The sequence below is a fragment of the Lactuca virosa genome, chromosome 5 (genome assembly GCF_052849685.1).
Source record: "Lactuca virosa cultivar CGN04683 chromosome 5, Lactuca_virosa_CGN04683_v6, whole genome shotgun sequence".
Taxonomy (NCBI): domain Eukaryota; kingdom Viridiplantae; phylum Streptophyta; class Magnoliopsida; order Asterales; family Asteraceae; genus Lactuca; species Lactuca virosa.
The window spans coordinates 366,252,368-366,324,456 of record NC_136430.1 but is presented as its reverse complement, the minus strand read 5'-3'; the positions used below and the strand labels follow the sequence as shown (position 1 = coordinate 366,324,456).

The 72,089-nt window shown below is 36.2% G+C and overlaps 5 protein-coding genes and 1 long non-coding RNA gene across 8 annotated transcripts; 3 read left to right on the top strand and 3 right to left on the bottom strand.

Annotated features, from left to right (window-relative positions):
* Window positions 1–25,623: 25,623 nt before the first annotated feature.
* Window positions 25,624–29,497, bottom strand: LOC145111867 (uncharacterized). 3 transcript variants are annotated; one of them, XM_079048112.1, is made up of 2 exons: window positions 28,313–29,497; window positions 25,624–26,065 (listed from the first exon to the last, which is right to left on the bottom strand). In XM_079048112.1, exons 1-2 carry the CDS (start codon window positions 29,466–29,468, stop codon window positions 25,869–25,871), a joined length of 1,353 nt encoding a protein of 450 aa, XP_078904238.1. In that variant the 5' UTR covers window positions 29,469–29,497; the 3' UTR covers window positions 25,624–25,868. The 3 variants fall into 3 exon arrangements, with proteins under 3 accessions (XP_078904238.1, XP_078904237.1, XP_078904239.1); XM_079048111.1 differs by lacking the exon at window positions 25,624–26,065 and adding an exon at window positions 26,073–26,386; XM_079048113.1 differs by lacking the exon at window positions 25,624–26,065 and adding an exon at window positions 26,073–26,362.
* On the top strand, window positions 26,892–27,370 carry LOC145111868 (uncharacterized). The gene is made up of 3 exons (XR_013710363.1): window positions 26,892–26,940; window positions 27,154–27,231; window positions 27,340–27,370. It is a non-coding gene; the product is annotated as an uncharacterized LOC145111868 (long non-coding RNA).
* Window positions 29,498–44,612: 15,115 nt separating the features above from the next.
* On the bottom strand, window positions 44,613–47,294 carry LOC145117021 (Subtilase family protein). The gene has a single exon (XM_079053330.1). The coding sequence runs from the start codon at window positions 47,236–47,238 to the stop codon at window positions 44,920–44,922; it is 2,319 nt and encodes a 772-aa protein (XP_078909456.1). The 5' UTR covers window positions 47,239–47,294; the 3' UTR covers window positions 44,613–44,919.
* Window positions 47,295–47,784: 490 nt separating this feature from the next.
* On the top strand, window positions 47,785–50,649 carry LOC145116790 (uncharacterized). The gene is made up of 3 exons (XM_079053106.1): window positions 47,785–49,115; window positions 49,204–49,844; window positions 49,911–50,649. The coding sequence occupies exons 1-2, from the start codon at window positions 48,483–48,485 to the stop codon at window positions 49,600–49,602; spliced, it is 1,032 nt and encodes a 343-aa protein (XP_078909232.1). The 5' UTR covers window positions 47,785–48,482; the 3' UTR covers window positions 49,603–49,844; window positions 49,911–50,649.
* On the top strand, window positions 49,715–50,590 carry LOC145113573 (uncharacterized). The gene is made up of 2 exons (XM_079049645.1): window positions 49,715–49,802; window positions 49,911–50,590. The coding sequence occupies exons 1-2, from the start codon at window positions 49,715–49,717 to the stop codon at window positions 50,588–50,590; spliced, it is 768 nt and encodes a 255-aa protein (XP_078905771.1).
* Window positions 50,650–51,621: 972 nt separating the features above from the next.
* LOC145113572 (uncharacterized) lies at window positions 51,622–52,668 on the bottom strand. The gene is made up of 2 exons (XM_079049644.1): window positions 52,104–52,668; window positions 51,622–52,016 (listed from the first exon to the last, which is right to left on the bottom strand). The coding sequence occupies exons 1-2, from the start codon at window positions 52,666–52,668 to the stop codon at window positions 51,622–51,624; spliced, it is 960 nt and encodes a 319-aa protein (XP_078905770.1).
* Window positions 52,669–72,089: the final 19,421 nt, after the last annotated feature.

Genomic DNA, 72,089 nt, shown 5'->3' with positions numbered 1-72,089 from the left:
TTATTATCACTCCCACCTATTTGAGATCTCAATATTGTTTGCTTATATTTATAACGCTTGCACATGCGTCTACTTGGTTTGCTTCCTGATTTGTCATTTGTCTTACCTCTTACGTCCTCGAATTCAAGGGTCCCACTTTCCATCAGTTTCGTAAATTAAAAGAACCGAAATTTTGTTTCATTACCACGCCCGGCCCTAACATGTCGAGGCCTGGTACGAAAATCAAAAGTGAGACCCATAATTTTTTTTATAAAATACTATATTAAGTAAATTTGCTTCCACTACTTCAAAATTAAAATTGGTAACAAACATGTCATAAATTTATTATCACAATATCATTTCTTCACTTATTAGATGTTATATTTTCTAGGATCATAGATATTTTCAATGAAATATCTTCTTTGTCATGATCATTACCATTAAAAGTGACTATGTCTTCATCTACATTAGGCATACACCTACATTTTACTTTCATCATCTCTATGTTTTTCCATAACATCATCAATTTCTTCTATAAGTTTTTGCACAACTTCATCCATGTTTTTTGGCACAAGCAATTTAACTTATTCTTTTTTATGTTCTTCCACAACCGATTCTTCATTACGATGATATTTCAACATTTGTTTTGCGATAAATCGATTGATATATCCTTTTTTACTATGAATAAATTTTTATTCTTTTGGTTTTCTTTTACGTTTAGAATAACCCAGTTCATATTTTATAATCAATGGTAATAACCTAACAATATATATATATATATATATATATATATATATATATATATATATATATAGGAAAAGTGAATATACCCTTAAGGGTATATAACCTTAGGTACCCAAACACACCATAATAAGTCATTTTGTTTGATATATTCATTATAATGTTCTTAAACTTCAACATTAACTTGATTTACTTTTAAGATATTCGAAATTTCACTATTATATTTCTCTTACATCACATCTTTTTTCCGAACACCTACTAGGCTATATATATTGTAGTTGAAAATGAAAATTATGTAAGGGGAAGATAAATGTGTAATTTATAAAAATTTTGGAAGTAAATCAAGTTAGAAGTTAAATTATAAGAACATTGGACAATTAGAATGTATTGTATGATATAAAACGACGTAGTATAGTGAATTTGAGTACCTAAAGTTATATACCCTTAAGGGTATATTCACTTTTCCCATATATATATATATATATATATATATATATATATATATATATATATATATATATATATATATATATATAGAAGAGGGTTCAATTGAGAAAAAAAAGTTGAGAATGGGGGAATCATTCTCAGCCACACATTTATTTTGCCGCAAAACGCTTAGGCGTACCGTCGGAAATGGATAACGGATAAACATGTATTTTGCAACCAAACATGTTTCTTTAAACTATGTTAATCATTACCTTAATATACACAAAAACATACTTTTTTTTTGTTTTTTTTATTTTTAGAAAGCCATTTTTATCGAAAAATTATTTTAAATATATCAAAATTCATAATTTTTTATTCTCTATAAATAGACATTCATATTGATATAATTTTAAGATAAAATAAAAAATTTATTTTTTTTAGAGTTTCAGCTCTCGTTATTCATAAGTGAATAAAAATCTATCAGATTTTTATTATAGTACATTCGTTATTCACTTATGAATAAAACGTATGCTTAACTTTTTTTTTATAGTTTAAGTATCGTTCATATATGAATATGACACGTAATAAAGTTTTTTACTTAAAATATATTTTTTACATCATCTTTCGTCATATATTATATTTATATATATGAATAAAACGTGTATTAGTTATCGTCATATTTTATATTCATATATGAATAAAACACTTATTAGATTTTTCTTTACAGTTAATTTGTTATTCATATATGAATAAGTAGTATAAATGATACTTACACTTTAAAAAAATTAATTATATATTTTTATTCATAAGTGAATAACGAATGTACTGTAGCAAAAATCTGATGCATTTTTATTCACTTATAAATAACGATAGCTGAAAATATAAAAAAAAAAAAAAATTATTTTATCTTAAAAGTATATCAATATGGATGTCTATTTGTAGAGAATAAAAAATCATGAATTTTGGTATATTTAAAATCATTTTTCGATAAAAATAAATTCTTAAAAATTAAAAAAACGAAGAAAAAAAAACTATACTTTTGTGTATATTAAGGTAATGATTAGCATAGTTTAAGAAAACATGTTTTGTTGGAAACACATGTGTATTCCTTATCCATTTCCGTTGGTACAACGGAGGTTTTTGCGGCATAAATAAATGAGTGGCTGAGAATGATTCTCCCATTCTCAACATTTTTTATTTTCTCAATTGAACTTATCTCTCTCTCTCTCTCTCTCTCTCTCTCTCTCTATATATATATATATATATATATATATATATATATATATATATATATATATCAAAAAGTTAATGTTTAAAACAATTAGAGCATCAAACAAAAATATTGTTTTCTAATCTTTATAAGTATTAGACTATATTATATTAATATTAGAAACCAAACACTGGAAAACCCATTGCTACCCTCCATCACTGTCACCCTAAAATTTGTCAATGCTCTACTTTGACCCCTATATCAAACATTCAAAAGCTAAAGCAGTAAAGTATAGTGATACAGTGATAAACATAATTCAAAAGAGATTATGCTATATGACATCTCTATGCCAAAACATTGAAAAGTTAAAGCTATAAAGCATAGTGATAGAGTGATAAACACAATTCAAAAGGCACTATATTATACAAAATGACAAACAAACAACATTGTTTTTTTTTACTTTCGCTACTTCATTATGAATGCATAAATAAAGCATTCAAATAAAAATGAACATTTAGCCTAAGAGAGAAAAAAGTTAAGCACGGTTGGGATTTGGGAAATTTAAAGATATAAGAGATACTAACATGTAGTTAGGGAGTCGGTTAGAGGACTTAGAGGAGGAAAAGGCGACTGCTAACAACTCAGCAAGATATCAAGATTCAAGACAGGAAACGGCAATTTTCGACATGAGACGAACAACACCAATGATTTATAGACACCGTTATTAGGTTTGTTAGAGTTTAATCTTTTGGTGAATTTATTAAAATTATAATGTTTTCTTGAACTTATATTAGAAAAATATATGTATTTTTTATATAGATATTTTCCTTAAATTGTTGATAAATTATAGAATTTATGATAAGATTTTGATTTTTTTTTCATAATTAAAATTACTCAAGATTGCAACCAAATGTTATATTAGGTATATAGCTAACTACAGATTTTTTTTAATAGTAATACATAAAAATATATTTTATGAAAATACCAACACCGTTACTATATATTGTCCCTAAATTCAGAAGCCCCTTAAAATCGGAGGTCATGTGCTACCGCACCACTCGCACACCCAGGGCCGCCACTGTTCATTACTTATTTATTTACAACAAAATTTAATTTGATTATGGAAAAATATATTTATATTTTGTTTGTATGTGTAAACAAAATGTTATGTATTTGAGGTGTAACTATGAAACCACATGATGAAATACATAATGCAAAAGAGAAATGATGAACTTTGATGGTAAACAAAAACACCCAAAACATTTGGGGCACTATGATTGATGGTTTATGCACGATATACAATATATATTGAGTGTACGTGAATGGTTATTGATTATATGTTGTCATGTTAGTAATTGTTGATGATAGATAATGGCTCATGTGTACATGAAATTTACACTTTGAGTTTAAGTTTTAAAAATTTGGCATAGTCAAATCTTATGGTTTAATTTTCTTGTAGTTTTGTTGGCTATTAAATCCATGTAAAATGACCAATTTAACCCAATTTTAGTTTATACTTATTTTATCCTTGTGTTCTTAGTAGTTATTTACGAGAATAACCGTATTGAACTAGTGTTCACCATAACCTTCACTTTCTTCATAGAAGTTCCAACCACCACCCCCACCACCAAAAAAAAAAAACTATAGTGCACCGCTATGTTCAAACATCTATCTAAAAATTAAAACCAATTTGAATTCAAACGTCTAACTAAAAATTAAAACTAGAACTAAATCATTAACATTAAAATGGAAATAGAAATTAAGATCTGAAAATTAAAACCCATACATGAACAATGGTGGATGAAGATCTCAAAACCAAATCAAAAACCCATATCATCACCCACACTATTGTTGTTGCAATTTCAAAGCAACAAAGGCCACCCAAAACATCAAATTTCAATCATGTCGTTCTCACTTGCTCATGCGTACTTCCCTTCCTCACCACTTCACCCATCCACCCTGAATCTTCTTATAATTAGGCCACAGGATACCATACGACACTCACCACACTATTGAAGTGTCAAGTCAGTGTTGGAATAACTAAATGTAATCAAGGTAAAAACAAGGGAAGAAAAGAGCAAAAAACGGATATCTGGAACTTTTCTTGATGTTCAAGCTTTATTAATAATTGAAGGGGAAATTCCTAATAAAAACGTCTAACATATGTGCCTATTTATACTAGTTTAAAAGACTCCTTATACTAATAATTTGAAACCTAATTATATTCTAAAACATGAATGAATAAAAAAAGAATATTAAAAAAGGAAACTTTCTTACTGCCAAAAACCGATTAACCCAACAATCACTTCCTTAATCGGTTTGGTTATACTGCTTGTTCACAGTAGTGTTTAATCACCTTCTTGTCGAACTGTCTCGATTCTTGACCTTTCCCGGACACCCGACATCCACCTTGGTCATACTCTTTTGATTGTTCACAACACACGTAACATGTAACATGACATCCCGTTGGACATGTTCATTACCATCTAGACTTTTTTCCAGATTAACTACCTCTCCCTAAATAAATCCAAAGCCACCCGATTTGAACTTCCACCGCCATAATGTTGACACTGTGTTGTTTTTCAATTCATTTCTTGTATTGACAACCATATCTTTGTCGGTCGCTCCTAATCCGAGAGATTCTTCCACCGAACACCCTCGGTTCAACCATCTCCCATATGTCATGTGCACCCATAATCGCCTTGACTTTGATTACCCACACCGGATAATTCAGAATGATGAATGATAACGATTCAAAACTTCTTACACATTAGTTGGAGGCTCATTTTCAAATTGAGATTGATGATATCTTGTCTTGGAATATGAGCCATATATTCATTTTTATCTGGATAACCTTGTTGGGTTTTTATTCAAAAATTAGTTTCAAAAACATAAAATTTAGCAAAGGAAGACTTGATCATTTTGAATAACATAAAACAAGTTTAAACCCACCAAGGATCATCTTGCAAAGTTTGGAAAGAAAACAAGACCAACCAAATAAGAAGATGGAGAAATCACAACCTTTGTAGTTCTTTGGATCCTCTTGGGAGGCTTGGAAGTTGATGAAGAATGATGAATTTTAGAAACACCAACAAGTTGTCAACTTGATTTAAGATACTAGTCTTGTAAGAAAACTCTTAAACTCTTAAGCTTGAAGTTCATAACAAATATGAACTTCAAGAGAGCATAAATGCAAGTAAGCTTCATTCATGAACAAAAGATGAGAGAAAATACGTACACATATGCATGTTTCGGATTTCGCATTATATAAGAGGAAGTGGTGAAAGCCTTCTTAAAGTAAAGACATTAACCAAGAGTTCTTAATGCACTATACCTCTAACCCTATTGTTTATTATTATCTTAAGACATGCTTCTAAAGCATGTCTCCTATAATAAACTAATGCAAAAGAGATCTTGTCTCTTGTCACTCCATGCTTTAAGACATGTCATACTTTTGATTAAATAAATCAAATAACCATGCCTTATTTCTTCTTCCTCAATTTCGAAATTAAGAAGTCAAAAGAGGACAAAAACTTTATATTTTATAAACCAAGTTTATAAAATATAAACTTTAACTTTTTGGTAAAAGACAAAGAATTTATCTAGTCCAAAATGTTGTGCATGACTTATTAATTTATATCATATTAATTATGTAATGCTACCTGCTAATGAAAATTATTATTTCCTAGAAATAAATAATTTCCAATTTAATTATAAGAGTTTATTGAATATTTATTAAAATCAATTTCTAATAAATAATCAATTATATCAAGTTGTTGTTAGTGTGACCATTTAGTATCATATGTTAATTAATAATATCATTTTATTATGATTCTTGAGCATACTAGATCTTTCAATCTCCCACTTGCCCAAGATTCATATTAGACTGATATAAATAGCGGTGAACGTCTAACAACATTTCAATGCCCCCATCAACATACGAATTTGTGCCATTCTATCAACGCCCAATTCCCAAAAAGCTCCAAACTATAATTGGTGTATATAAGGTAAGTTTACCATGTATCCTTTTGTCATAGACATCATGTTGAACGTGAGACGTGGATCACGATCAATCTCATTAGGTGTTCAACTTTTGGTAAGGCGCCTTAGATGTCTAACTCTCAACATATAAGAGGAACAAATCTCATCTTGACTACATAAGCATCTTGCATAGTTCACACCATACCTTCATCTAGTGAAAGTCAACCAATCCAATTCGTATTAGTCTTACTTCATAATTGCTCCCATAATTATAACCGACTATGAACTTTTATAATAATAAAATTATTCATGGATTAAACATGTTAATATAGAACAGAACAAGTATTGATGTTATGATCATATCCCAGTATATCAAAACATTATATAATAGTTGTTGTCATAATGTTCCAATATCCAAATACTAAATCCAAATTAAAATCCCATTTCTAGAATAATAAAGTATTATAGCTGAAGTGTGATCATTCATACTTAGCTTTGGAAGAAAGGCTTAATTAATGGGTTCGACTAAAATTAATTTGTGTGAATTCTGTTAATACTATCATCTCCATATTTGAATTTACTCTAGGTATAGTTAAATATCTTGGAGTATATGATTGGTGTTCTTTAATGACAAAGAGTTTCTTAGCTTGATTAAGTATACTCACAGAGTCATAAAGATTTCTATGTGATTCTTGAATGGCATAAATCAACATAGTTTGTCAAAGAACTCATTCACCCAATCATATTAGATTTTCAACTTACAAAGCAGTGTATTCTTATTTTTTAGTATATTGTGTCACTTTGTTTTGGTTGGACCTCATTCCAACAGAACTTACTCTTCATCCCACAATGAAGTCATAATCCAATTATAATTCATAATTACCCATATTTGCTTAGAAATCAGAATCTTATATAGCTCTTTACATGAAGATTTTATTCTAAACTAATTGTATCATATACATTCTCTTAGTTCTTCTAAAGTACTCATAGAATGTTCCTATAGTCATCTGATGACTTAACCATGTATCTAACTGGTATATTAGGATCTGCTCATAGCATGATTATATACCAGGTATTATGCATAATATGGAATAAATGATGGATTCATTTGCAAAGCAAATTGAATACAAATCATTTTAGCAGTTCAAACCTACGAGTTAGATTCTTTTCAGGTTGGCTCAAAATCAGTGCCATGTGACAATGTAAAGGTTCCTCCAAAGGAATCTTCTATCTTGATCTCTTTCAAGGTATTGTTAATATATGCAAAAGGATATAAAACTTTTAACATTCATTTTATCTATCTCTATAGATTTTACATTCCAAGAATGTATCGTGTACTTCCTAAGTCTTTCATTTTAGAAACACATTCCGAGTCAAGATGAAAAAGCCTGACATGGTCAGAGTGTAATTTCTTATGATTAAATATGTCTCATTCATACAAGATTAGGAATGTACATATGCTCCAATTAGTTCTTAGTAAACACCCATGTTCTATTCATTTTTATATAAAAACATACCTTGTGTTTTTTTATTAAAATGATGATTGCAATATTGAGATGTTTGCTTTATATCCATAAGTGGATCTCAAGCTTTACACATTTTGTTAGGATAACATGGATTAAGAAAACCTCCAGGCTAATATATATATATATATATATATATATATATATATATATATATATATATATATATATATATATATATATATATCTTCTAGTAGATGTCCATTAAGAAAAGCTGTAACGTCCCAAAAATCTGACCCAAAAATTTCATTTTAAAATTTTATGAAACAGTAATCCAAATGTTGTCATACAACAAAGAAAGACCAAAGTGTATTACTACATCACAAATATCAGAGTAAATCTCAAAATGTGGAATAAAGTGGTGTGTGTTCTGCAATCACCCCGGGCTCTTCCATTTCGATCCTGAAGTACCTGAAACATAAACTAAAAACCGTAAGCTCAAAGCTTAGTGAGTTCCTAAAATTACCACATAACATACATAATAATCACATATTGGGCCCCCGCCCCACATCAGGCCTCGTCCGACATCGAGTCCACTCGGCCTCGGGCCTCGCCCGTCATCGAGCATCCTAACATAATAATCATGGGTAGGCATTGGTTCCTTCGACCTGCTCAACCCAGTGATGAAACTCAAATCAGACTGCTGAATCTCACAAATAATACTCTAGTCGTTGGTCCGCTAAAATCTATGCGCTATCAACATAAGATATCATACAATTAATAATTGGATCTTGACTCACACTCAAAGTCCAAACTAGGGTAAAAGACCTTTTTTACCCTTTACTAACTTGGCCCAAGTCAACCATCCAAAAGGCCCAAATTCCAAAATGATCACCAAGGCTCAAATTTGGCCCAATTTTCCAAATTGGGCCCAAATCCCTTCATGGGCCTTCAACCAAAAGAGTCCAATAAAATAGCATCAGCCCAAAAATAGAATTCTGATGGCCCAAAAAAGCCCTAGACTCCTAAGGTCCAACATGGGCCCAATACCAAAAAGCCCAAAACTCCAAAGCCCACTGTTGAGTGCGCGGGGCGTACTCAGCTGGTACGCTTAGCATACACGCTCTGGGGCTTGTACGTGCAACGTACCAGCTTGTAACCCCAGCGTACTCCCCAATTGTCCAACTTTCATCATTAAGCTCTTATTCGGTTAAGACTTCAACCTAACTCTCATATCTGACTTCCTTAAGTTAGCTTATCACGTAAAGTTGGCAACTTTACGTGCATGCATGGCTTAATGGGGTTCTATAGCTCAAACGAACATAACAAAGGGTCTTAACACATACATGATTCCATAAACATATCAAAACTTGCATTTTTATAGACAAAGGGACCAAAAGAACCCTAGATCTACCATCAATTACTTCTGGAGTGAATCAAGAGGCTCAACAATCACTCCAAGGAATCAAAAAGCACAAAATAGCACATAACTAGATCTAGCATCAAAGATTAGCAAGATGGGAGCTTTTTACCTCAAAAGGTTAGCAAATGATGAACTAATCCTCGATCCTCAAGCTCCAAGCACAACTCCAAATGGTCCACTTCTTCTCCTTCACAAAACACCAACAAACACACTAATTGGCTCAAAACTCTCAAGAACTCACTAGGGTTTCGATTTCTGGACAAGGGAGGGTGGAGGCTGTCTAAACATGAATAAATGAGGCTATCATAAGGTTTATATAGGGTGCAAGCCCTAAAAATAAGGGTTTCATAATTGCTCACGTACGCCATGCGTACTCCACGTACGCCCAACATACGTGGATGAGCTCCGCGATCATAATCAGGTTAGTACTCTAAGCGTATTACCCAGTACGCCCTGCATACTAGCTTAAGGACCAATTTTGCAAACTTTTTAGAATAGATATTAAATATGAAACTTACCAAATTCAAGTGTTACAAAAGTGGTTTTTCTTGAAATCTATTTGCTATTTTCATATTGAGAATATGAATTTATAATAAACAATGTCCTTATTGATCCAATCATAGCTACTTGTGAAAAAAGTTTGATCATAGTCAATTTCATGAGTATGATAAGGACCATAGTAAATTACATGAGTATGATAAAATCCTTTTATAACAAGTCTTGCTTTAAATGTGTATGATTATCCATGTAATGCATTCTTTCAAGAAGAATAAATTACTCCTTCTGGCCTTGCTATAGAGAGAAAGTTCAATCAAGACCACACTTGATTATCATATGTTCATGACTCTAAGTCATTAATCAGATTCGAGATCTAACATAGCATCTTGGTATTTGATGGATTTGCTAGAAACCATCAATAAAAGATCCTCAATGAGAGATTCCACATTTCTCAAGTCACAGATGATTTCTACCACTAATACGAATAATTTGTGTTTATGAATAACTATTATTCAAGTTTAACAATCCTTGTTAAAAACTAGTACTAACTGTAACTACATCAGGTTATGGTTCTTGAGCTGCTTCAAGTTCCATGTACCTCGCACTTGTTTTGTCATTAGAAACTTGCTTTCTGCTAACTCGGCTATCAGAGGAATAAGAAAAACTTATTCTTGGTGGGTTTGCTTATAATAATCTACGCCACATTTAGATTATTATATACAAATATGTATTTAGTAGATTTTGGGTTTAGAAACTTTAGTCCAACATAGGCTTCAATAAGATAGGGATGAAACCTTTCCATACAAAATCTTATGAAGAAAATGTTATATCTACTAGTTAGTTGGTGTTTGTATTCAAGGTACAATTGATAGTGTTCTAGGTGTTATCCCAAGGAAATAAAAGCATGGCATTTCTAGCGATTAGAAAGCAAATCAAACCAAGTATGATTTAATTCATCATTTATTATCATTAAGGCTTGTGATGGTCCTTACTGGTTTGTACTTCAACTTTATATTTGAAAACTTAAAAAAATATTTCATAATTATGTTTTACCATGTAAAATATAATTTATAACTACTATAGTTGTTAATAAAGTTGATTTGGTATCTTATGATAAATCTTAGACATTCATTATAAAGGAAGTCATACACCATAGTGTATAGTTCCTTAATAATTATTTTCTCTACTACTTAGTGAAAATATCATTAGGAATCTTCTATATATAAATAAGATTTACATATGTCAAATAAAATACATTATTTGCCTTCAATGATCCCTTTCTTGAAGTTGGAATATGTGAATGTCATTTATATAATAAAGATAACAATGTCAAAGATGAGTTTGATTTAAAACAAGTTTAGTCAAAAGTATTTTGCATATACAACTTGTAACACCCATAAAAATTGAGCCAAATTAAATCATTTTAACTCATTTCAAAACCATTAAGTTCATACATCTCGTTTTCAAAATAGTTTATTATCAGAGTTTTCCCCCAGAACCATATCTCATAAATCATAAAACATGAGGAGCGGTACGATCACGCCTTCGCCTTGCCACGATCTCCTGAAGTACCTGAAACATAACACTACAACTGTAAGCCCGAAAGCTTAGTGAGTTACCCCCAAAATACCAACCACACATAATCATACTCATAACATATCACAAATAGAACAGCCACGCACATCGGGTCTACTGTGTGACTGGTCCGCCCGCTCCGGGCCTTCAGTCCACCTGGTCTACCCTCCGAGTCTAGTCATATACATCGAGTCTACAGTGTGATTGGTCCGCCCGCACCGGGCCTTCAATCCACCTGGTCCACTCTCTGAGTCTACAGTATGACTGGTCCGCCCGCACCGGACCTTCAGTCGGCCTGGTCCACTCTCCGAGCCTCGGCACGTCTGGTCCGCCCTCTTGGGGCCTTCAGCCTATCCGGACCGCTCGCTGGGCCTTCGGAACATCCGGTCCGCCCTGGGTATGTTGGCCTACAGCACAAAGCAGGACCCACCTCAACCCAACCCCAGTCCAACAACCATGTGCACATAAACATATAATCATATACAATCCTCAACCAGACAAACTGTCTAACATATCACATAGCATATCAATATCCTAACCAGGATTCCGACCTAACCGGTCACTAGCATAACATTACCCTATATCCCGGGTACCGACCTTAACCAGGTCTCTAACACATACCATCCTAACTACCAGGATGCAAACATAGCAAAGCAATATCATAACAACAACTACCCGGATTCCCATCCGATAAAGGGCCGGCCTTGGTGCCGTAGACCCTGTCGATATAGTGAGGATAACTCACCTCGCAACTGCCGAAACTCTGAACTGAAGAAGCAGATGCCCGAACCACCGTCTCACCAAAAATCCCGAACTATCCAAAGTAGCAAAATAACCATTAGCCCAAGCACAATATCCTTCCAAGGGTAAATTGACCAATTTACCCTTAACTCAATCTGGTCCATGACTAAGGCCCACAATCAAAATATGAAAGGCCGAACACTAGGTAAGCTCTCAAGCCCACTAATGGCCCAAAGACCAAAAGTCCGAAGCAAAGCCCAATATTGGCCCAATTTACTAAATTGGGCCTACCTCACCAAATGGGCCTAGATCCAAGGTCCATAATAATTAGTGAGTCCAAATTACTCCATCCATAATGTCCAGTCACGACCCAAGCTCTATTAGCCCAATAACAGCCCAATCTCTTAAGGCCCAAAATGAAAACTCAACAGAGGGAGTACGTTGGGCGTACCCTTCTTGGTACGTTGGGCGTACAATGATGCTCGTGGATTGGAATCGGGACACAGACCCACTACGCTGGGCGTACTCCCATTTACGTGGGGCGTAACCTCGCTGAACTACAACTCCACATAAGATCTTAATGGCTTAAGCTCTTAAGCCCAAACTTCAGATCCATAGACCAAATATGCCTAGGATTCATAAAGTCTCAAACTTTATTACTTGGGACGTCCATAAAGCTCTTAACCCAAGGTCTTAATCCATTAAGACCTACCTATATCACATATGAGACAACCAAAGCCATTGGGACCTCATTTTTCTTACTCAAGACCTCTCTAATGGTCTGAAAGGACAACTCATCTTAACCAAAACACATCATACATCAAGATGGGGGTTTTTGGGACAAGAATGGTGTCAAAACTTCACCATACATAGATCTACACAAAATAGATGTCAAGCAAGAAGCTTTATACCTTCAAGTGGTTGCAAAGGGTGATGCTATCTCGGATCTACAAGCTCCAGCCACCAAGTTTCCTTCTTGCCAACCTCTTCTTTCTTCTTCTAAGATTTCCTTTGCCAAACTAAGCTCCACAAGGTCAAACACACCCAACAATGGAGGTGGGACGGCTATCTAGGGTTTCTGAGAGTAAGAGGGCAGATATGGAGACTAGGGTTGGAACCATAATGTTCCTTATATAGTGGCTGGCCCTAAAATTAGGGTTTTAAGACTCTGAGCGTACGCTGGGCGTAACTCTAGTACGTTGGGCGTACGCGTCCTTGCACCCACGGTCATTCACCCTATTACGCTGGCGTAACCTAGACTACGTTGGGTGTACCCACGCGTGTCCCAAAGGCATGCATGGCCTTCCTCGTCAACTCTTCCCATTAAGGGCTATAAATGTCAATATCTTCAAAGTGTCATAACTCCTTTATTCTAAGCCCGTTCCCGACGAACTTTATATCCACGCGAAGGTGGCGAGAAGCCCTACGCTTCTATCAACATACCCCGGTCCGAAACCTTCCCGAATGAAACTCATTGCCTACAAAAGACCGAAACGCCCTTACTCTTGATCTCAGAAATTCATAAATAAGTATTTTTCGAACGGGGCATTACAATTCTCCCCCACTTAAATTAGGCTTCGTCCTCGAAGCCTGTGGCAACACAAACTTCCAGATGATGCTCCTAGTGCCTCTGATCTCAGAACGGCTCAGATTCCCTCAAACATAGGTATCGAACCTCTAAAATCCATCTCTTCCCTTGCAGGGTTCCGATCAACTGCTTCAAGCCTGCCACCAGCTTCTTTTCTCTGATGACAACGCTCGTCAACTGAGTGCCACCTAAAGACACTACCTTACTTCTGTCCCACGCTTTCATTCGCAACTTGCGAAACGGGATACCACAACACCCACTGAGCCCTTGCCATGACACTAATCCATCTTCCTTCGCCCAAAATTGGAGATAACCCTGATAAATTGCAACTTGGAATGAATCTTGCAGGGTTCCAACGAAGTATGACTTATCTTCTTGATTTAACCATTTCAACAATTCCCGATTCCTCTTCTTAGCCAAACAAGAGTACTAAGGCGTCCTTAGAGGATCAATTGTGACATGGTTCCATAATCATTAGGATGATCATAAAACACGATACTAAAGTACTCTCCTTTCCTTTCAGATTGGAGAAACTTTTATTTTTCTGCCTAATTTGATTCTTCTTATTCGTTCTGCTATACTTTGAATCTTTTCAAGGTATCAAAATTATACTTAATCTTGCAAGCATAATCATATTTACTAAACTTTTAGTAAATAATGACGAATAGACTTTTACCGTCCTTTTTGGGGAATCTGACCAGTTCACATCAATGTGTACTAGATCCTTTTTATCTTTCACTTGACTTACATACTTATGTAATCAAGGAATTAGTCCCAATTTCCCAAGTATCAAGATTTTCATACATCACATGATTCAAGTCATATGATTCCAAGTTTCCATCCAATTGAAACTTGGGCGATGAGAATCTTTCCTTACTTAGAAAAATATGACACTACCACAATTGACATAACTACGAATCAAAATATTTTCAATATTGCTATTAATAGAAACATATGAACAACAATTTTCACAAATGCCTTTGCAAGGAAACATAAAATAAGATAAAAACAAAATTTTCTTTATTTATAAAATTGCGGAAAACTTGTCCTTATAATGCAAATACATATGAAAACAATGTTGTTAAATATCCCTAAGCAATCTATGATAACTCCTAAGCATCAGCTCAAAAATCTGATCATCGAACCATGCGATCAAAATCCATCTCTTCACGATCAGACTCGGCTCACTCTGCAAACATATAGTTAAAATATTAGTTTTATTAAAAATTATAGTTTAATTTTTAAGTCATTGTGATATATACAATTATTTGATAATTTTATAAACCGTTTAAAATTGTGTAAATTATATATCAAATGAATGATAATATAACGGGTAACAAAACGTATGAACAAAAACATGAACTGCAACTTTTAGTAACATAAAAATAGAAAAACATCTATTATAACATTTGTATTAAAAAAGATATATATACAACGAATAATAAAAAATATGAAAAATAAACATTATAACTTTTAATAACATAAAAATACTAACACATCTATTATAACATTTATATTAACTCTTCATATTTAAATCACAAATCTCTTCAAATACATTAATGTTTTTAACGAGCAAAACTTTACAACCATATAAAAGAAAGGAAAATAAAAAGTTATTAGTGATTACTAATTAATAATCATAAGTTAAAAACTCTTGAGTTGTAACTAATAAATATACATAAATTAGAAAACTCTTGAGTTGTAGTGTGAGTTTCAAATGGATTCGGTACTTGGAAATGTATTATTATTATTATTATTATTATTATTATTATATTCGTCTAAATAATTGGTTTTGATGCATCATTTTAATCCCTTCAATTGTTAAACATAAAGATATTTAATTAAATTTATAACATACATAGGTGCATATACATGTAAAACAAATCACATATAATATATATATATATTTTTTGTAAATGTCATAAATTTTTGTCGTAATAATATGGATAAATTACTTTCATATGAAGAACATATCATTATAAGTCTATCAAAATTATATATCAAATGTTCAAAATTATGTTATCTTTTAAATATTTTCTTTTAAATATGTTGTGTAGGATAACCCAACAAAAAAATAATAGAAAATAAACATAATCAAAATAAAAAAACTACAATCAAATAAATAAGAGCATTGGGTGGTTGAATATATAAATAAAGATGTTACATAAACATACATTTAAATCAAAAGAAAAAACTAACATTCGTCAACTTTGCTCAACCAAAAAACCTATATCCATTTTATGAATCTTCTTTCTTCATTTAACACCATTCAACTATAGAAACTTGATGACAATTCTTCACTAACCTGCAACCAAAATATTTTTCTTGAAAAACAAGAATCAAAAAGATATTTCAAGCAAAACATTGATGTTTGGAGAGTCACATTCAAGATTGAGTAATACACACAAATCACATATAAAGATTAAATGAGAAACTGAATATAAAGAAAGAATAAAAAAGCTTCATTTGTTTTGGTTGAAAGAAAAAATCATATTACAATTACCATCGATGCGACATAACCCATTTTTTCAAATCATCATATTTGTATCGTGAATGCTTCAACTATATGAAAGCTTTTGAATCAAAATATCTTCAATTCCTTCTTACATGTAAGATTTTATATAACACAAAAGACACAAAAGATTGGCCTTTTTATATTAAACTTTTCACTAAATGCTAATTAAACATAATATAAGTTATAAAACTTTTGAGTGTTAAATCATAATTAAGAAAACTTTTGAGTTGCATTAGTTAAAAAGGGGTTTCAAATGAATGTGGTTTGAGGAAGTTAAAAAGGGGGGTTTCAAATGCATGAGATTCAAGAAAAATTGCTAGCTTTATAAGTATGTATGATATGCGTGTTTAAGATTTTGCATTATATAAGAGGAAGTTGTAAAAGCCTTCTTAAAGTAAAGACATTACCCAAGAGTTCTTAATTCACCATACCTCTAGCCCTATTGTTTATTATTATCTTAAGACATGCTTCTAAAGCATGTCTCCTATAATAAACTGTAACGCCCGCAGATTCGGGCTAGTCAATTTAGAGACAATAAGCATCAAAAACGATTATTTGATAGAAGACTATTTTTAGTAAATAATCTTAGCCAAGTTATAGTATATGTTACAAGGATTCCGTGCATATAAAGAACGCTGAAATCTGACTTATAACGAAGATGTTATGACTCGTTTAAGTTTTACGACTAAACCGACACGACGCTGCGTAACGTAAAAAGTGAATGTTTGATAAACTACTTTTTAGCCTTATAGATCTAAACGAAATTTGTAGTATACGTTAAACCGAGAGCGTACATATAAAGAACGTCCAAATCTGACTTCGTATGAGGAAGTTATGCTTTTTCTAAGATTTAGCATAACAGTGCACAACCCAGAAATCGAATTTTAGATCGATCGATTTTTAGTCGAAACAACCTAAAAGAGAATCGAAGATCTCGTTAATAAGAGCTCAAAGGTATAAAGACAGACGAAAACAGACGTCGGATGACAAAGTTATGAATTTTTAACGAACTTTAACGATCTAAGCCTGTTAAAATGTAAATTTGAAAATAAAGTCAAAATTAGCCAACGGAGTCTAAACGAAAGTTGTAGATCACATCGCTACATACGCGTGGATATAAATAACGTCAAAAACGGAGCTCGTATGCGAAAGTTACGGATTTTAGAAAATAATTAATTTTCTTAATTAACTTCGGAGGTAACATGTGGCTAAATTCTGACCGTTGCTTTCTCCCCACGCCTTGCCATCGGATGCTGAAACGTGGCAACGTATGCCCTGTGTAGCTGTTGGTACACCCCGTGTACTTAGTACGCCCAATGTACATCTCTAGTACGCCCCGCGTACGCTCGTTTCTTCTCATTTTTCCACACCAGTTCACTCTAATTCTCTCCCAAACACCCCAAACCCTCAAGGTTTTTCCCTAGCACCTCTTAGGTGTTAGAGGCGAGTCCCGGAGCACCAGAAGGCTCCGAGAAGAAGAGCTTTCGGCTCAGACGTTCTACCCGCGCAGAGCCTGGTTCCTTGCTAAACCCCCTTGTAAGTGAGTTATGTTTACCCTACTTTAATTATGACTTCTGTTTAAGTTCATTATCGTTATTATGAACCTATAAACAAGATTTATCAATGATTCCAATTCGTTATACTGATTGATCTACATACAGGGATGATGTCTAGGCTATGATTTAGTGAGGTGTTTAAAGTGGGATTTCCAAACAGTATATTTCGTATACCAAACGGACCCTACCTCCGATATGATCCTACCTGGTTGTTCCTTACTTGATAGATCATGAAAGTAGACTTTGAGTTAATGATGCATGTAGACTAGTAATTAGTCGTAACAAATATTAGACTAAAACTTAGCGATAATAATACTAGGTTTCGTCGAAGGAAAAGACGATTGTTAAAAGCGAAGCACTGCCCGAATTTCGAGTCAACACTTTAACACGTGAGTGCATAGTTACATTCATCTTACACATAGATATGAAGTATTTAATATTAATACATGCTATATGTGCATATTATCTGTGTTCCTGATATCTATGCTAGATGAACAATTTAAACATGTTTTACGTGATTTAAACTGTATATGTATTTTATAGCTATAAATATATTGGGTAAAGATGGGTAGATGAGTGATGAGAGATAGGTGAAGATAGAAAGGTGATGATAACTAGATGATGATATATATGTGATGATGAATAGGTGATGCGAGATAAGAGATGATTATGAGATGTCATAACCTTGACCTGCGATGTTGCGATGTAGTCATCTACCAAAATATAGATGGCGACCACTGACTAAACTAAACAAGTCATGTGGAAACACCGACAAGATCATAACCTTAATGTGATGAATTACGAGCTCATGTGATTTAGTAACTACGTATTCATGCGATGATGCTCTAACCCTTACTGGAGACGTATTGGGGGAGTAATCCACGAATCAGTATTGTCTATGTGATGTAGGCGCTGATCCTTAGGAAAAGTCCTTAGGAACTAACATAAAAGGAAATGCGATGAGAGGTGTATACAATGTAAGAGATGATCCTTAGGGTAAATCTTTAGGGAAAAATAAATAAAGATAATGGGGATGGGTAATCGGGTTAATTGTTTGACATGAAGTATGTGAAGAAACAAATTAACTATATTATTGTGGGTTGAAAACCCTATGTACTCACCAGGTTTCCCAACCTGACCCACTCAGTTTATTTGAATCACAGGTATCGATGCGAAGATACATTACACTGAGAGATTAAAGGAGATGTAAATCATTAGTGTAAATGAATGTAAGGTCTGTTTATGCTTATGTTTCTGTATTGACGATGATATCTCAATGTTTTAATATAAATATAAATACATTTCTTCGAAAATGATTTGATAATATATTTATCATATTTTCAGGGACAAATTCCAAAATAATATTCTTCAAAAAGGATACTCTGATTTTAAAATAAGCATAAATAAAATTTTAAAATGACCATGAATTTGCAGATGTCATGGTTGGTATCAGAGCATTAGTTTAAGCGAACTAGGAGTAAGGCTTTATTTCTAGACTTTAACTTGGAATGCTAAGCGATGATCGTGAGGAGTGTGTCTAATATATTTTTGGTAGTACACCTAAATAGACACAAACACTAGCTTATTTAGGGAAGATGCCTAAAATGATTTTATGTGCAAAATGATTTGTGATGCTTTATGATGCCATTATTTGATTGGATCTATGGTTTGTTGTCGACCGGATCTGGAAATTTTATGTGTTCAGGTTTCTAAACATTTAATTACAAAATTAGAATTGACATGTAACTTTTCAGAGTGATAAGGAGATTTATATGTCTGTGGTAAATAAAGATTTCCCTATCTTAATTCTCTTCACTACACACCGAACGTCTAATTTGGCATATAGATCGACATGGTGAGAACTCGAAGCGGATTAGGAAACGTTAATGGAAATGCTAATAGAAACCACCAGTCTGAGCCACAAGTGATTGAGCATGCACCAAAAGTAGCAGTTGTGCCCCAGCCAATCACGATGGCAGGAGTACAAGAAATGATACAAATGATGTTGGATCGTCGGATGGAAGAGACAAGGCGTCCACTACAACAGAATAGGGATGAACCTACCATGCCTATTGTGTAGCCTGAATTAAACATTGAACAGTCAGAAGAAGGGGATTACAATAGAACCGTTAGTCAAGCTGAACCGTCAGTGGTTAGAAGAAATTACTAATATGAAGGAATTGAAAGGAATGGATGCAAGTATAAAGACTTCACAACTTGAAAACCATCAACTTTTACTAGGAAAGAAGGTCCAATCGGAGTTATGGACTGGATCTCCGAAATAGAGCTAGCTTTCATAACATGTGGTTGCAAGGGCAATTTACAAACCACTTATGTTGTGTGGGGCTGTTTATTGGTGGAACACTTTGGGAAAGATCATAAGCCCCAATGAGCCACTACAACTGACATGGGAAGAATTCTTGGTACAATTTAAACGCAAGTTCTACTCAGCCCAAAACATGCTAGAGCTGGAGAACCAGTTCCTGACACTGAAAAAGGGTAAAATGTCTATTATTGAGTATACCAACTCCTTCACAGACAAGATGGAGTTTGCTTTGCGCATCGTCCCTGACGAGCTAACAAAAATCGATAAGTATACAAAGGGACTACCATGGGAGTACACTATGCCAGTAGGCCAGGCACCTACTCTTGAGGCGGCCATCTGGGCTGCTAAGTCTGTTGAAGAAATGGTCGAAGACAGAACCAGCAATAAGGTTGAAGTTGGCGAGAAAAGGAAGATTGAGGTATCCTCAAGATCTGATAAGAAAGGAAGATTCACTAAGCCCAACCTGGACGACCAAATGTATAGCGGTAGTGGTGGAACCAAATGGTGGGAGAAGTGCAAGAATAAGCACTTCGGAAGATGTGATGGAGAAGTGACTTTCTATAAGTGTGGTAGGACCGGTCACTATTCCAGAGATTGTACATTTGACAACAAGAAGTGTTACGAATGTGGAGATGGTGGGTATATTTAGAGGAACTGCCCAAATAAAAATGAAGTTGCAAGGCAAAATGTGTCGCCGAAGCCAAAGGCAAGAGCATTTCAGATAATCCTTGATGAAGCAGGTGACAACGCAAGGAAATATGAGTAAGTATGGATCTATAACGTAGCCACATAAATAGTTTCATGTGGTATAGCCTAATATAATAGGCATAGTGTAGGGTGAACTTGAATATTATGTAATCATTACAAGAAATAATATAAACCTTAGTTATGTTATCCGATGTGTTAAATGACTATGTGAAATTCTTGTGTGGTGAGTTGGAGAACTGAGAGACAATACTTGGGATGAGTATGAGTATGTGTGAAAGTTAGTAGAGGCCTATACTACCGTAAGCACAAGACTCGCACTTGGATCAGGGAAAGTTACAAGGTTAACAAGGCACTAGTAATTGATTCTGTTTTGTTCATATCTGTCGTTATCATCGTTTCAAAAATGACTAAGAAGATGATTATTATTCCTACCCTAGTGGTCATATCAAATCGAGTCCGACTAAGATGAGTATGTTACGTGGTTCAGAGAACCAAGTTCGATGTAGCATCTGACTTAAGCCAGAAGATTGATGTAAAAGATAATCGACGCGATCAATAGAAGTATCGCGACCGTCGTTAAAGTAAGAAGCTTGTAGCTAGAATGTGATTATATCACATTAGAACATGAAGGAGGTATCTTCCAATATGGAATCTGAATCAAAAAGATCTGAATCTAAAAGTCGCATCATACGATGAGAGGTCATTAGAACATGACCCATCAGTCTGTTACGATAATCAAAGTAAAGAACTCATCTTAAGTTAAGTCTGTTTAAGAAGGAGCAGGAGTCTCCAATAAGGATCGACTTTGTAACTCGAAGGTTATGATTGAAAGACCAACATAGGATAAAGAGTGGGTGCAAGATTGAGCACCGCCAACAGTCAAGAAGTCCAAGAGTTAGAAACTCATTAGTAAAGACATAAGAGTTATGGTTATTACCTAGGATGAAAAGATAATGTATGGAGTCATTATACAATCCATGTTTCGTTGATGATTCTGGGACGTAATCATCCTAAGGGGGAGATAATTGTAACGCCCGCAGATTCGGGCTAGTCAATTTAGAGGCAATAAGCATAAAAAAACGACTTTTTGATAGAAGATTATTTATAGTAAATAATCTTAACCAAGTTATAGTATATGTCACAAGGATTCCGTGCATCTAAAGAAAGCTGAAATCCGACTTATAAGAAGAAGTTATCACGCGTCGAAGTTTTATGACTAAACCGGCACGACGTCGCGTAACGTAAAAAGTGAATGTTTAATAAACTACTTTTTAGCCTTAGAGATCTAAACGAAAGTCGTAGTATACGTTAAACCGAGAGCATGAATATAGAGAACGTCCAAATCTGACTGCGTATGAGGAAGTTATGCTTTTTCTAAGATTTAGCATAGCAGTGCGCAGCCCAGAAATCGAATTTTAGATCGATCAATTTTTAGTCGACGCAACCTAAGTGAGAATCGAAGATCTCGTTAATAGGAGCTCAACAGTATAAATACATACGAAAACGGACGTCGGATGACAAAGTTATGAATTTTTAACGGACTTTAACTATATAAAACTATTAAAATATAACTTTAGAAATAATGTCAAAATTAGCCTACAGAGTCTAAACGAAAGTTGTCGATCACGGCAGTACCTACACGTGGATATAAATAACGTCAAAAATGGAGCTCGTATGCCAAAGTTACGGATTTTAGAAAGTAATTAATTTTCTTAATTAACTTCGGAGGTAACACGTGGCTAAATCCTGACCGTTGCTTTCTCCCCACGCCTTGTCACTGGATGCTGACACATGGCAGCGTACACCCTGCGTAACTGTTGGTACGCCCCACATACTGAGTATGCCCATCGTACAGCTCTAGTACGCCCCGCGTACGAACTTCTCCCAGCCTATAAATTGAGCTAGTTTCTTCTCATTTTTTCACACCAATTTACTCCAATTCTCTCCCAAACACCCCCAAACCCTCACGGTTTTTCCCTAGCACCTCTTAGGTGTTAGAGGCGAGTCCCAGAGTGCCAAAAGGCTTCGAGAAGAAGAGCTTTCGGCTCAGAAGTTCTGCCCGTGCTGAGTCTGGTTCCTCGCTAAACCCCCTTGCAAGTGAGTTATGCTTACCCTACCTTAAGTATAACTTATGTTTAAGTTCATTATCGTTATTATGAACCTATAAACAAGATTTATCAGTGATTCCAAGTCGTTATTCTAATTGATCTACTTACGGGGATGATGTCTAGGTTTTGATTTAGTGAGGTGTTTAAAGTGGGATTTCCAAACAGTATACTTCGTATACCAAACGGACCCTACCTCCGATATGATCCTACCTGGTTGTTCCTTACTTGATAGATCATGAAAGTAGACATTGAGTTAATGATGAATGTAGACTAATAATTAGTCGTAATAAATATTAGACTAAAACTTACCGATAATAATGCTAGGTTTCGTCGAAGGAAAAGACGAATGTTAGTGCATAGTTACTTTCATCTTACACATAGGTATGAAGTATTTAATATTAATACATGCTATATGTGCATATTATTTGTGTTCCTGATATCTATGCTAGAGAACAATTTATACATGTTTTACGTGATTCAAACTGTATATGTATTTTATACCTATAAATATATTGGGTAAAGATTGGTAGATGAGTGATGAGAGATAGGTGATGATAGACAGGTGATGATAACTAGGTGATGATAGATATGCGATGATGAATAGGTGATGCGAGATAAGAGATGATTATGAGATGCCATAACCTTGACCTGTGATGTTTCGATGTTGCGATGTTGCGATGTAGTCATCTACTATAGTATAGATGGCGACCACTGACTAATCTAAACAAGTCATGTGGAAACACCAACAAGATCATAACTTGTAGGTGATGAATTACAAGTTCATGCGATGTAGTAACTACGTATTTATGCGATGATACTCTAACCCTTACTGGACACGTATTAGGGGAGTAATCCCCGAATCAGTACTGTCTATGCGATGTAGGCGATGATCCTTAGGAAAAGTCCTTAGGAACTAACATATAAGGAAATGCGATGAGAGGTAAATACGATGTAGGAGATGACCCTTAGGGTAAATCTTTAGGGAAGAATAAATAAAGATAATGGGGATAGGTAATCGGGTTAATTGTTTGACATGAAGTATGTGAAGAAACAAATTAACTATATTATTGTGGGTTGAAAACCCTATGTACTCACCAGGTTTCCCAACATGACCCACTCGGTTTATTTGAATCACAGGTATCGATGCGAAGATACATTATACCGAGAGATTAAAGGAGAGGTAAATCATTAGTGTAAATGAATGTAAGGTCTGTTTATGCTTATGTTTATGTAATGACGATGACATTCCAATGTTTTAATATTAATAAATTACATTTCTTCGTAAATTCTTTGATAATCACTACTAGAAAAACAGCCTTTTACGACGCGTAATCAATGACTCGCGCTGATAGAGGACACGCATTTGTGCGTGCCCTAAAAATTGATGTCGGTTTTCCAAAATATGATGCATAGAGGACACGCATTTTTGCGTGCCCTAAAATTAGTGTCTAATAAAAAAAAACACGGAGGGCACCTTAAATAAAATGTGTGTCGTCTAACCATGTCGCTTTATAAATTTTAATGAAACGCACGTTGCATCTCAAGGGGGGAAATGAAATCCCAAAAATTAAAAACCCCGCTTTGTTTCCACCGGCTGAAAACCCTAGCTCGTCCCTGTCGAAAACCCCCTTTCTTTCTTTCTTCTCTCTCGATTCTCAAACCTCCATTGCTTCACTTCTCCACATCTGCTCTCCAATTTCGCATCTCCAGCACGATCCTCCCACAGCTTCGCATCTTCGTCGCTTGTTTCCATAACTTCTCCACATCTTCTCTCCAACTTCTGGTCAGCTTTCTCTGTACGCCTGGTTCTTGTTCGACGACCGGAGATTGAGACACTGTTGGTGGACCGAGCAAGGCCATCCACCGTTGGGTAGACCCTCACACCACGCACCTCCGACCACAACTCCTTCTCCCATTCTTCCTTCCCTCTATGATGAACCTCCCCCAACCTGCAATGTGGGAGCAATGGTGGGTACTAAATCGTCATGGTCGCGATCGAGAAGAAAACTCAGAACCGCGTTGCTGGTGGCTACTAGATCGACCATGGTCAATCAGCCCAATCTCTGTCTCAGGTTCGTATTTTTTTTAGGTTATTCTTCCATTAAAGAACATACTATGCTTAGATCGTTGATAATTTTTGTTTCTTTTTTATGAATATGTTTGCGTTGATTGAGGTTTTGAGTTAATTGGTTATTGTTTAATGTTTTAATGAATTGTCTCGATCGAGAACTGGTTTAAGTCAATGCGGTTCAATCCCAAAAAGGTTATTCTTATTCTTATTAATTCTTAAGTGGCGTTTTTGTAAATTTTACTCTTCTTTTTCTATAATCCTTGGTTTCCTCTTGTCTTTCAGATGCGCAAATAGTCAGCTTACAAGGATTTGGAAGTGAATCAAACTGTAAATGCAGTAGAGGAAATTGTGAAGGAGAATTATTTGGCAAGTATTTTTATTCAGCTCTATTTAAGAAATCTCATTTTCACAAATACCCTTTTTTTTGTATATATTTGGCTCAGGTTTTATCTATTCCAGATGCTAAGTTTGCATTGGGATATGCATCTGTAAGTGACTACAACACCCAAGCATTCCAACCAAAACAATTTGTCAGTGGACAAAGGTAAAAAGATCAAAATGAAAGATTTTTTTGACTTTTTAATAAGGTTATACTTTTTGATTTATGATAAATATATTCTTTTTTTTGTAGGGTGATTGCATCTATCATGTCTCTTCCAGATTCTTTAACAGCTGAAAGATTACTCTTGAACTTAAACTGAAATTTGGCTCTAGTTTACATGGAAGGATACATATCACAGAGGTAAAGTCTCTCTTGCATTATAAACTCAATTTTTACATTTTTCTACAACAGATTTGTAATTTCATCACATGTCAATAGGCAAATGATGACAACATTGGCAAAATCGATATATTCTTCTTTGTTTGATTGGTTAGTGGAACAAATCAACAAGTCACTTTCTACAGGGAAACACATGACAGGGAGATCAATCAGTATTCTTGACATCTATGGATTCGAGTCATTTGGTGCTCATCACTTTTGCAGAGGAACTTCCTGATAGTTGGAATGAAGAACCAGATATGCTATCTATTAAAGCATTTGATCGCCCCTTTGTTTTCCCAGGTACACATTCTTTCTTAAATCTCTTCTTTGATTTAGTTTTAGACATAGAGCTATAGAGGTCAATCTTTTTATCTGTGAAGAGAATTTTTGTCCCTGTAATTTGTCATTTCAATCAATGAGAATTACATTCCCCTGAATATAACTGCTCTAACTATCTTATCCATATAAAATACTACATTTTTTCTTGTTTACAGGAGAACAGGTTCATATACTAGCATGCTTGTCTGCATATAAATAGGATACATAAATCATTACACCCTTCAAGGTTGCTGAAGTAATGAGTAAAAATGGCATAGGCCCAAATGCCAAAAAGCAAAACGGTGAGGCCAATGGGTCCCCTGTTTCTGCAGTTACAAGTCCTGATTTTGTCAACTGTGTTGTACCATGGAGCTGTAAGGGCAGATTCTGTTAAAACTACTTTAGCACAGGACAACTATCAGTTTGCTAAATTAAGTGATGAATGGAATTGAACTTATTTAACTGAAACGTATTATGTATGGTCCAGGAAATAATGCAACATAAATTGGTGTTCATTGAGACATAAGATGTGGTTGAAACTACTTTAGCACAGGACAACTATCAGTTTGATACAGATTTTGTTTTTTCAAGTATGAGTTAGATGTCTAAAATAGACAAAATTGGAGAACTGTGTAGACCAAAATCAATGTCATTGGTTATTTTGTAAAATTGTAAGAAAGTAAGTGCTAGTTTGTGATTTAGTAGAGTTATGTTGATGACACAGGCACTTGATCAATGAAGTAGGGTGCTATAATAAACAAATAAATGAAACTATGTTGCTAATTCTTGCGTTTAAACTTTTAATATTGTGTTTTTTTCTTTGTTTAAAATTTGTTAAGAGTTTTTTTTTTTAATAGATTGTAGCCTCGGAAGGCATACGAGACACTGGAGCAGTTGCAAGTTCTCGGGCTGCTGAAATAGGGCTTGATATTCTAGCACAAACAATCCAGGTGTCACCTAGTTATTAATGTTATATTTATAAACATGTATATAAATACAAGGGCATTTCGGTCATTATACCCCCATAAAAGTTTTTAAAAAAGATAGGCAACTATTTGTTGCGCTTAATTTATGTATTGATAACATTAAAAAAATCATATCTCATAGTATTTTCAAATATACGTTTCTCCTTTTGTCTTACAATTGTTATATTGAATGTTCAGGATGATTTAGATAACATAACTCGTTTTCTAATACTAGCAAGAGAACCTATAATCCCAGGAATTGACAAGCCCCATAAGGTAATAAAAAAGATAATTTATTTTATTGTATTTTAAATCAAATTATCAAATCATATATAAACTACCCAAACAATATTCAAATTTTATTTTATCTCTTCAATTTTGCAGACGAGCATTGTGTTTACATTAGAAGAAGGCCATAGGGTCTTGTTCAAGGCTTTAGCTGTGTTTGCTCTAAGGGAGATCAACTTATCAAAAGTAAGTTATTTTTTTTTTCACCCTTTTATTTAATATTTTTGTGACTGAATGAAAGTCTTAATGAAAGTAATTGACAACCCTTTTTCTGTAAATGATGTTGTGATTGTGGGAGAGGTGCTGTGTTTTTCTCTGTTGCTAGGTAACCTTCTCAACAACAGCATTCTACTTAAGCAGGTGAGTAATCAAGATTAAGGGAGACTTGTAATCATGTTTGGCATTCCTTTCCGGTACACATTAAGCAGGTGGTACGCACACACACATCTTGTAGCTCTGCTGTTGTGGGCCCCCATTTATTTGTAACCCAGGGAAGTGGTGCTACCCTGCTATAATTTATTGACTTTTCCGGACAAGACTAAATTATTTTTTGTTTGCAAAAGCCCCCAAACTTTCATGTAATTTCAATAATTGATTTTCTTTTTTCTTGGATTTGACAGTGGGATATTCCAAATTTGGAAGCGGTGACCAAGGAACTAAACTTGCCCACAGCCTTGACTCTTGAGAGAGCCTTTCATGTGAACTTTCTAGGTTTATCAGAGGAATGTCCGAATGACAATTATGCCCTTCCTACCATAAAAATCCATTTATCAATTTCTTTTTATATCATGTAGTTTATCTTCTAACTGTGAGTTACATTTAATAGGTCCATCTTGTGATCATGTAGAAATGTCAATTCTCTTCTACTCTTCTTTTCCCCATTAAAATGTTGTGTTTTTGTTAGTCAGAATCTTAATAATGTTAGGTGTGACTAAAACATTACGAAGATATAAAGGACGATGAGAGGAAGGAAATTTGGTTTGGCCGGCATGTGTAACGGGTATGGGTGAACCATTGCCAACAAGGACATGTTTTATATGACTTCTAGTGCTAATAGAATCGAGTTTACCTGTGTCTGAGGTGAGATGGGAGGTAGCACCTGTGTCCATATACCAGTTAGGGTCCGACTGATCATTGATTTGCATGGCATTTAGGGCCTGAGTGATGTCCGTGGGCTGGTCCGGGGTCAATGGTGGAAACCACTGAGTAGGGGGGAGAAGACCAGGAGAATGAAGGGCAGCATAAAACGCTGCATGCTGCTGATGTGGACTTGTGGCACCCGAGGTCTGATGCGGTGCAGAACCGAGCACACCCGGCTGTTGACGGGGTTGTTGCTGCTGTGTCGGCGGTCGGTAGGGCTGCTGCCAGGTAACATATGGCCACATGAAAGGAGTCCAAGGTACCGAGTGAGGATTCCAAGGCAGCCCTGGTGGGTTTTGTTGTGCAACAGCAGGTGGGCGGCAGTTGTCTGAAACATTGGAGCCACCGCGGCGTGATTGTGAATGTCTTCTACCACCTCTGTTGTTGGTGGAGGCCCGGATTTGAGAGTTTGGAGGGTTTCCCACATGAAGGGCATTGGGTGATGAAGCATGGTCCATGTGAAGAGGTTGAACAGGGCGGTTGCGGTTTAGGGTGCGCTCTTCCAAGGTTAAGATGGATCGACATTTGAGTAGAGAGGGAGGCGGATTTTGGTGGCGCAACACTGTGGCGATGTTGTCATACTTGGGTGACAAACCATTGATAAGGTATGTGACCAAGGTGTGTTCAGGAACGGGTGAACCAATGTTGGCGAGTAGGTCAGAAATTACCTTCATCCGTTCACAATATTGAGAGATTGTGAGGTCGCCAAGGGTGAGAGTGCGGAGTTCCTGATCAAGTTCAATGGCACGGGTTTGTTGGTTGTCACGGAATAGAGTTTCAAGAGTTGACCAGACCGTATGAGCAGTTGCATTTGGCTTTAGGATCATGTTGAGGAGACTCTGTGTGACGGTGCCATAAATCCACATTTTGACAAGATCATCAAGATGTGTCCATGCTTCATCCTTGTCATCAGCGGGTTTGGAGGTTCCGGTGAGATGCCCCTTGACACCAAAACTGCTACAGTGGGTTTGAAATAGTTCCTTCCAGGCATAATAGTTAAGTTGATTGAGATCCAAGATTAATGGGACATAAACTTTGATGTTGGTAACACCAAAGGGTTTCTGGTTCTTCGATGAATCAGACATGGTGAGAATTGAAGAGGAGAGAAAAAGAAGACGATGGAGTCTGATAGAGATGCACAAACACAGGATCCGATCCGATCCGGATCCGAACCGGTTTCAAACCGGATTTGACCGGTTTTTCGACCCCCGAATCCGAATCGGTTTAATCCGATCCGATTAGGATCCGATCCGATTTACCCTTTTTTTATTTTTATTTTTTTTTTTAAAAAAAACATTTTTTGGAGCTCATATATAACACAAACTGCAACATAGGTTCATTAAAATAGTTAAAACATACATCAAACGTCGAATTAGAAAGAGTTTTCAAACTAGTTAACTAATAATAATAATAATAAAGTGGCGTTATAACATTTAGCCAAATAGAAATAGTTTTTGTGGTCTTCCACTTTGTGTCGCCTTCACTAAAATATTCTTCAACCGCCACGCAAATAACTAGGGGTCTCATCAATACCATATTCTTCATCTTCGTTTTCGTCTTCATCGTCATCGTCTTCGTCTTCCGGAGGTGTTGATAAGCCTTGTGCATATTCTTCATCCATGATCTCCGGTTCAACATTTTGTGGTAGTGGGCCTTCTAGTGATGCCAAGTGTTGTATACGTTCCACCGAATCCAAGTAATCCTTCAAGCAAACGCAAACATCTACTGCAACCGGGGTAAGATTCGTCCTCAAGTTTGATAAAACTCTACCACTAAAAGAAAAAGCGGATTCCGAAGCTACCGTGGAAGCTTGGACGGTTAGTAAATCACGGGTCATGACGGAGAGAATAGGAAATTGCGCTTCCTTTTCTCTCCACCAAGCCAAAAGATCCAAAATTTTAAATTGTGGTGCACTCATGAATTTTAAAAAGTTTGACCCCATATAAATTCCAAGTTCGCTACTAGGGGTTAATGTGCGTGCTCTTTTGTTTTGTTCCTCCAAAAGGTAGTTATAGACGTCGATATGAAAATCCGTTCGATCCCCACCACTACCTGATGCACCACTAGTAGAGTCGGTTACACTTGCAAAAGTGTTTGACATATTGCCATATTTTGTAGCGTAAAGGTCAAACAAATTAGTAAAAGTATTATTAAAAGTGTGTATTTGGTTACGCATGTAGTTTGAGTCATCTTTGTGCAAATTTAAAGACATAGAAATTTTGGTAATCAAAGCCTCTACACCCGTAACATTGATACAAGGGTTTAATGCCGCGGCGCAAGTAAAAAGTGGTGGCATTTCTTTGAAATATTTGACTAGTTTTTGTCTCATTGGTCTCGTAACCAAAACAAATATTTCACTTCTTTGTTCAAAACGCTCCAATTGTGCGGACATCAACCATAATTCATTTAGTAACAACGGACTTGTAGGGTAATACACGCCCGATAAAAAGTGGTTGATTGTTTAAAAACTTTTAACATATCCACAAACTCTTCCATCAAATCCCAATCATAATCCGAAACCGGGTTTTTTCCTTTTGAAATTGTGTCGTAAAATAATTGTAAAGCGATTCTTTGGCGTGTCAAACTTTCAAACATCATGCATGTTGAACTCCATCTAGTGTCAACATCCCAATGAGGACTATATGGAGTTACGTTGATGGAAATGGCAAATTTTCGATATTTTTCCATTGTAGCTTTATTTTTTCCAAAAACTCTAGTTAACACAGTTTTGAATTTTTCAATCGTCGAATCAATCATTTTTAAACCATCTTGTACGGCAAGATTAATAATGTGACAAACACATCTAGTATAAAAAAACGAGCCATCCAAAATAGGTTTATATTTTGCAATTAATCTTTTTGCGGCGGCGGTATTGTTACTTGCATTGTCAAACGAAATAGAGAAGATTTTGTCGCGTAAATTATAAGTCTCTATAACGCTTACTAAAATTGCAAATAATCGTGCCCATGTGTGAGGATGCGCAAAAAGTTCAAAAGCAATAACTCGTATGTTCATTACCCAAGTAGAGGGATCTATCCAATGTGCCGTGACGGCAAGATAGCTTTTGGGACAAGTTCCAGTGGAAAACCAAACATCACAAGTTAAAGAAACACCGGTTTTTATATTTAAAAATCCCAATTGCATATCTTTTTTGGCTATATCCCAATACTTTAAAGCATCACGTCTAAGAGAAGTACGACTTACTTGTCGGTATTGTGGTTGCATTTTTTCCCGCAAAATCCTTGTTAATCGTGGGTTGTCGAAGTGGTTGAAAGGCAAGCCCTCTTGAATGACGAACTTGCAAAAGCTTTCACGAATGTCATCATTGTTGTAAATAAAGATCGAACCGTCGGGAGTAATATTTGGTTGATCCGGATCGTCTTGACCTTTTACAACCGGACACGTTTTTGTTGTATGACTCCTCAACGTACTATTGCCATCTTTTCCCAAAAACATCCCGCATTGCTTGCACCTTGCTTTTTCTTTCCCGTTCGACAACAAACACAAATCATAATGTTCCCACACATCTTTACTCCGAGTGGTTGGTAAGATTTTAACCACCGTTGCATCCGACTCTTGACCCGCGGTAGAATTTCGGGAGCTCATTTTTTGGAAGATTATGAAAATAGAAGTATAAAGTAGTAGAAATTTGTGTAAAATGGAAATGGAGCAAATGGCTTGTATTTATATGTGTTTAGAAGGGCCAAAAAGTCAAGAAAAGTCAAACTAGCCGTTTTTTTGGTTTCCAACGGCTATAAGGAAAAAAAAAATTGAAAAATTCCCGTTTTTTAACGGAAAAAAAAACCGGTTCGGATCCGGTTTTGGATCCGGTTTGCGATCCGCTGTATAATCCGATATGAAGTCCGAAGCGAGAATCCGGTTTGGATCCGGTCACCGGATTAATCCGATCCGGTTCGGTCAAATCCGGTTTTGACTAAATCCGGTTTCCGGATCGGATCGGATCCTAGACCCGAATCCGGTTTTTGTGCCCATCTCTAATGGAGAAGAAGAGATTAGTTGGCGGCAAGAAGGTGCCTGTGACGTAGGGTTAGCGAGAGAGAGGGAAGAAAAAAAAAGGAATTTTTTTTTTAATGGAAGAGCTCGATACCATGAAAGCGTGTTATTTTCCCATGAATCACCTATTGGCCTTGAGATTCATTAATATATAAAATAATTACAATATGGGCTAAATAATACAAGGTAAAGATTTGGGCCTATACTAAAATACAAACATATATACATGCGTAGATGATACGCTAATAGTTACTGTTTTAGGTGTAGGTTTTGTTCTAAAATAAAAAATTCTAAGATTAGTTCTATGTTACTCAAAATCTCTCAAAATGAAGTAAAGATTTTGTATTACTTATGTAACCGAAGCTGGTTCACAGGTAAACATTTTGTTAATATTCTTGCGTTAATTGACTTATGATTATAACATTTTTATACTAATCCTTGTTTCAGTCACTCATGGAATCTAACAAGGCGTTGGCAGAAACAAATAACATGAAATACATGTTTTGAGCTTGAATTCCAAGGTGTCAATGATTCGATGATGAGTTGGTTTTAAGACATTGTTGCCTGGTGTCGATTTCTCTGTTTTCTGTTCTAATATTGTTTTGGTTAACTTCTATGAAGATGGTAGCTTACATTAGCATATCTATCAATGATGGTCCTGGATGTTTGACTTTGAGATGCCCAATTCCATCCTAGTAGTGCAAACGTGTAATATATTCCAATTCTTCTTCAATTCGAGTTCCTGCCAAAACATTGCTACTGTTGAATACAAGGTAGGGGCATTTATGTCTTTTCACCAATCTTATTGCATATTCTTAACTTATCCAATTTTGGCAGGTTGATCCTGCTACATGGCCAATAATGATCTTTAGGGTCTGCTAGAAGGATTGGAGATTGCAGTTAAGCTTCTACCTAAGACTTCATGCCAAGGACTTGATGAATTTAAGTTAGCAATGTTTTACTTGATTTGGACATGAACCCTAAGATATCATACTTTGGAATGGCTAGAAGCTTTGGAGGAAATGAGACTCAAGCAAAAGCAAACACACAGAGAGTTGTTGACACATAATAAGCTAGATAATGCAATTGTATATAAATTTTGCTTCTCTTGAGTTCATATTTTTATAACATTTACTCACTATTGGAATAATTATTTGTATTTGACATATTAGTGAAATGAATTATCTTTGTTATTTATGGTATTTTATTTTATATTATGAGATTTTAATGTGTTATTTAATTTGAAAATTAGTAAATCTATCAAAATATATAATTTTTAAAACATTTAACTTTATGACACGTAAAATGTGTGTCGTCTTTCTTTATGACAGGGGCTTTAATGATACGCAATGCGCGTCGTAAATGTGCGTCGTAAGGTTACGACACGCAAATGTGTGTCGTCTTCTTTATGATAGGGCCTTCCTTGACACGCATTGCGTGTCGTAAGAGCGCGTTGTAAATGCGCGTCGTAAATAGACGACGCGCAAAAGCGCGTCGTCTCTCGTTATGACAGGGCCTTCCTTGACACGCATTTGCGCGTCGTAAAAGGCTGTTTTTCTAGTAGTGAATATATTTACCATATTTTCGGAGACAAATTCCGCAATAATATTCTTCAAAAAGGATACTCTGATTTTAAAATAAGCATAAATAAAATTTTTAAAATGACCGTCAATTTGGGGAAGTCACATAAACTAATGCAAAAGAGATCTTGTCTCTTGTCACTCAATGTTTTAAGACATGTCATACTTTTGATTAAATAAATCAAATAACTATGCCTTCTTTCTTCTTCCTCAATTTCGAAATTAAGAAGTCAAAAGAGGACAAAAACTTTATATTTTATAAACCAAGTTTATAAAATATAAACTTTAACTTTTTGGTAAAAGACAAAAGAATTTATCTAGTCCAAAATGTTGTGCATGACTTATTAATTCATACCATATGAATTATGTAATGTTACTTGCTAATGAAAATTATTATTTCTTAGAAATAGATAATTTCCAATTTAATTATAAGAGTTTATTGCATATTTATTAAAATCAATTTCTAATAAATAATCAATTATATCAAGCTGTTGTTAGTGTGACCCTTTAGTATCATATGTTAATTAGCAATATTATTTTAATATGATTCTTGAGCATACTAGATCTTTCAAATTTTTATCAACCAAATAATAGTTACATGTTAAATGGTGAAAAAAGGAATTTTGAATGTCATTTATATAATAGTAACCAAATAATGTGGACAGTTATGATAATTTACGTTCAGGTGGGAAGTTCAGTGATGACATGTTAATTGTATGAATGAAAATGTGTGTGTCATGTGCAGACCATAACATCAAACATATGTAAAGGTAAAATACATATAACACATATCAAAAAACAAAGTTTTCATTACATTAAATGTCAGTACCTTTTTTATACCAATATAGCACAACTGTTGTGTTTTAGGGATGCATGTCATTTTATGTGTACCATCAATACATTCAACGTAATCTCTAAAAAAGTAATGAGAATGAAGTATTTTTTATTAGGAAATTAGAAAATCATATAAATAAAATACCTTAAAATAAGATATACCTTTTGTCTTTCTTGATTTGTTATGATATACATTGTAATGTTGGCTCTTTCGATTATATAATGTCATGTGCTAGACCCTTAAAACGCTTGCCTCTAGAATTTATTGTCTCTAGAACTTCATGAAATTATCTACTAATCGTATCTCTCGATCATTAAAAAATCGCTCCCAACATCAGTATTGGACCCAACTAACTCAAGAGTTTATACAAAAATCCCAAAATTTTCAACGACTGACATTTATCACTTGCCTTCAATCCATATTTTAATTCAAGTTCTTCACATAGTTTCATGAAAATGTTTTGATGCATATTAAGTAAATTAACATACTGAATATTTCGATGTGACGATCATTTAAAATTTCATTTATCAAAGACTCTCAAGGTAATGCCATACAAGGTTTATAATATATATACTTGAAAAAGAATACAAAAGCTAGAACACTTGCATATAATCCTAAAACATTTTTTAACATTAAAGTTTCTTTCTCTATTTCTTTCTTTCAATATCCATCAAGAGCATGAATCTATTCAATATGATTATTGTAAGCATAAAATATGTAGGAGCCATATTAGCTTCTTTAAATTAACTAGACCATAAGGCATATTATATATATATATATATATATATATATATATATATATATATATATATATTGGTGGAGTTAGGAACAATACCTAGCTCCACCACTGTTCATCTGGTCGCCGCCTTTTCCTCAACTGCCTATCTCTCGGTTACTTACTCTACATTCACCGATCCTTCCACCACCGGCCACTCTGTTTATCTCGATGCTTCCCACTACCTCTCCAAAACCCTTCATCTCTCTCTGAACTCATCGACATCCCTTATATCACTAATTGACATCGCGGTACCAAATCGACTAATTATCTATTCGTTTAGGTTTGCTATTTGGCTTCCGATGGTTTTCTAGGGCAAAATCATAGAGGTGCTTCCATGGCGAAGGGTGGTGTGCTGGATGCGACCCCTCTTCATCTGCATTTGGTCTTCTTCAATGCACTGAAAAAGCTTCTCCATATTCGTTGGGTAAACAAATTCAGCTGCACAAGTCAAACATGGTGGATGATCTCCACCTGTTTTGACCTCTTTCAAAACTTAACCCTATTAGTATCAAGTTATTTTCCTTTGGCGAACCCTTTGAGAAAACAATCACTGGGAACGAGTTTCGATTCTTCTTCTCTTGCGACATCAGTCTTCCGGTTACTTATGGAATCAAAAAGTTAGAACGGCATTTACCTTCGAATAATTCCTGTAATCCAGGTGAATATCTTTGCAAGTCCTGTCATTTAATTTGGATTAACGTTTAGGAAACCCTAATACCACTTTTGGTATCTACAAAGTTCATTGTTTATTCAATTTCATACGAATTCAAGGGACCAGTAATTTATGGGAGACATATTTTATAAAGAATTCACTCCTGGAATTTTCATTTTTGATGATAATAGGATAAATACAGATTATATATTTATCATCAGTAAGTTTTCTTTTTGTCAAGGAAGGAAATAAATTATGACTAATTCGGTAAACGTACTTCATGTGCTTGAACATGAACATCAAAATCTATCCATGCCCCACCAAGAAAGTATTTATATGTAAGATTTATACGTAAATTTGGTTGAATATGCAGCCGATACGGGTAACATCGTTGAAGATAAAACACTAGAGCTATATATTGAATATGCATTGTACATTGATACACCTCCATTTGGGCTTCCCATGAGAACAACGTTTCTGTAGATTTCTGAGATTATCATACCAACTGGTATCCATATCTCCCTTATACATGATTCCTATGTAACATCCATTAAATTTCATAAAATTTAAACTTTTTAAAAACTATCCTTTTTCTATAGAAGTGTTTACAAAAACCGTTGTTCCCAAAACATTATTTAAAAATCAGAATGTCTTTCAACATAGTTTTCAAAACATTCACATTATCAGAGTTTCCCAGAAATCATAAGTCCAAAACGTGACGATGTGTACGGTCACACCTTCACATTTCCACGATCCACTGAAGTACCAGAAACCATAAACTAAAACTGTAAGCACAAAGCTTAATGAGTTCCCCCAAAGTACCAACACCCAAACATATAACATACATAAATAACAACATGTATACAGAGCCTTCAGCATGTCTGGACCGCCTCCCCGGACCTACAGCATGTCTGGACCGCTCATAGAACTTTCAGCATGTCTGGACCGCCTCACCAGGACTACAGCCTGTCTAGACCGTTCTCCGGGCCTTCGACCTGACTGGTCCACCTCGCAGGCCTTCAGTCTATCCTGACCGCCCTGGGTCTGTTGGCCTTCAGCACAAAGCAGGACCACCTCAACCCAAACACAGGCACACATATGTCGACATATACATAACTCATAAGCACATAATCAAACAACAGGCAAGCATAGATCATACAGATCAATAAGTGTAGCAACATCTTATCTACCAGGATACCGATCTAACATATCATAACAGCATAGCAACATCCTATCTACCAAGATACCGATCTAACATATCATAACAACACTCAATCAAAAGATAAACCAAGATAAAAATCCAAAAGGGTCGGCATTGGTGCCTTCGACCCATAAGTACAGTGAGGAAAACTCACCTCGAATGCAAAAGCTCCCCGAAAGAAAGTCCTTAGTTGTTGCCCTGTCGGCTTCCAAGCTATCAAAACCAATAACACACCCAATTAGCAATTGGGTCCCACGCTATAATCCATAATCCAAACTTCGGGTAAAATGACCATTTTACCCCTGACCCAACATGCACCAAAACTAAGGCCCAAAACCAAAAGATCCACAAAGGTCCACTAATGGCCTAAATTTCCAAATTGGGCCCAACCCCATATGGGTCTTATCCTAAGCCCATATTTTCCTTAAATCCAAATCAGGTTATCACAAACACCCCTCGGGACAAACTTGGTCAAAGACATACATCAAAAGTCAAATTCAACAATCCAAGTTAACCCAACTCGTTGAGTTTCTCCATCAATATTCATAGATCGGGAAAAACCAGGTCAACTCGCTGAGTTGACCCACCAACTCGCCGAGTTCCTCTTATCAATCTGAAAATGTCGAGGAAAACCAAGCCAACTCGCCGAGTTTATCCAACAAACTCGTCGAGTTCGCCAGAAACCACCTCTTAATACATTAAGTACTTAATCCATTTGGACATGACTCCAAAACATAGATCTGACTTCCTTGAGATGGAAAACCACGTAAGTTGCCAACTTTACGTTCATGCATGTTTAAATGAAGCTCTTAAGCTTGGAATGGACTTAATAATTGACTTAATGCATGCATGACACCAAAATCCTCATAAAGTTTGCACTTTTAAGATTAAGGGTACCAAAACCAACCCAGATCTGAAAGAACAACCCCTAAAAGACTTTACTCCATCATCATCCCCAAAAATAGGCCAAAACACAACAAAACCCAAAATAAGGAGATCTAATCAAATATTAAGCAAGGTTAGGACTTTATACCCGAAATATGTTGGAAATGGAGCAAAGAACCTAGATCTGAAAGCTCCTACTCGAACCACCACTTTGCACCAAGCTTTTCTTTCTTCAATGATCTTCAAACACACCCGCAATGAGCTCACAACACTCAAGAAGGCTCTAGGGTTTCGAGATTAGAGTTAGGGGCTATGGAGGCTGGAAATGAGGCCAACACTTGGGACTTAAGGTGTTGAAATAGGGTGCAACACCCTAAAATTAGGGTTTCCTTCTGAGTGGCCAACTCGCCGAGTTGAGGCTCCTCAACTCGTCGAGTAGACCCATTAAATTCCCACGATTTCATCTTCAACTCGTCGAGTTCAACTTGAAATTGGCATAATTCCACAATTAACCTTCTAGATTCCGGGTGTTACATCCTAGGATTATGAAGTTCAATTCAAAGGCTTACTCAGGTAAAGAAGTTACGTTGGCAACCAGAAGATATGAGTGCTTAGAATTTCATTACTGCAATCATACATAAGTTCTACTTATGCTGACATAGAGTCATGTTTTGGCGTTTAATTGATTATGTGTTTGGTTTCTCTTACCAGGTAGCTATGGGTTTTCAGCAAAGAATACGTTATTAATTGGTAAAAAAAATATCTTTTCAGTACCACTTCAGACTAGAAACAAGCAACACTTGATTTGTCTAAGTTTGCCTATTAACTCAGAGGTTGAGCGCTTCTGGAATTCAACATCAACAAACAAAATTTCAACATCTTTGGGTACAAAATGTGCTACTGGCTCGAATAAGATGAAATCAAATGATTTAAACTTCAAAAGAACCAAGAATTTTTACACTAGGAAATCTCCTATTTACACTTTGTACATGAAGTCAAGGCACCTTCTGTTCCTAAGTCTATCCTTCAGTCACAACATTTCAGGTCTCTCAACAAGGTATGTGTTGATATTTGTGTTAAAAAGTTGTGTAATAGAAAGAAATGCACATGCAATGTTTTTTTATGATTTTGTTTTAATTGGGTTCTGCTTCCCAGTCCGGGGGTCTTCAAAAAGGGTATCAACAATCTGAAAACTTTTTATCATTTTCTTACCCAAATCATGCCCCATTTTCAAACTACTATATGAACTTCTCTTCTAGTGGAAGACTTTGGAAGCCAGTTAAATTCTAGAATGAGAAGCCATAAATGATTTATAACCAAAGATTCAGAATAACATGGTCAACTTTTTAAGAATCAATGATGTAGTATTGATATCGTGTGTGTGTTTTTTATATTTAATAGATTCCAATTACCTTCTATGATCGTTTAAGCTCATCAACATCTTATCCTATCTCATGTTCAGACCAAAGATGTTCTCAACCTGGTCGGTGTTCTGATTCCATCTTTTCAAATAATCAGTATACTTACACATTCCATTATGGAGATGGAAGTGGAACATCAGGTTACCTGGATGATAGTTGATTTTAAGGTAATTTTGGTTGTTGTTTAAGATATAAGGGGCGATTTGGGAAATACAAATCAATCGTACTAAGTAGTTTCACTTTTATGTTATTCAGGTTTGTAACAGAAGAAAAGATGTATCAAGACAAGTAGATAGTTTATAAGGCGGATGTGGACCCAGATCTAGGTAAAACGTATTTTGCATAACCGGATGAATGGCTTAAGCGTGATTTTTTTTTTGCCAATTGAGATCTTATTCATTATTTATTTTTATTTTTTTTGTAGATTTAGACAGTAAATGATAGGTTTTGGAAAGCTTTGTTGGAAGAGATTTAATACAAATAGGACAAAAGATTCACTAATTTTGAGTATGCTTTGGTTTTATTATGGATGTTTTTTTTTTCGATTTAATAAGGTTATTTTCTTGAAGCTGCTTACCGGAGTTTTTCATCTGGAGCATGAAAGGTCACACATTGGACATGAAAGGTCACACATTAGACTCCTGTACTTACAAAATCATAACTGGTATAATCGGTTTACCATCTAAGATTTAGATGACCATGAGGTTTTTTTGATTGGAATAAAGGCTAAATAAAATAGGTAAATCTCAGGAAAAGTCCTAATATTTCATCCTAATTTACGAAAAAATCTCAAACTAAAATTTGTTTATGAAAAAATCTCAATTACCGGTAAAAATGACGATTTGATCCCTTTTTCCTGGTTTACCGGTTTCATTACTTACCTGGTTCCATTAAAATCTCATTATGTTACCATAATTTACGAATAAGTCTCAAACTAAATTTAAGTGATGATTTAGCCCTTTTCTCGCTGTAACATACATATTACCGATATCATTACTGACCTGGACGCACAGACATTAAATGAGCTAATGATATGGATATGTTAGGTTATATAATGTTATGTTTACCATAAAATGATATCATAATCTACTGTATATTTTTTGAAATATAAAATGCATCCAACGAAAACTACAATATTTATATAAACTAGCAACAAATTCGTCATTTTTAAGTTTATAAGAAATTTCAAATTGTCTATCTAATCTTATATAACCCAATATATCTATCTTATAAGCTCATTTCCTGCCCCTTTTCCCAAAAATATACATTTTACCGGTTTCATTGCTGATCTGGATAGATAATCATAAATGAGTTGATGAGATGGATATTAAATTTTACGGTAAACGTAGCATTATATAACTCATTATATCCATCTTATCAGCTAATTTAATGAGTAGACCTCCAGATCAGCAATGAACCCGGTAAAATATATGTTAAATTGAGAAATGGCAAAATCATTACTTAATACTCCCTCCGTCCCATATTAATAGTCCATGTTTCATTTTTGGTTTGTCCCAAAATAATAGCCAACTTCTAAAAATAAATATGTCTTTTACCATAATATCTCTCATTATTAGTTAAATTATCATGAAATTAAATGCAACTACCATCAAATTAAATGCAACAAAATGGTAAGACTGTCATTTCATTTAATAAAGTTAATGATAATTAATGTTTTCTTAATCTATGTGTTTTTTGTCTGTGGCCAATTATTTTGGGACGGAGGGAGTATTATTTTGGGACTTATTCGTAAATTAAGGTAAAATGATGAGAATTTATTGAAACCGGGTAAGTAATGAAACCGATAAACCGGAAAATGGATCAAATCGTCATTTTTACAGGTAATTGAGACTTTTTAGTAAACAAATTTTAGTTTGAGACTTTTTTCGTAAATTATGGTAAAATATTAAGACTTTTCTGGAGATTTCCCAATAAAATATAGATATTTTAAAATCTTTTGAGTATAAATGTTGTAGAGTATCTGATTTTGGCAGTAAAAGTTGTAGAAAAAAATGTTTTTGGTTTGATTTATTAGATTACTGGATTAATGAATTTTGATGGGTAAAAGTTATAACGGTATCGGTTGAAATTTTTTAATCAAAATGAGTTTACTTTCATTTTTCATTTTTTCATTTTCGCTTTAAATCAATTTGTTTTGAAGCCTAAATCATAGCAAACTTTTTTAGTCTTTCATAACTTCAATAATTTCATCACGAATCTTAATATAAACTATTTTTTTTGGTTTCTTGTTTTAAGTTACAGGTGCGTGTGCGTGTGCAACTTAGACAAGATCTTGTATGCAGCACGCACAAGTTGTATAGTCTTGACGGCGTTCTTTCACCTGAACTAGCAAACTCTCCTTTCCTCCGGTCCTTGTAAATCCTCTTTTACACAGTTAGAAGAAATGTGAAATCTCTTTTTTACCCTTTAATTTCATAATCTTTTAAAGTTCTCCAGATTTAACGAAATTGATGAATAGTCCGTTTTATTTGCAGTGATGTTGCCTACAATTTCTTACAACCTAAATGGGGTTTAACACAATTAGAAGGAATGTGAAATCTCTTTTTTACCCTTCAATTTCATAATCTAATTTTAAGACAACTACAAAGTTTCCAATCTTAAGCTTATTCTTTCGTATATAGTTCGCTTCTTGGCAACCAGAAATCCCACCAGAACTTGGCAATAACAAGACTGTAAGCTCATTTTGTTTTGTGGGCAATTTGGACATTTTACCATAAGGATCAAATTATTTTTTGTTTATATACTCATCAAAACAAACTTTCAGGAACCATTCCACCTGATTTAGGGAGATTAATCAATTTGCAATCTTTGTAAGAATGATCAAGTCTTTGATTTCTGTAAACGTAATTATTATTCAATAAAAAGTTTATTTATTCAATTAAATTTCAGGATCTTGTCTTCAAACAGTTGACTTGGAGGCTGCCGATTACGCTTGGTCAACTAGGAAATCTAACAAATTTGTAAAATCTTTGACTTTCTTTGATTTTGCCATTATTTGAAGGCTAAAACTAAGAAAAAATTTCTTTATAATGCAGTAGGATAAACAAAAACAACTTCACCTGATTTTTATACAGATTTGGAGACTACTTTCTAGATTGTAAGAGGTTCTATCTTTTCTTTTCGAGCTAAATGCAGGAAATAGCAACACACTTTCATTTATTTCTCATATATTAATTATAGCATCCTACTTTAATTTCTTTCTGTTAAAGCATTGTTCTTTTATTTTATTTTTTGTTACTAAGGAAGGCATTATACTTTGAAAACTCTGCAATTACAATATTGTCCTTTCGATTTTTTTATTACTGACATCGTACTTTGAAAAATATATCCATTTAAAACAGTGAAAATTGTTTTGTATTTAGGTGACATTGCTATAAGTAGGTATATTTGTCAAAGTTCACTAATGTAATAGGAGAAATGAAAAAATAATATTGTAATAAATAATAAATCAAGGAAAGTATATTGCTATTTTTTGCATTTGTGTTTTTAGAGACCCGTTGTTATTAAACACATAGATTGCTGTTTTGTTTACCTCTCTAGAAAGTACGTTCCCATAAAATGTACATACTGCAGGAAATAATTTGTTAATTAACCACTAAAGCGGTCAATTTTTAACCTTTAAAGTGACATTTTCAAACTTTAATCACACTTGATTCCGATTCATTATTTTTTTACCTTTCTTTTGAGTTTTATTGAAGTTCATTTTAACCTTGGACTGACTTTTGTTTTGTTTTGTATAAGGTGCCACAATTTGAATCCGCTACCATCACAGTTGATCCTGATTTGAAGGTAACCAATGACTGTATTTTATGTTTTTGTCAATGGTTGTTTTTGTTACAGTGGTTGTACATAATATATTTATGTTTTTGTTAGCTTACCCTTCATTGGAAACAGACACCCACCCACGTACACACACTGAAACATGTTTACAATTTCTTATTTTTTAATGTTACAGGATTCAGAAAAAAACTACAAAGCCATTGTTGCTTATATATGTAGCTACTTGGATGTTTGCATTTTACGGTGATTACTCCACATCTGATCAATAGACCACAAAAAAACAAACAGAACTCAACACCTTCCGTCCCACGGGGAAACCTACTAGTTGTAAATAATAATAAAAATGTAGCATTAAAATTTGAAATAGAAAAACATCTAAATGAAAACGATCCAATCAAATAAAAAATACAATTAGATCAATAATAAATCCTCAATGACTTTACACAAGTAAGTTTGGAACTTATTTTCACTGCATCTTTGAATGAAGTCATTACAAAACACCACATTTTTCCGTTTGATATGTACATGTTTAAGTTTGGAACTTTCTTTGAAACTCTATATGTATTTATATATAAATTTGCCTTTGTCTATCCCTATCGTGTATTTAAATATGTATTAAAAATCAATGATGCATATAAAGATTTGGCCAGTTAAGATGATTGTTTAAATAAGGCATCACAAGTGCATCAGTCCACTCCTTTTTGAAAAGAGCGTTCCTGCGAAGATTATGAATGGATCCAAATGCATCAGCCCACTCTCTTGAAAAACTCTATCTTGATAATTATATTTATTTTTGCTAAGCTATTTGTTCATAGCATCAAAGAATCTTAAGATAGAGTTAAAATGATACCCAAGGTTAAAACTCTAACCATGAACTATAAAACTGATAAAGGATATTGAAGCATACGTGCCCCATCACTAGAATTGGGCCAAAGCCAAGAATAAACAATTCATTATTGGAGCACAAGCCCAACATAGAGAGAAGCGTGCCCATCGTTTTGTGAAATACATTGTCTATATTTGGTTAACGAGAATGTTTTCTCTAACAATATAGAAGCAACCTTAAATGGAATAACATCATTGAAAACATTTTTTCTTGAACTTGTTTCGCTATTTTTACAACAAGAGAGTAATTGTTACATTATTATTAGTATAATTAAAACCCAACTTAAATGTAAAAAAAAAAAAAAAGGAAATAGAAATTACCATCGAAAAGCCCAGAAGTGCTTATGATGCCAACAACTTACCAACTAACCCAACCTTAAACCCCAACAATCCATCTCTCTTGTTTTCCCAAAAAGATTTCAGGAACCATGTCGGAAACCTTCTTGGTCAATTCAGCATTTGAAAAAGAATGCCAAATTCAAATTTACATGCTCATTTGCCCATAACTCTTCTTCCATTGGATGGCAATCGGGCTTCTTACATTGTGCATTCCATCGCTCCATTCAATGGCCCCAAACACCGCACTTCCACCACCACCGGAGCTGAAAGTGATCTCATATTCCACTTCTTTCTTCTCTTCACTAAACTCAAGCTTCACCGGTGACACAACCACCTCCACCCCCTGCGGAGCACTCACTTTCACCTTATAAACCGCATCCACCTCACTCCCTACGTTCTTCACAACCCTGTTGTACTTCACAACTCCGCCGGTTTTGGAATCAAACACAACAGAAAAAGATGGGTAGTTTAGATCGCCGGGATTACTGAACTTTCCCTCGCTGCAATCCACTGGATCTTTTGTAAAAGTAGCTATTTGCTTGGAGTCGTATCCAATGGCGCAAAGGAAGGACAAGTAATCATCGACACCAGCGTCGTATACCAAACCTGGATTAAGGGCTCTGTTTGGATCCACGTGTCCTGATCCGTGAACGAACGGTGTGGATTGTTCGCCGGTGGCAAGGTCGGTAATATTCTTTCCGGTGTCGTCCAAGTAATAAGCGGTGGTCATGAGTGCAGATTTTATAGCAGCTGGTGTCCACGTCGAGTGGGCCCGACGGAGCAAAGCGGCTAGGCCACTCACATGAGGACATGACATCGATGTACCAGATATAATATTGAACTCAACCCGTCTAGAGTCAATATCCAAATCGGTCGGGCTGGTGTACCCGGTCCAAGCGGCTAGAATGTTAACGCCGGGAGCAATCACGTCAGGTTTGATGATCTCCGCCGTGCGGTAGTTCGGCCCACGGCTTGAGAATGAAGCCACACGCGGTGCTGATGGTGATGTTCCGATGATTGTCCCTTTGAAGACAATCGTCGCCGTTGGTGACGGATCGGATTTTAAATATTCTTTTATCTTATCTCCACCTGCAGCACCAACCATAGTTGCAGGTAGGAGATGCGCATCGGCGAGAAGTTCTTCGCCGTTCTCGTCTAAGTTTGTATGTATCATTCCGACGCCTCCGGCTATTTTAACGGCGCTTCCCTTTTCAACCCTTGCGTTGCCTCCACGATCGCATATCACGATTTTGCCGGCGACTAGTGTGGAGTTTAGTTGTCCGGAGTAACAGTATCTACTACCACAGTCCCCTGCGTAAACTAGAGGATATTGAGTGTCGTCGAGTCCTTCACCGGAGTAAAGAGATACGCCTCCGTAAACCCTCCCATCGCCTAGAACAACGTCTGCCGGAAATTCTCTGTCGATTGTGGAAGCTCCAACCGTAAGAATCCAAGGAGCGATGTTAGTTGCAGTATAAGGATCAGGACCGGAATTTCCTGCGGAAGCGGAAAGGAGAATACCGTGTTGCATCGCTCCAAAAGATCCAATAGCAATGGAATCTCGGTAATACTGAGGAGCATAACCAGAAGATCCTACCGATAAAGAGATGATGTTTACACCATCATCGATAGCTTGATCCATGGCGGCAAGTATATCGGAATCATAGCAGCCTTCGCTCCAACAGATCTTATAAACAGCAATCCTAGCCTTAGTAGCCATACCTCTGGCTTCACCTCTTGCAAACTCAAAAAATCCGGCATCCTTCACAATCGCTCCGGCAGCCGTAGAAGCCGTATGAGTTCCATGACCTTCCGTATCCCTAGGAGAAAGAGTACCACCGGTTTCATTCAACCGGCTACCAAGACTTGCTGTATAACCTCTATAATAAGCCTTAGCCCCAATAATTTTCCGATTACATGCCGTCGCAGGAAAATCCGACGTGGTTTCACAACTACCTTTCCAAGTAGACGGAACCGGTGGTAGTCCTTCGTCTGAAAAACTCTCTCGTTCAGGCCATATCCCGGTGTCAAGCACTCCAACAATAACATCATCACCATATTCCGAGTTTGGCCAGATACCAAAAGTATCCGCCAAACCAAGGAAGCTAGGTGTATGCGTGGTATGAAGCGTTCTCCGGCGATCCGGGATCACAGAGAGTATCCCCGGGAGACGACGGAGCTTGGCAGCCTGAGCTCGAGTCAACCTAACAGAGAATCCGTTGACAGAGCGTTCGTAGGTATAAAGGATGTCAGACGGTTGATGAGACGTCGAAACAGATCCGACGATGGAGGAGTACCACCGATGATGAGTGGAAAACGTGGTAGGTTTCTCAGATTTTGAAGCGTGGATGATATAAGTCTTTGTTTGATCGATTGATCGCGTCTGAGTGGAGACAGTCACAGATACAAAAGAGAAAAACAAGAAACAAAGGAGAAGAAGAGGAGGTGGGAGTGAAGTCGCCATTGTTGGGTATCTTGAATATCCTTGGGAAAAAAGGAAATATGAAGATAAGAAGGCCACAGAAAAAAGATTAAAATTTTAAAAGTGGGAGATTGAAACACGTCGGACTAATCGATTGGTTGATCTAAATGGACCACTTGTAAGTATTACCTACCACTACGCTACTTGTAAAATAATTGGACAGCCAATCAAAATCGTACTAGTCATTCACGATTAGATATTATTTTTAAATTCATTTAAAGAACGAATTGTATTATATATATATATATATATATATATATATATATATATATATATAAGGGAAAATAACACTAATATACAAAAAATGGGGTGAATTTCTAAATTTAGTCATAAATTTTGATTTTTCCAGCTATAGACATACGTTCCGCGGAGGACCCTCTGCGGAATGACGTCATCTCCGCAGACCACTCGAAAGTATGATTTTTTAGCCTTTAAATTAGTCCTCCGCGTAGGCCCTCTGCGGACACAATAAGAGCTCCGCAGAGTGAGTTGTTTGGAGTCATAAGTACCTCCGCGGAGATGCTTACGAGGACCTCCGCGGAGAGAGTAATGTCTCCACGGAGTGGGTGGTTGGAACGGCCATTTTAAAGGGTTTTTTGATACAAAGTGTTATTTTTTATATTTTTAGGTCCATTTGGTCGATAGATCACTTCTTTTCATTTGATTTTCCAAAAAAAAATATGAGTCTTGTTATTTTATGTACTGGGGGGTTTTAGCAGACTTCAAATGTGATTAACACATACGTTAGACCAAAGTTTAACAACTTAGGTCTACTGCTTCCGCCAAATTTTAATCGTCGAATATTGTTTGATTTGGTCAAAAGTAAGGCTAATGTGTTCAACAGTAATATATCATTGTCATTTCAACACCCGGTTCATGGGTATGTTATGAATATTTTAGACGAAGCAGATGTTTATCAACTCAGAAATGTAATTTCTGAAACGAAGGAAATTGTGCATTTGTATTTAGAGGTGTTTCAGGGATTGGTCGAACAGACAGAAGCGGTTCAGAAAGTTGTACCATACAATGTTGAAAACGTTGTATCTGATAATGTTGAAGAGTGTCCAGAAGAAGAAACTGTGGCAGTGAATACGGTGGAAGAAAAAAATTTATATGAGTTTGGAAGACTGACTGACAAAACTTTGTCAGACGGTGAAGAGTAGAATGAAGGATGGTCAGAAGATGAGTTCACACACGGGAAAAAAGCTTCAGACATATTTTACGGTATGCCTCCCATACCTGATTGTCCTGATCCTATTGTTGAACCCGGACCATGTCACAGTTTAGGTCCAAATGATGATATGTTTGTTCGTCAAACATATGATAACAAACAACAGCTAATATTTGCTTTGAGTCTTAAAGCAACCAGAGAAAAGTTTCAGTTTAAGACCAAACATTCAAACAAAAATCGTTATGAGGTATATTGTGAAATCGAGAACTGTTGTTGGCGTTTATATGCAAAACGCCTTGATCCCACTGATGAATTTGAAATCAGGACTTTCAACAACGTGCACACATGTTCGTCATTACAGATACACCCTAATCATAAGCATGCTAATAAAAAAGTGATGGGTACTATATTGCATGAGATTATGGGAAAAACTCGTTCCAAGGTTTGGAGGCCTAATGAAATATCAAGGGATTTGAATGCTTTGCTGGAAATCAATGTAGATTACAAACAAGCTTGGCGTGCAAAACAATATGCTATGGAACTGTTGTTGGGATCCTCAGAAGAATGTTTTTCCAAACTTCCTATTTATTTTCACAATTTGAAGAGGCATAATCCTGGTACAGTGGCCTATATTCAAACAGATTTTGAAGATTATTTCGAGTGTTGTTTTTATGCCATTGGGAGCACGGTAAATACAAAAAACTTGTTGTTATTTAATATAATTTTTTTTAAACAAACTATAGAGTGTTTATGTGTTCCATTTTAATATATTGCAGATACGAGCGTTCAAACGTTTTTGTCGTAAAGTTATAATTATGGATGGTGCTCATTTGAAGGGTGATTTTAAGGAAACCATATTGCATGCAGTAGCTATGGATGGGAACAACCAGATACCGCCCCTTGCGCACGGAATATGCAAAAAAGAGAGTGGTCTTACTTGGACATGGTTTCTTGAAAAGTTGTATGAATGTGTTGGTGATTGTCAAGAATTGACTTTTGTCACTGATAGGGCCGATGCAATTCGGGTTAGTATTGAAAATGTTTTCCCACATGCTCATCATGGCGTGTGTGCTTTTCATCTACTAGGAAACATAGTACACATGTTTGGGAAAATTGATAAAACAAAAGTGTTGTTTTGGAGGCTTGTGAAAGCTTACAAAAAGAAATGTTTTTGAAGAATTGTGGTATAGATTTAGTTCTACTAGGCCGCAAGTAGCAGCGTATCTAAATGAAATTCCCCGTGCTAAGTGGACTAGAGCATATTCGCTGTCGAAACGGTACGATTACATGACCTCGAACAGTGCAGAGTCCATGAATGCTTTATCTGTAGATGCAAGGAAGATGCCTATAATACCCCTTCTTGAGTTCTTCCGTCGTCTTTCACAGTAATGGTGTAACAAGCGTCGCATCGAAGGAGGTATGAATTTAATTTGGACTTTAATTAGGTCGAATAATAAGTTAATTATATATATCTTCTTTACAGGGAAACGTTCAACAGTGCTAACCAAGTGGGCTGAAAAAGTAGTTAGTAAAAATGAAGAACGTACGACAGGATGGTCCGTTTCTGGTGTTTCAGATGCAATATATCAAGTTCATGATTTCAAACATGGTGGCATAGTTGATCTGAGGCAAGAGACTTGTACATGCAAATATTGGGAAGGAACTGGGTTGCCTTGTGGTCATGTCATAATGGTCTTGAAGCACTTGAAAAAAACTAACTTCGGACATCTGGCTATAGATGCTTACAAAATGGTAACGTACCAAAGTACGTACGAGGAGCCAGTTTACCCCCTTCCAGAACCGTGTGATTGGGAGATTCCTGCTGAGATGATGGTTGTTAAACCCCCGATAATGGATACACGTCAAGCTGGTAGACCGAGAAACAGAAATTGTATCCCGTCACAAGGTGAGGAACCTACAGTAAGAAGGTGTAGTAGATGTGATAGTACAACACATAATGTAGCGACTTGTCTGACATTGGTCCCAAAGAAACAAAAAAAGGCTACAAAAAGTAGTGCAACATCAGGTAGTAACACAAAAGGGAAAGGGAAAGGGACAGAAGGGACTCAGGAGATGCTAGATACGCACGAGACACAAGAGACGCGTTGGACAAGTGGGACGCAGAGAGAAGACTATTGTTCAACGTTTGATTTGAATGATTGATGTTGTATTTATAATTAATTATGTTTTGTTTTAGAGGACATTAATTTGTGTACTTTGAAATGGTGTGTTTATTTTAAAGATGATGGGTATTATTATGATTATATTAGTGCATAATTACTAGTACAATAATAACTACTACTCGAAGATAATACATTCAACAAACCAGAAACATATATTAAACGTACAACAACAGTAATTAACTTAAGGGAATTGCAAAGGATACTTTTCTTTCTCCATTGTTATGTAGTCGTCCCTAATTCTTATTTTATCTTCCATACGGTCCTTTTGGATACCAAGTTCTATCATTTATGCATCCTTGTCAGCAAGCCATTTTTCAGACAGTTTGATATTCTTCTTAGTTTTTTTTATCCAATCCTCATGATCTTTGATTTTTTTTAGTAATCGTCATCATTTCCTCAACCTCTTTGCACTCCGCCGCAATGACGTCACGACGTTCACACCTCAACCTCTTTGCACTCCGCCGCAATGACGTCACGACGTTCAGTGAGAGCTCGAGATGAGTCTTTATCTTTTTTTTTTGTTGTTCTTCAGCCCATTGTAGTTGTTGCAAAGTATCCTCCGACATATATGGCTCTCTTAAATTTGGTGATGGGGCAAGAAAATGGTCGATCGGATCACAATAGAAACAATCAACTTCGTTGCACGAGCAAATATACAAAGTTGAAGATGAACTCATTTTAAATTTAAAAAAATTTATAACTCTATACCATAAATCCAACGACCATCCATGACTATATATAGTCCCTTCCACTCCGAAGAGAGCTGTTGTCAGTCCGCAGAGCTTTTTGTCAGTCCGCAATAATGTTTGTCAGTCCGCAGAGCTTTTTGTCAGTCCGCAGAGCTGTTTGTCTAGTCGTTGTCATCCATACATTACAATTATGGGAATACAATTATTTATTTAAATTAAACATTTTTTATTAAAAAGTGAAGAACGCCAACATACCATTACAACTACGGTTAACATAGAACTGAATACAAATTAATATTCGTTGTGATCCATACAATACAGTTCAATTGAATTGTCGTGGAGGTAAGACCACAACACTTTCAACTGGTATTTCCCAATGCCTAAGGGTTGGAATAGGATTGACCGTCTCAGTTTGATAAGCATTTCTATACACCGCTGTAGTTAACTTTAAATTTACCATTTGCTGGATTTCTGCAATTTCGAGTCTTTGTAGTGAAGCTATAGCATGCTCACAAGGTATACCACATTTTTGCCATTTACCACAACTACAAATACCACGGTCTAATTGGACAGTTTCGGTTGTTGAATATTTAGTCACTTCGTATCTGTCGCCAACAATATGCGTAATCCTACAACCATCCGAGTGGATAAATCTTTTATGTATCACCTTAAGTGCATAAGGGGTTAGAAGACCATGAAAATCCCCTGTGAAATGAACTGAATCAAAAAAACAAAAATTATGATGTCATAATGTATAATAACATATCAATTCACCATTTGAGTGATGTCATAACTTATAATTACCTCCAAACGCAGCACGTTGAAGATACACTGCTTGCATCGAGTCATGGACCATTTCAATGATTGTTGTTATTGGAAACTCATGCGTGTTTGTTTTAAACCAATTGACAACAACGGGAATGTCAATGAATTTAACATTGAAACGTACTCTTGGAAAACAAGCCCGTACCCATTTTGCAATGGGAATATTGTCAAGCCAATCAAGATCATTCCCATTAACCTCATTTTTTAAGTTGTTTAAACATGCATAAAAATGAGATAAATTATACGCTTTACAAGTCTTCCAGAACAATTGCTCTACGACTGTATTGCTTCCGATGGAAGCGCGTATTTTCTCGGCTATATTTTTACAACAATAGCCATGATATGAATCAGGGTAGACTCTTTCAACTGCAAAGTCTATAGAATCTGACATATGGGTTATGAAACCAACTTCTGTATTGTCACCCAAACATTCTTTAAGCCTCCTCATGAACCATAACCATGAATTGTCACAGTATATGGTTCCCAAAGCAAACGCTATGAGAAGGGGTTCATGATTTCCATCTAAAGCAACCGCAATGTACATGGATCTTACATACGCCCCAACTAGAGGTACTTGACCAACGAATATGATTGGTATCATAGACGTGAGAAACGTACGAATCTGTAAGTCAACATGTGTTGGATTAGGCATGTAACAACTTGAAATAACTAAATATTTATGTACTATAAGGGATTACATACCACGCATCCCAATGCCACGAAACAAATTTGGAAACGATTGTACTGATCTTTCGTAATGTACGTGTAGGTGTTAGGATTGGTTCTTTGCAGATTATGGAAAAAAGTCGGTAGGCTGGAGAAACTTTTTCTTAATACCTGATTGACTGAACTCATTTTCACAACTTTGGACACCTTGTAAAAATGGAAATGCTTGTCCAATTTATAAGGAATTAGTATACATTATTCCGCAGAACTTACTTGTCAGTCCGCGTAAATGACTTGTCAGTACACGTAACTTATTTGTCAGTCCGCGTAACCTGTTTGAATGTATGGTTTTTAAACATGGGAATTATTTTTCATAAAAAAAAGGATAAATACCATATTACATATAATTAAAGCAATACAAGAACAATACAAAACGCAGTACTAGTTAAAAAAACGGGACATTTTTCAAAAGATTCCAAGGGGCTTCATACTCGAAACTCTGTCCGTTGCTAATGGATTTGTATTCTTCTTTAGCCGCGTCCAAGATGTCTTCCTCAGTATCATTCACACGATCGTCTTCAATCTTATTATAAAGATCATTGGATAACACAACTTCTGTTTTCAATTCATACCATTTTGCAGCTATATCAAGCGTGCTGCGATGGTTTTCTATGGTGGTTTCAGCGTCAGTGTTGAAGCTATTCGTTAATAGGACCCAAAACATTATATCCTCCCAACTGGTGTTCTCGTAGACATTAATATATGCACGAGTTAGAAGCAAATACTCGTTAGCGGTCCATGGGTTTGAACCCATTGTAAAACATACAAACTACATGAACTAAAACAGATTAGATGAAGTGATACATAATTTTTTGTCGTTTTATATAGACATAACAGTCCGCATAGCTATTTGTCAGTCCGCATTACTGACTTGTCAGTCCGCATAGCTATTTGTCAGTCCGCGTGACTGACTTGTCCGTCCGCATAGCTATTTGTCATTCCGCGTTACTGACTTGTCAGTCCGCATAGCTATTTGTCAGTCCGCGTTACTGACTTGTCAGTCCGCATAGCTATTTGTCAATCCGCGTTACTCACTTGTCAGTCCGCATAGCTATTTGTCAATCCGCGTTACTCACTTGTTAGTCCGCATAGCTATTTGTCAGTCTGCGTTACTGACTTGTCAGTCCGCATAACTATTTGTCAGTCCGCGTTACTGACTTGTCAGTCCGCATAGCTATTTGTCAGTCCGCGTTACTGACTTGTCAGTCCGCATAGCTATTTGTCAGTCCGCATAGCTATTTGTCAGTCCGCGTTACTCACTTGTCAGTCCGCGTTACCTATCTTTTTATATATAGTAAAGCAAGTATCTATACGTCCGAATTAGAGGTAAGGGATCATTACACAAAATGGCATCCAATGTACCAACGTCTTCAAATGCAGCTAATCTGTCTAATGCGTCTGCTCCAACTAATGGTACATCTCCATGGACGACAACAGAGGTGTTGGTCCTAACACGATGCTGGATTACCGTTTACGAGGGTCTGCCGGTAATAGCTCCCCTTAATTGCCTTCTTGGTGATGAATTGTCCCGCTTAGTAGCTTTGTTCAACTATAACGTGGGACAAGGACAAAAACGACTAAAACCCGATATTGTTAGTAAATGGATGGATTTAAAGACTAAAGTCACATGGTACAATCGATGCTACAATTATGAGAAAATGCGATGCTCTGATGCTGATGATGAAGAACTTCTTGAATACGTGAACGGATATTACCTGTGCCAGTTTGATGAAACTGAGTTCGAGTATACCGACGTTTAGAATCTGGTTAAAAATAAACCCTTTTTCATGTAGACGACTCTTTTATTCGTAATGTTTTATGTAATGTTTGTTAGTCGTTCATCTTTTATTTGCAATGTTTTCTGTAATGTTATTATGTTATTTCAAATGTTTGTTTTGTTTTTAATATATCGTAATATATGTTGGTGAATTATGTTTAAAAAAATATATGATACAAAAGTTGTTTGTATTAAACAAAACTACTAAAAACAAGTATTTCATAATAATGTATACAAACTTCCAAACATCAAGTTATTTAGTATCCCAAATAATATTTGTCATCTTATTTCTGTAGAGAAATCCCGCATCTCTACATGGCTTATCATTCTTCACCGGTACCCCCGAAGCAATCATTTCCATATACATGCTTACGAATACTCCACAATCCCCTCTATTAGCAATATATTCTTGTTGTGGCGCATCAACAATATCAATAAACTCCACAACTGCGTTCTCTTTGTGTCCATCGGGGAAATCCTTCCAGTAGTCAATCGCATCTAGCTCTTCGATTATACTATCCCCAAAACTTTTGAATTCTCCAGCAGTCAAGTACGTTGTGAAGTAATTCATACATCGTGCTGAATCATAAATGTGTACTTTCCAAATATCTAAATGTAGCACTGCCAAAAACCAATGGGCATGAGGAACGTTTATGGGGAATAGAACCTGCAAACAAAAACAAATGTAATAGTAATTAATTCGTTTCCTATATAAAATAAATAATTAATAAACTTAACTAACCATATCCACATCCTTCCATTTAGGATGACCTCCGATACGATTTGCAATATTCCTAAGAAAATATGTTTTTCCGTTTTGTAAATTAAGTTCTTGAGGGAATATCGTCAACCTTGCGTTCGCCGGCCGTCTTTCCATGAGCAAGACACTCCATATCGCAATATGCTGTACATTTTAAGATAAAAATTTTATAATTTTTTATATAAATTATCGTCTAAATATGTAGTTAAAATTTATATTTAACGAATGTTACCGAAGAAATTAACCACCCAGCGTCAGTAACTGCAAGTAACCTCGACCAAAACTCCACATCCAGTGTCAGCATATGCAGCCTATGTTTAGTGTTCAGGTTGGAAGAGATACTATTCCATTCTTTCCAAAAAGTCAACGTACTGGCAGCTTCAACACTGTCGAGCAGCAGATGATTTGAAACATCATTAATCTCTTCATTCACAATGTCTTCATTTGCTTTTTCAGGACTCTTCACCACTTTTTTTTTCTTTGCTTTGGTGATTTTCTTCAATTTTGGTGTGGATTGCATCTAAAAAATTATCATGTTAAATAAGGGATTATCAATATGTTAATATTTAAAAAATATACCAAATTTAAAATATGAGTTTTGTACCACTGTGAACGGAGTCCGTTGATACCATGGAACACCCCTCTTTCGTTGCGGCCTAACAATAGGAGTCATTTCTTTTGTGTGATGTTCAGCCACGTCCAATGACGGCTCAACATGCGTAGGTGTAGACTCAAATTCCCCCTCCAAACCATGACTACCTATATTATCATAGTCAAAATGTGTATCTTCCTCCTCTTCATTTATCATCTCTTCCTCCTCTCGAAACCTTCTGTCTGGTTCAAAATTTGTGTCGGGTTCATCTTTTTTCTGTAATACACGGTCTACTTTAGAACTTAAGTCAGCCACAAAGCCTAGTAGACGCTTCACTAATGCCTTTGTGCTCGTCTTCTTCTTCTTTTCCAATCTTGATGTGTCGTGTGACATATAACTTGTTTCTGTTTCAAGATGTTGCGAGGAAGAAGCATTTGTGGCAGATTCAGTCGAAGATGTTTGTATTTCGGACTTGTACATCCTTCTTCGAGCAGGCGAGGAAACAGGAGGTGGACTATTTCGGATGGGACTATGTTGCCGTGGGGGAGACTCTACAGGGTTAAGAGTCCAATTGACATAACGAACATAAAACGACAACATCAGCTCCTCCGGGTTTTCCTCGACATTAATATGTTCGGTGTTAGGCTGCAAAAATCAGATTGTTAGTTTAACATGAAAATATTTTGGAATTTGTAAATATTGATGATTGTTAATATAAAAACCATACCACAAACACGTTCATTATTCGACAACATTGAACCCAATTCAACGGTGTTTTACTTCTCCACGCCCTCATCCGTGGCAATTCTGTCGGCGTGCGTATATAAAACTTGGTTGCCTCTGTGAACGTCTCCAAAATCCATATCTATGAAAAAAAATGTAAGTAATGTTCTATTATACTATAAAAGTCATGATACAAACTTATTATATAATACACAACGAAGTTCAAATTTTTATAGTATAAAAAACTAAACAGTGATAACTATTAAAATGCATTAGAAACTAACCTTAAACGGAAGCATAAAATCGGGAACGGTATACTTGTGTACTTTCTTCAATTCGGGATTGGACTCCTTCAATTATCTAAACTCTTCTATTTTCTTAAACATTCCACACATCATACGCGAAGTATATTTCCAGAAATACGTACCCCATGCAAACCTGCAATTTTCAATTTATTTATTATAATTAGTGAATTGCATACTACTGCGGGAATGCTTGTTTTAAATGTAATACCTGTTCCAATCATCTATATTATCAGCAAGCTTGTATACTGCTGCAGGAATGCCTGTTTTAACGTCCCGTCCATGTAGACCCTTCAACATAAAAACAAGCTGGATAAGCATCACAGCATCTTCATCTTGTAGTGCCAAATAATTCGGGGACATAATTAAGTCTTCTAAATTTTTCAGCCGTAGACGTGCATCAGAAATCTCTGGAAACAACCGAGCACGGAGATTTGAATTTAACGGACCCTTTTCGTCATGGAGTAAATCCACATAAGGACCAACTTTTAAACCACAAATCAAAATATATTCAGTTTCACCAAAACCCAACTGGATCCCCTCTACATCAAACAGAAACCTCCCCATCTCAAATATTTGTTGACACCTTACTTCGTGCAACATCATCTTATGCACAAGTAAGGGATCACCATTTGGATATGCATTCCTAAGAATATTCCAAAGGGGGAAGCTTCGAATAATATTCGCTGTGATTGTGTTAGGCGCGGAAAATAGTCTTTAATGATAGTCCCCACCACACCTTTCAAAGTTAAATCCGTTTTTTGATTAAGATCTTCATGCTACACAACAAAATAAAAAAAAATTATTATTTCATTTAAAAAACTACTAATTGAAAAAAAATATTATTCCATTATGAAATAAATAGCAACATACTTAAAAGTAGAAAAATAAAAATTGTGCAAAAACCATCACTCCGCGGAGGCTAGAGGTCATTCCGCGGAGGCCTCTCTGCAGAGTGACATCTAGCTTACGCGGAGTCTGTAATGTTGGAAACACATCACTCCGCGGAGAAGCCTCCGCGGACTGACGTCCCCCTCCGCGGAATGGATCATCCGCATTTTTAAACATATTCTGTAAACATAAAAATCCTAAATCTGTATACATATTCAATGTAATCAAATGGGTTTTCCTCTAATTTGAATCGTATTCGACATTAACAATTAGATGAGAATGTGAGAAATACCCGGGAACCGTATCCATCGGCCATTACATCGGGGAATCCGGGGTCCATCGGTGAAGGAAACACCTCTGCCACTTGATTTCGCCGGAGTTGAAGTCGTCGCCGGAGTTGAAGTCCTCGCCGGATTTGAATTCTTCAATCAACGTGCTGCGATGAGTCGATGCGGAGGGGGGACGAGGAACGGGACCAGTGGGGGCCAAAAGAGGAACCCTTTCTTTTTCTCAATAAAATTGGGTGGAAATTACCAAATTACCCCCGCTTCGCGGAGAATTCATGGTTCCGCGGAGGTCCGCGGAGGGTCCTCCGCGGAATGCGTGCCTATATTTGGAAAAAACGTTTTTTATGACTAAATTTTAAAATTTACCCATTTTTTTGTCTATTTGAGGTATTTTCCCTATATATAATCTCCCCTTTAGTTTATTATTTATTTACAATTCCACCCCTAAAGTTTATTATAATTGTAACTATAAATAATATTTTTGACTTATTTATTGGTTTTTTTATATTATTACATTCTTATAATATTTTATAATTTTTAACGTAGAACAATGAAATAAAAAATATTATAAATGTAAACAAAGAGATTAAAATATATAAATAATGTTTTAACGTACCAACCTGTTAACTCATGAACCCGAATATAACCTGTGAATACATATAATTAAACGGGTTAGACGAGTTGTGTTCGGGTTGATGTTTCCAATACGCCAACCCAAACTCGGTACGATTGTCATCATTATTATAAATGATGTAAGACATGACGTTAAGGTAAGGTAAAAAAACAAAAAAAATGTCCCATGAAAAAACTCAATTGTTTAATTACCGGTGAAAAAAAAACAAAACAAAAAATGCTACTTGAAAAAAACTCATGCCATTACGTGATAAGTCACGTACCGACACATTAAATTTGGTGTTCTTTTTGACCGATTAAACCCAACATAATTTTGATTTTATTAGAGTCGGCGATTGACCAAAAAAATTCAAAACCAAAACCACCACGGGGCTCTAGTCTCGTTGTTTAGAAGTTTTGTAGTCTAAGGGGCTGTTTGGCAGGATCTTAATTTTTAAAATCTTAATTTTAAGAGGTTTGAATTTCTAAGAGGGTCTGAATTTTTAATATCTTAATTTTTAATATCATGTTTGGTTGGAACCTCTGAATTGTAATCTATAAAAATAACCATTTTTTACCCTTCTATAGTTATGTGTTGTGCTAAATGATAAATGTATAATTGATAAAAATTCCAAATGATCAAACAATAACCAAATTAAACATAAAATCTTCCAAATTAACTTCTTTCAATCCATGAAAACCTAAACATGATACAATACAACCAAATTAAACATAAATTCTTCCAAATTCACTTCTTTCAATCCATGGAAACATAAATATCATATTCTTTCAATCCATGGAAACATAAATATCATACACTAGTCAAATAACAGTTAAAAATCACATTAACTAATGATTCAATAAACAGTAAAAACTTAACCAAAACTTGCAGTTTTGCAATACTTTGGCAATTAAAACACCTTGTTGAGGCAATTCAATATACACATGGTAAGCAATTCAAAATGGTTTGTTTAACAAAACTTCATAATCAATGCTTTTTTTAGGTACATAATATTTTGTTACTTTAATGGACTGTTAATTTGAATGAGCTTCAAACATGGTGGTGCTTGTGATCTCAGCTTCTCTGCTTGGTCATACAAATTGTAATTGAGATAATTGCAAATTAGCAGGTTCAAGAGTGTATAGGAGTGTTTTTCCTGTGCATCATACATTTCAAAATTCATAAATCACATCACCAATAATGATCACAACAACAGTTATAATAAACAAATCTGAGAGCCAATTTCACGATATGATTAAACAAACAATGATAGAGATCAAATTTTAAGAGATTATTATGCTGTAAAAGTGAAGGAGTCGTAGATGAAACCAATTTAGAAAGGAGCTGTTGGAACTCGATTCAGGGCAAGAACTAACCTTTCACGATTTTTAGGTCTCTATGAGATTTCACTGAAGTGAAGTGCGTTGTTGGCGGCGGGGCGGGCGGAAGCGATGGCGGAGACGGAGGCGTCGACGATGGTAGAGGGTTGCAGGTCCGACCAGCAGTGGAAGATAAAAGTAAGCTGTGTCGAGTGAAGTAAAACGAAAAGAAGGAAATAGTTGGGGTTCATTGCAGAGCCTTCGGTAGTGATGGAGGAGGGTGAATGTCGAAGGTGGGTCTCATACAAGATGTTTCACCGAGGGTCTCACAGAGGAATAGAATGGAAGCATAATAGGGAAAATGAGCAAGAAGATGATGTTGGCGTTTTGTTGGAGAGGGTGGGAGGGAAAAACAGAGCAATGGGTAAAAAAGGAACAAGCATCTTTTATTTCTTTTCAGACTCTCTTCCATATCAGAAATATTAAGAGACTTATAAAAGATTAAGAGGCAAAAAATAAGAGCCTGTCAAACAAGGTATATCTGAATTTTTAAGAGGTTACGTCTTAATTTTTCAATTAAGAGGTAAACAAACAGGGCCTAATAGTTGCAAAAAATAGTTTGAAAAAAATAAAAATAAATACAAATCATAAAATCGAGCATAGTACTACGTCAGAGAGGAGAAAAAAAAATTGAATCATAAAAATTACATTTATAGTTATTTATTTATATCTTATTTTTTTCTTCCGTTTTATTTTAAAAAGTTGAAATTATATATATATATATATATATATATATATATATATATATATATATATATATATATATATATATATATATACATGGAAAACGTCAATAGAAAACCATTATTAATCAAAAAACCAAGGAACCAATCAAAAACGTCGAAATTTAAAGCGATCAACGACAAAATAAATGGTTGTAAACTTTTACATGGACGCACATGCACAAGATGATAACAAAACTCACTAAAACAAATTTAGGCCATGTTTTTTATGGAAAAAAAACCGAATATACTGTTGTTTACGATTTTTCGTCCTCTTTCCATAGAGATCCATGATGATATATATAAAACAAACTTTTTTTTTTCGAAAAAAAATTCACTTTATTTTCTTTGTTGAAAAGGTAAGGTCTATTTTTTTTTATCAAAATTCATACTTTTTAAACATAGATTCATATTCTTGTTAAAAAAACTATATTTCAGTTCGGATTCACATTATGAACCTGTTCAGATTCATATTGTGAACATGTTCAGATTCAGATTGTGAACCTTCTCAGATTCACAGTGTGCATAATAATAAGTCGGATTCACAATGTGAATCTGAACTGATTGAGCTTTCTCACATTGTGAATGTTAAAAAACTGAAATTTTTACAGTTTAGATTCACAGTGTGAATCTACACTGATCGAGTTTTTTTTAGTCGGTGTTGATGTTTATTAATAGAGTACAAAAGATAAGGACCAGTAATGTATTTTATGATTTGGTCCTACTAAAAAAAACCCCAATGGGCATTACCTAGCTTTTAGCAATAGTCGCATCAAGTCTTTTTTTGTTTATCCTTTACTTTTTCTTTTTCTATTATATATATATATATATATATATATATATATATATATATATATATATATATATATATATATATATATATCCTCCCTAATAAATAAAAATAATTTTGTCACATGTCATTCTCTCATTCATTATGCCAAATGTCATTTTGTCATAATTTTGAGATATTTATTTTCCATTTGTCATTACTTCATTTTTTATTTTTCAATATATCATTAATTTAGTTTCCATAAGTTAAACATACCATAATAATTATATTAATTTCAAATTTCAAACTTCAATTTCAATTTTAAATAAATTTATAGTTTAAACCTTTATATTTAACATTTTGTTATAATTAACACGTTTAGTATACGGGTTTAAGAACTAAACACATAAATTTTAAATTATTTTTTTGCATACTTTTTTTTTCAATTTTTTTCTCATTATTTTAACTTATTTCAAATTTCAAATTGAAATAAACTTCTCATTCAATCATTTATATTTAACATTTTGTTTTAATCAACCCGTATAATATACGGGTCTCACAACTAGTATATATATATATATATATATATATATATATATATATATATATATATATATATAGAGAGAGAGAGAGAGGATGGTTCAATTGAGAAAAAAAAAGGTTGAGAATGAAGGAATCATTCTAAGTAGGGATGAGCAAAACGACCGAACCAGCTGGAACCGGCCCGAACCGGATCCGACCCGAGAACCGGCTGCAGCCAAAATCAAGAACCGAACCGGCCCGGCGGTTCTACCGGTTCCCGGTTCCTACCGGTTCTTGTCGTGTCTTCAAATGTTGGAACCGGTCCTCGAAAAATAGCATCATACAGTTCCGGTTTTTGCCGGTTCTAAAGGTTCCGGTTATATCGGTTCCGGTTTCTACCGGTTCCCGGTTCCAAAAATCCACAAAAATAACGTCCCGGTCCCGGCCCGACCGGTTTCATCGGGTTCCGATTCCGGTGCCGGTTCCGGTTCCGGCCGGTTCCCCGGTCCATATGCTCATCCCTAATTCTCAGCCACACATTTGTTTTCCTGCAAAACACTTAGTCGTACCAACGAAAATGGATAACGGGTACACATATGTTTTCTAATCATACATGTTTCATTAAACTATGCTAATCATTATGTTAATATACACAAAAAATATTTTTTTTTATTTTTAGAAAGCTATTTTTATCAAAAAATTATTTTAAATATATCAAAATTCAAAGATTTTTATTCTTTATAAATAGACATTCATATTCATATAGTTTTAAGATAAAATAAAAAAAAATATTTTTTTAGAGTTTCAGCTCTCTTTATTCATAAGTGAATACAGTACATTCGTTATTCATTTATGAATAAAACGTATCCTTAACTTTTTTACAGTTTAAGTATTATTCATATATAAATATAACACGTAATAAAACTTTTTTCTCTAAAATATATTATTTTACATCATCTTTCGTCACACGTTATATTTATATATGAATAAAATGTGTATTAATGGTCGTCATATGTTATATTTATATATAAATAAAAAATTTATTAGATTTTTGTTATAGTTCATTTGTTATTCGAATATGAATAAGTAGTATGCTAATAAAAGACGACGTGTTTTAAAATTTTAAACTACTTATTCATATATGAATAACAAAATAAAGTGTAACAAAATTATGATAAATGCGTTTTTCATATATGAATATAACTTCTGAGAAAGACTAATACACGTTTTATTCATATGTGATTATAACATGTGACGAAAGCTGATGTAAACTGTAAATAGTTTATATATGTTATATTTATATATGAATGATATTTAAACTCTAAAAAAATTAATCATACTTTTTATTCATAAGTGAATAATGAATGTACTGTAGTAAAAATTCGATACATTTTTATTCACTTATCAATAACAAGAGCTGAAACTATAAAAAAAAAATTATTTTAGTTTAAAACTATAAAAAAAATAAAATTTTTATTTTAGTTTAAAACTATATCAATATTGATGTCTATTTATAGAGAATAAAAAATTATGAATTTTGATGTATTTAAAATCATTTTTCAATAAAAATAGCTTCTTAAAAATTAAAAAAACAAAAAAAATTTATGTTTTTGTATATATTAAGGTAATGATTAGCATGTTTAAGGAAACATGTATGGTTGGAAAATACATGTGTATTCGATATTCATTTCGTCGGTACACCTAAATATTTTGCAGCAAAACAAATGTATAGCTCAGAATGATTCCCTCATTCTCAACCTTTTTTTTCTCAATTGAACCATCCTCTCTCTCTCTCTCTCTCTCTCTCTCTCTCTATATATATATATATATATATATATATATATATATATATATATATATATATATATATATATATATATATATATTCGTTAGCAAAAAGAATATAAGAGGAATATTTCTTTTTAATCGCTCTACAATTTGGTCCATATTTTTATTTTAATTAATTTTCGAAATGGTTTAATTTTTTTTCTTTTTAAACCGACAAATATAAATGTATAATCTACTCCTAAATTAATATCTAAATTCCACCTATATCCACGACGGGATGTAACACCCCGTTTATTAAATAATTAAATCGATAAAATTTATGAACGAATAGTAGCCCTAAAATAAATAATTATATATCAAAGGTTGGTCTCGGAGAGCTAATTATCACAATTTTAGGAGTTGGGGGTTAAAAGTGTAAAATCCGGATTTAAATTGTAAGTATTATGGAAGGCATGGACTAAATGGTAATTATTGGGACTTAATTTGAAGAGATTTTGGGAGCTAAGGGGCTGTTTGGTAACTAACGGACTCATTATGAAAAGAATTATGGGAGCGGGGGTTTAATTGGTAAATTAAGGATTTAAATTGAAGGAAAAGGAACTATGGGGTAAATGTGTCATTATGGGAAAAAGGATTAGGGTTCGGGGTATATAACCCTTAACCCCCTCCACCGGTAAACCCTAACCCTAAGCAAAAGAGGCAGTCGTCATGCTTGGACCTTCCAGCCGCCACCCTCACCTTATCACCCCTCGTCCCAGCCGCTGCCTCCGTCAGGCCGTAGTGGATCGTCGGCGACTCCATGCGACTCCGATGACGGGCCTGAAGGCCGGTGCCGAGGCTACTATGGTGTTTTTCCTTCTTCCGAGACCGCCCGCCACCGCGCTGCCGAGCCTCCTACCACGGCTCCTTCGCTATTGGATCGCCACCTCTTTCCTCTACTTCTTGCTGTTGACATTGCTTCGTTCCACGATGGTCTCTGCTCATCCTCCTCATCCCTTCTCCTCTCTAGTTCGTTGCTGCAATGCCGTCTTTAGCCACTATTGTGGTCGTGAGGGCTACCACTGCCGTCGTCACGCACCACCAAGTGGTGGTTGCGTCCAGATTTCCAAGCAAGTGCGTACCGGTGTCGTTGCTGTTTCACAAAGAAACCACCGCCACCACCGTGAGGTGGTGGCTGCCATCGTAACATCATCGTTGTCGCCGCCTTGAGCCGCCATGTGGGTGGCTGGAGCATTGTATGCAGTTTGAAGTATATGAGTGTGTGTTTTGTCTAGCCGGAAAGTCGAGAATAGCCACCGCCACCACCATGAGGTGGTGGCTGCCGCCTTGTACCGCCGCCGGCCACCACTAGAGTGGTTGTGTGGGTGTGTGTTAGAGTAGTTAGTGTGTGTGTTTATTTGTGGATTAAAAGCTTGTAATTGTAATTAGCAAAAGAGATGAAAAGAACCGTAACCACCACCGTAAGGTGGTGGCCGCCACGGTGAGCCGCCATTGACCACCACTACCCGAGGTGGTAGTAGGTGGTGCCCCACTAGCAAAACCCTAATGGACCTAGCAAAACCCTAATGGGCTTAAAGATTAATTGTGGACCTATTGGGCCATGTTTGGGTGGAAACCCTAATTAGGGTTTAGAAAACCCTAATTGTGAGTATTTGGGCCTTAGACTTATTGGGACCCACGTTTGGGCCATTGTGATTGGATTGTGTATTAAGCCCAAATTACTCCATATCATTTATCTAGTAGAGTAAAGGACTTAATGGATTAAGTCCTTAATGGGTTAAGTAAGAAACACTTAACCCTAATCGTCATTTTATGTGAAACCCTAATTTCACTTGGGCCTTGAGTTGAGCCTTTCCATTGGGCTTTGGTAATTGGTTTATTAATGGGACATCCAAGAATAATCAAATGGACTAGAGTAATTAGTTGAGCTTTAGGGTAAGGCCCATATGAAGGATTGGGCCCAATTTTCCATAGATGGGCCACAGTTTGGACCTTAATGATTATATGATGTTGGGCCTTAGAATAAGACCATGTGTATGCTTGGGCCCAATTTGGAAAATTGGGCCATATGTTGGGCTTTGATTCCTAGTTGACTTTGGGCCTATGGATTGGGCCTTGGGCTTGAATAAGCCAAGCTTGGGGTAATGTAGTAATTATCCAAAGTATGTACTTATGGGTATGTAGTGGAACCCAATTATTAATTGGGTGTTATTTTGATGTTGACGAATTCGGGAATCCGTCATCCAGCAGCTAGGGTTTTCTCAGCAGGACTTCAGCAGTGTGAGGTGAGTTTCCTTCCACTAGGAACGGGTCTACGGCCACAATGTCGGCCCGTTTAGATGATAGTAGTTCCGGACTTCGGTTCGATGTCGGGGTGGTCCCGAGAAGTAGTTATGTATGCTTGATGTCTTCGTGATTCATGCATGTTTATGATATGTGTATATGTTTTGGACTCCGGTCTGATGTCGGGCAAGCCTTATGCAGTATATGTGATTATATTATATGTCCATGTTTATGTTATGTTCAGTTCATTCCGGACTTCGGTCCGATGCCGGGCGGGGCCCAAGTTATTCCGGACTTCGGTCCGATGCAGTAGGCGGGGCCAAAGTTATTCCGGACTTCGGTCTGATGCCGGGCGGGGCCCAATGCAGTGGGCGGGGCCCAAGTTATTCCGGACTTCGGTCCGATGTCGGGGGGGGGGGGGGACCGATGCAGTGGGCAAGACCCAGTATGTGTTATATGTGTTATTATATGGTATGTGGTAGTTTGGGGAGACTCACTAAGCTTCGTGCTTACGGTTTTCAATTTTGGTTTCAGGTACTCAGTTTTCAAAAGAGGAGCTTGGGAAGATTGTAGTGCACACACCATTTGTTCAGCCTGGGATGTTTATACTCTGATATACTTGACAGTTGTTATAATATTTTGAGATACATTGTTTATGATTTTTATGCGATATATGATGACTATGGTTTTATTACTGATTTAAAACGAAATTTTTGGACTGTATTTTTGGGATGTTATAAGTTGGTATCAGAGCCTTGGTTTGAGGGATTCGGGCACACTTTCGGGTGTGTCTGAACTCAAACTAAGGAAGTGGTATAAAGTTTTCAAAAGAAAAACCATGTTTACAAAAGGATTTTGAGAAAGAGAAAACAATTTTAAAAAAAGTATAAAGAAAAGAGTTTTAGAAAAAGCGAAAAGAATTTTGAAAAAGAGAAAAGGGTGTGGTGCATGCAATCAGCCGAGCTCAAGTAAGTACTCCCAAATTACCCATACAAGTTTATGTTATGATATGTTTATCAGCTTATGAGAATTGCATGCTAGTTTAAGACTAAGGATCTAGGAAGGATGCCTTATGTGCCTATTATATGTGTATCAGCTTTATGAGGATTGCATGCTAGTTTAGGACTAAGGATCTAGGAAGGATGCCTTATGTGCCTGTTATATGTATCACAGCTTTATGAACTGCATGCTAGTACAGATTAGTCAGGGCAGTCTGAGAGAGATATGATTGATTATGTTTACTCGATGCTCGAATGTTGCTTGCTTTGTGCTTTTAGGAGTCTTAGTTATCTTTTACTAACTAGTAAATGAATATGTTACGTTACATATTGCAAGGATTAAATAATTTCAGAAGGTTAGGTCTAGCTCTATTGCACAACTCTTGTTTGAGTCCAACCGTTGTAGGGTAGGATCTCTCATTCGAAGAATTATCTAGTCTTAGTAATATGTAATAATATTCACGAGCTAGTTAGGGGGAGGTAGCAGGGACTTCTTATGTAGCTGATAGCGGAGAGTGGGTTGATGATTTCCCTAGGGCAAGCCTAGGAAGAATTTAGTATGAGATCAGCAGCAATAGTAGTAGTAGAAGGGACTTGGTGGAGTCAAGGCAGTTCTTGAGGAAAGTACGGATAGATGTGGAAGGTAGTATGGGTTCGTACTACTGAAAGTAGAGGATCCGTACTCGAATCAAGGAAGGCTGGGATAAGACCAGGGAACTTGTAGTGTGTAAGATCCCTTGAGTTATGATGAGTATTATGATGACTGTTATGGTATATTACCGAGTATAGTGACGCTATGTGGTAGAATAGATGGCAGTTCTGGTGCCGGCGATGGATCAGGCTCGGACTCTGGAGCCGGGCATATTGATGGCCAGATGATGGAGCTTATTCCATCTGAGAGTACGCGCAGTATCATTGACTAGACTCCTGTGATCTTCAGTATGATCAAGGAGGGCATTTTGGAGATTTGTGACGAGAGGATGAGTGCACTCTGCACTGAGATAGCAGCCAGGATTGGGATGCGTACGCTGATGATTCGGGAGTTTAGAGCTTGAGAAGCTCCAGATGATCATGGGGGTTAGGGACCCCATTACTAGCAGCAGATGGTTGGCAGATGTCGCCAACGCTTCTCGTATTAGCCGTTGCCCGAAGGGGACAAGATCCAACTTACTTCTTGTCTCTTGTAGGACAAAGCATGTGATCGATGAAAAGAGGTTAGTAGTGAGTTGGGTGATGTTGTAGTTGATGTTATGTCGTGGGATGACTTTTCGACCAGATAAAGGGGCAGAGTTGCCCAGAAGATTGAGGCGCAGCAGTTGGCACAAGAGTGGTTGGATCTCCACCAGACGACTGAGACTGTGGCAGAGATCACTGTCAAGACTCGGGAAAGAGCTTATTTGGTACCACAGTATGCAACAGATGAGGAAATGAAGAAGGTAAGGTAACAGGACATACTCCAAATGATAGCAGGGAGATCGTGAGTATCTCGGGGTGCAAGACCCTGAATGATATGACTTCTAGAGCACGAGAACGTGGTATTAACTTGGGGCACATTGGCAAGAGGGAATCATATCAGTTTCTTATACAGAAGGGTCTCGGGAGGAGACCCAAGAGTTAGGATTAGCTTGTGAGAGGCCAGCAGGGCCAGATTCGGTGCAACACTTGCGGGAAACTGCACAAGGGACCCTTTCGTTCTAAGGGTCTGAGTAAGTGTAACTCTAGGTTATCCTCTGTTGTGTTTGAATTATATTTTCAAGAGAAGTCATATACCAATTGCGTACCGAGAATTATTAGCGGATAGCGATAGATCATTTTCCAAATTGCGGGATTGGAATAGTACAGTGTCATTTTGGTTTATTCCAAGACTGAGGAGCAGCACGAGGAGCACCAGAGGTAGGTGCTAGAGACTCTGAGGAGGGAGAGACCTTTTGCAAGGTACTCCAAATGTGAGTTCTGGTTGCGTGAGGTGCAATTTCTTGGGCACCTTTTCAATCAGAAGGGTATTCTAGTCGTTCCAACCAAGATAGAGGCCGTGATGCAGTGGAAGATTCCGAGGTCTCCAATTGAGATTTGGAGCTTCCTGGGTCTAGCGGGTTATTACCGGAAATTTATTCTGGTTCTTGGAGGTGGTGTGATCTTTTGGACTGACTAGTATTGAGACACTAGCAATGGTAAATGTGGTTTTCAACAAATTGGGCATATAATGGTAAGAAGGATTGGGAATCCTTCCAGTATTGTGTGTCGTAAGACGTTAGTTGAATCAAAGTGGGGGAGAATCATCCAAGGATTCAGAAGTAGGAGCAATTTTGAAACTGGGATAACTTTCGCATCTTTGTTTGGAAGGAAGACAGCCCAAGCGGCTGTATGGGTTGAGGATAGTGTGAGATGGAAGTTCAGAAAAACTTGCCAATAAGGAGATCGCGTTACCGTAATGTTAGCTAGAAAGCCTTAGGGAATCAGGTTGGGGATTCCAGTCAGGACATGAGTTCAGCTGAGTGCGGGTCAAGCGCGTGTTCGATCCAGTATGGAAAGTGTTGTAAGTCTGCGGGTGTAGCCGTAACATTCACTAGCAGCCAGATAGTGTTAGAGTGTCGTAAGTCTGCGGGTGTAGCCGTAGCTTTCACTAGCATCCAGATAGTGATAGAGTGTTGTAAGTCTGCGGGTGTAGCCGTAGCATTCACTAGGTTGGTAGATAGCGTGAGTTCGTTGTTAGGACGTGGAAAGAACAGTAGTACCCACCAGCTCGGGTGTAGCAGTGAGGATATGGAAATCCACGGATTGGATTTCGGAATTACCCAGACGGATTAGACCTGGTTAAGCCAGTGATAAGACTGTAGAAGCACCACTACAACTATGAGAGCAAGGAAGCAGTGGACTGCTTAAGGTCATTTATGACATAAGGCTACCAATGGTCATGTAGCAATCACTTTTAGCCTTGGGTTTGGTGATGTCAGGATTCGACGCATGGAACCAATCAGTTAGATCAGAAGGCCGTTAGGGCCACAGTGACAAGATAACTAGTAGCAACTAGTTCCAGAGAAGGATTTCGTTCGGAAGTCGTGTGAGGCGACTAAGTAGGGAGTCCTTTGGCTCCGCAGTCGGGCTGGAACCCGGTATTTCAGATGACTGATGGATGAATTGAGACCAGGAAGGTCTCGATAGATTTTGGGAAGCAACTATGTAGCAGCATACTGCTTCAGGCAGTTTAGTGTTCGGGCAGTTTCAACATTTGGGTAGTATTGGTAATGGTGTTTTAGGTTGAAAGTACGGACAAGATAGCTGGTTGATTGGGAAGGGACAAGTCACTCACAACGGGATTAGTTGAGCCTAGGCCAAGTATAAGTGATCTATAGGGATAATTAGGATTTGTGATTTTGTTTTCTAGTGGGAGCCTCGAGTTATCGGAAGTTGAGTAAGCACCTGAGAGACAAGTGAACTGGTTTCAGTGTTAATGATTCAGTATGGGCAGTCTGTCATGGATTTAGACCATCTCGAGACAGCAGATTTCAGACGGAGTAGATGTGATCTTGTTGCGAGGAATTCATTTATCTACGGATTTGAGAGCCCTGCGAGGGTTGGTCGCGACTACCCTGAGAAGGCTAGGGTGTGCCCAGGATTGTGGCCATGTTACTTGAGTAGTTTGGCGTGTAAGGAATGGTAAGGAATGATTTCGAGGACGAAATCTAATTTAAGTGGGGGAGAGTTGTAACACCTCGTTTATTAAATAATTAAATAAATAAAATTTATGAACGAATAGTAGCCCTAAAATAAATAATTATATATCAAAGGTTGGTCTCGGAGAGCTAATTATCACAATTTTAGGAGTTGGGGGTTAAAAGTGTAAAATACGGATTTAAATTGTAAGTATTATGGAAGGCAGGGACTAAATGGTAATTATTGGGACTTAATTTGAAGAGATTTTGGGAGCTAAGGGGTGTTTGGTAACTAACGGACTCATTATGAAAAGAATTATGGGAGCGGGGGTTTAATTGGTAAATTAAGGATTTAAATTGAAGGAAAAGGAGAACTAGGGGGTAAATGTGTCATTATGGGAAAAAGGATTAGGGTTCGGGGTATATAACCCTTAACCCCCTCCACCGGTAAACCCTAACCCTAAGCAAAAGAAGCAGTCGCCATGCTTGGACCTTCCAGCCGCCACCCTCACCTTATCACCCCTCGTCCCAGCCGCTGCCTCCGTGAGGCCATAGTGGATCGCCGGCGACTACATGCGACTCCGATGACGGGCCTGAAGGCCGGTGCCGAGGCTACTGTTGTGTTTTTCCTTCTTCCGAGACCGCCCGCCGCTGCGCTGCCGAGCCTCCTACCGCCGCTCCTTCGCTATTGGATCGCCACCTCTTTCCTCTACTTCTTGCTGTTGGCATTGCTTCGTTCCACGGTGGTCTCCGCTCATCCTCCTCATCCCTTCTCCTCTCTAGTTCGTTGTTGCAACGCCGCCTTTAGCCGCTGTTGTGGTCGTGAGGGCTGCCGCTGCCGTCGTCATGCACCACCAAGTGGTGGTTGCGTCCAGATTTCCAAGCAAGTGTATACCAGTATCGTTGCTGTTTGACAAAGAAACCACCGCCACCACTGTGAGGTGGTGGCTGCCATCGAAACATCATCGTTGTCGCCGCCTTGAGCCACCAGGTGGGTGGCTGGAGCATTGTATGCAGTTTGAAGTATATGAGTGTGTGTTTTATCTAGCCGGAAAGTCGAGAATAGCCACCGCCACCACCATGAGGTGGTGGCTGCAGCCTTGTACCGCCACCGGCCACCACTAGAGTGGCTGTGTGGGTGTGTGTTAGAGTAGTTAGTGTGTGTGTTTATTTGTGGATT

What these genes read in the sequence shown, in the direction of transcription:
- LOC145116790 (XM_079053106.1), top strand. Translation starts at nt 48,483, where the DNA reads ATGCCTCCCATACCTGATTGTCCTGATCCTATTGTTGAACCCGGACCA. An exon ending in TTTATGCCATTGGGAGCACG is followed by an intron (nt 49,116 to 49,203) that starts GTAAATACAAAA and finishes AATATATTGCAG; the next exon opens with ATACGAGCGTTCAAACGTTT.
- LOC145111867 (XM_079048111.1), bottom strand. Translation starts at nt 29,468, where the DNA reads ATGTCTGATTCATCGAAGAACCAGAAACCCTTTGGTGTTACCAACATC. An exon ending in CCATCTCACCTCAGACACAG is followed by an intron (nt 26,387 to 28,312) that starts GTAAACTCGATT and finishes GTGCTAAAGTAG; the next exon opens with TTTTAACAGAATCTGCCCTT.
- LOC145117021 (XM_079053330.1), bottom strand. Translation starts at nt 47,238, where the DNA reads ATGGCGACTTCACTCCCACCTCCTCTTCTTCTCCTTTGTTTCTTGTTT.
- LOC145113573 (XM_079049645.1), top strand. Translation starts at nt 49,715, where the DNA reads ATGACCTCGAACAGTGCAGAGTCCATGAATGCTTTATCTGTAGATGCA. An exon ending in CCTTCTTGAGTTCTTCCGTC is followed by an intron (nt 49,803 to 49,910) that starts GTCTTTCACAGT and finishes TCTTCTTTACAG; the next exon opens with GGAAACGTTCAACAGTGCTA.
- LOC145113572 (XM_079049644.1), bottom strand. Translation starts at nt 52,668, where the DNA reads ATGTACATTGCGGTTGCTTTAGATGGAAATCATGAACCCCTTCTCATA. An exon ending in TCAACGTGCTGCGTTTGGAG is followed by an intron (nt 52,017 to 52,103) that starts GTAATTATAAGT and finishes TTTTTGATTCAG; the next exon opens with TTCATTTCACAGGGGATTTT.